General features: G+C 43.0%; 1 protein-coding gene across 1 annotated transcript; it reads left to right on the forward strand.

Moving 5' to 3' along the window:
• Window positions 1–11,047: 11,047 nt before the first annotated feature.
• Window positions 11,048–53,688, forward strand: LOC132892156 (NXPE family member 3-like). The gene is made up of 5 exons (XM_060930550.1): window positions 11,048–11,128; window positions 49,597–50,366; window positions 50,543–50,613; window positions 52,808–52,999; window positions 53,135–53,688. Exons 1-5 carry the CDS (start codon window positions 11,048–11,050, stop codon window positions 53,686–53,688), a joined length of 1,668 nt encoding a protein of 555 aa, XP_060786533.1.
• The last annotated feature ends 7,260 nt before the right edge of the window (window positions 53,689–60,948 follow it).

Consider the following 60,948-nt stretch of genomic DNA (forward strand, 5'->3'; position numbering starts at 1 on the left):
AAGAGTGATCCAGGGAGGTTCCACTGGATCGGAATGAGTGTCCGGCGTTGGCAGCTCACCGATGACTGGAATGGTGAGTTCAAAGTCATGGAATGCCTGGTCTATCAGAAGGCCTAAAGGCCGACGGGCGGGGATCGTGATGGCGTCCCGCGTGGAGTTTTGAACCAGGAGGTAAGCGGAGCGATGACTCACTTCAAGCAGCGGAGTCCCACACACGGCTAAGTCAAGCTCCATGAAGAATCTGAGAGGCTGGAAGAATGCCTGGGAGCTACGAAACTGTTGGTCTTTCATGATGACCAGCTTAAGAGGGGAACCAGCAGTCCTAGCGGGAATGACTATGTCAAATTCGCTAGCGACATGGCAGGCTTGGGGAATCGTTTGTCCTGACCGCATTTGTTCCGGGTCAGCTTGGAACGGGTGCTTAGCAGCATCGGCTTGGGTCCAGATGACCCGGTTGACTAGGTCCAGTTGGGCTCCCAGTCTGACCAAGATGTCTGCCCCAATGACCAGTGGGTCAGGAAGTCCGGGGACGACACTCAAGAAATGAAGGAATTCTCTCTGACCGATGGCGAGCGACACGGCGCAGACGCCCGTGGCTTTGATGGGGCTCTGGGGTTGTTCGGCTGACAGTAGCCGGTGGCTCTTCTGCACAAAGACAGGGGAAGGAGTGCTCTGACGCACTATGTCAAACCACGTTTGGCTGATGGCTGACTTCTCTGACCAAAGCGCCAACCTGACGCCAGGTGCCGTGACGCCGTTGACAGTAATGTTGCCAGATATCCAGGGGTAGTACCTGGTTGGGGCAGATTCGCCAAGAAAGCAAAGGAAAGACGGGTGGCCATCAAGCGCGTTGCGGTTGAGAAGAGTGTCGGTTGAGTTTGGTGCGTCTTGACTCGGCTCAGGGTGGAGCGGAGTGGTCTCGAGGCTCTCGGGGACCTGCCCTGACTCAGCTATCGGTGGAGTAGCCTCCACGCTAACTTCATCGCAACAGGCTCGATCATGACGACGAGGATCTGGGGTCTGTGGGGACGCGACCTGGGCCCACAGTTGCCCACGACGACAGTCAATGAGGGGCGCTAGCCTATCTAGTAGGTCTTGGCCAATGAGGAACGGTTCTACCCCAACAGAGCAGATGTAAGTGGGGTGAGTGATGGACATGCCCTGGAAGGTGAGTTCTAACCACGCAATGGTTGTTACTGGTGCTTGATTCTGGGTGAAGCTAACCAAGTTGACGTCACAACGTTCGGTTCTGATGGGTCTACCTTGCGCGCGCCGCGCATCAGAAACCTCTGCAAAGACTTTGGAACACATCAGGGTGATTTCTGACCCGGTATCCAAGAGAGCTTGGCGGGAAACGTTGCCTTCTACCACAACTGGGGTATAGATACGCTTGGCGTTGCCTTTCCTAACCAAATCTCCAAGAAACTGCGTCAGGGGTGCATCCTGCGGGTCAGGCTTCACTAACGGAGGGGGTGGTTTCAACTCATCGCTGCCTATTGGGCAGGGGTCCTTTCCCCACCCCACGAGGTAGACACGCGGTGGTGGTGGGGATGGGTCCCGGCCTAGTCATGCTGACGGTTCGTCCCTGTCCTTGCTCGGCTTACCCTTCCTGTTCTTATTGCTCAGCAGTTGTTTAATCCGTGCTAATTCAGCCCTCAGTTCTGCCATCCCAAGCGGCTCTTGGTTGGCTTGTCTAGCGGTAGCTAGCTTAGGGCTCCGCTCCCTTCGAGAGGAGTTGCGGTGGGGCCTTGACTGTCCGCTATTCTGAGATTTAGGGCCGTGACTGCCAGGTTTGCGGTTACCTTGCCCGTGGGCATTGGGGCCCTGTTCCCCCTTGGCTCCAGCTTGTCGAACTTTCCAGTTACCTTTGGGTTGACTCGACGTCTGGTGGCCGGGGTTTGGGTTCGCCCAAGGGGGCCCGCGGTTTGGGGCTTCACCCCCTTCTAGGCCTAAGGACTGACCTTCCTGCTCATATAGGCTGAGGACTCTGGGATCGTCCTCGTGGCGGTCCGTGGGTCGGACGAACGTCTCCCACGTTAGTTGTGCAGTGCGACGCATTTCTCTCATAGTATGGGGGCGCTGGCGACACGCGAGTGTTACTTGGTTACGGATGCACGGGTGAAGGTTATGGAGGAAGAGGGACTTGAAGTTGCGATCTTCCTCTAGCCCGGGCTCGCTTCTGCCCTGAAAGTACGCTGCGCGGAGCCGACGGTAGTACTCGCGAGGGTGTTCGCTTCGTTTCTGTCTGATCAGAATAGCACCCATCGTCGCAGCAGTCTCATCCTCGTACAACGAGTATTCCTCTTTCAAGTACTTACGTATTTTCTTGTAGTCGTCGAGGACTGACTGCGGTAAGGTCTCAACGAATGCTCGTACGCCACTACCTAAAGTTTTCCAGACTAGTCTGGCCTTTTCATGCGACGTAGCCTCTGGCAGGTCCAGGAGGCTACGCTCGATTTCCCGGAAATAATCATTCACACTTCGGTGTCTATGATTTTCCGGCTCAAAACGCTCTATGTCTTTCGCAAGGACGTCGATTTGGCGGATCCTAGTTTTGCGTTCTGCGACGAGGCGTTTTGATTTTGACCCGCAGGGGTCCTCGCTGTCTTCGCTATTTGAGCTGCTCTCATATCGCCTATGTCTGCGTTTCGGCTTGTAGGCGGCCTCTCCGTCAGAGGAGTCTGAGCGTACGTAGCGCGGCGTTTTCTGCGGGCTAGAGGCTGCAGCGATATTGAAGCGCGAGGGGGTGTAGTGGGGAGTAAAGTAAAAACTCCCAGCGCCACGAGGTGGCGATCGCGCGACTTTCACGCGAGTTGAGCTTGAGTGCGGTGTCTGATCTACCGTTCTAAGCTCAGGTTCTTCCTCCTCCAGAGCGGAACTCTGTTCTTGGGAGGGTTTGGCCGATCCCTCATCTGAGCGACGTGCTTGCGTCACTTCTTCTCTGAGGTATTCTATTTCGCGCTTTAGTTCATCTTGTGTGGCTCTCAGGCCCACGAGGCTACTCTCCGCGCTTTCTGCTCTCCTTTGAGCTTCGGCCAGTTGTCGTTTTAGTGTTCTTTTCTCTTGTTCGAGGGTCATACACACATGTTCCATTTCCTTATAGTAGATCATGAACAATTTGGGCAGCCCTTCTGGAAGAGTCATAGTACGCTCCTTAAGTTCCCTAACGGCTATGTGTATTTCATCAAAGCGAGCCTTTTGGTCCAGATCACAGAAGTAATTTCTCCTATCCTCCGGGACTTGGCCTAAATCGCCTACAACGTCGAAGAGAGAGAGAAGGGGCCCTTCTGACTCCCTTGATGGGGAACGCGACATTTTGTTCGAAATGTATTAATTAACTTAAAGGAAATTAATACTAGGGGTTGATTAGGTTAGAATTTAATTTAATCCAAGTTGCTAAATAATTGATGTGGTTTCTTAGCTACTTTGTTTTCACTAATGTTTCACTTGTATTAATTAGCTCAATTAATAATTAGTTAACAATAATGATTATTATTATTAATAATATTAATTAAGTACTTGGATTAGATATTACTCTAATGTACTAATCAATTAAACCAGTTTATCAGCTAACTGTGGTTGGCAGCTGAGTTTCAGTTCTATGATTAACACACTGTTAATGATTCACCATTAAAGTCATCTGTGTTATACCTTGGCAGTTGATTTTGGGTATACAGCAGTTTACAAGTTATTGTTGAGAAATTCACAAGGTCATTAAACTATATCCTCACACGGGGCACCACTTTAATGTAGGTTGAATTGGGATTAATTAAATTATAAATTATGTAATAATTGATAATTAAATTAATCAATTTATAAATAAAGATCAGTCTCATAAAATCTTAAATTATTAATCTTAATACTCACCGTGAATGGTTACATTCAAGATTAATGGTAGCTCTGTATTAGATGGGAAACCCAGTTGTATACAAAAGCTAAATTCTGAAGGAAAAAGGAGTTCTAAATAGTTGACCTTGTGAATAAACAACAGGAACAAGTAAAATGCAATTCAATTTTATTAGCTTTTATTTGTCTACTACTCACTAATAATAATAATCTCAAAATACATTCAATGTCGGCAAAGGTAATAACAAGACAAAACAATGGAACAATTACACCTGGACTATAAATTTGAGAGAAAGAGAGAGAGAAAGAGATAGAAGGAAAAAGAAAAGAATCCCTTGTGTGTGCGTGTGTGTGAGGCTAGGGCAAGCCGATGCGTGTGTGTGTGTGTGTGTGTGTGTGTGTGTGTGTGTGTGTGTGTGTGTGTGACCTAACTTGTCGTTAGCTAAAACAAAGGAATGTTAGCTAAATAGAACAAAGGATTAGCTCTGTGGCTAATGTGTGCTTTGTGTAGGTATCTGTGGGCAGATGCTAATGACTAGCCACTCTGGCAATGCTTAAACAAAATGGCGGTCAGTGCCTAGGTGTCGTATCACAGGTAACTCAATGAGGAAGGTATCAAAATGGCGTCGGAAAAATGGCGCCTGCAGGCCTAGTCGAGAACACAAGCCTACCAGCTAGCGTATCACCCTGAGGTAGCTAGCAATAAGTTGCTAAGGAGAATCTGACCACGCTACAGCTGGATCCAAACACTGCACTTAACAACAATTTCCAACAGACTATCTAGGCAAAGAACTCAACGCGAGAGAGGGAGAGAGAGAGAGAGAGAGAGTGTGAGAGAGTGTGTATATGTGTTGGATGGAGAGAACTAGGCCTTGTAGCGGTCTAGCCTCGGAGCTTAAAATAACAAACTTGTCGCTGCGCTGCTAATCAGATAGGGAAGCTAGCAATGGAGTTAAGGAAAGATATCATGCAAGATACCCTGTCTAACAAGTTCAAAGAGAAAAAAAAACAGAACCAAAACAAACAATAAAAACAAACAAACAAACAATAAAAACAAACACCTTCCGTGTCTGAGCGGGTATGCTAAATAGCTCAAAGCTTAAACATGACCCTAACAACCATCTGAATAAGCTACAAATTAAAAATTTGCCCAAGTGCCTACTCAATGCGATGGAAGTTCTTTCTCCGATGTCCGCGCTGAGGGTCGCAGTCCGAGGAGAGGAGGTTAGCGGCGCGTTGCGTCCAACCGCGGCTAACGAAGCAGGGAGATGAAGGCCTAGCTGGCCCACGGTGCTTCAGGAGAAACCTCCGGTGATGCGTCGACGAGGAAAAGGCTGAGAGGAGCGAAGCTGTCCGCGAATGCCTCTTAGCGTGGAAAACTACTTAACTGTAGTTAAACTTTGCAAAGGTTTAGAATCGAAACCACTATATCGCTGAAACTTAGCGGGTCGTTCAAAAGTTCGGCCGAAACTAATTTGAACAGGCTGTTCTCAGACAATAGCGGTTAGTCTCAACACTGTAGCTTGCGTGCCTACAGTCCGTCCGACCACTCCAGTAGTCAGAACATGAGAGAGCGAATCGAGGCGCTCTCGATACAGTTAAAGCAGTTCCACTTCACGTCACATCCGGGTGGAGCGCGCAAGGAAATTGTGGGATAGTTATAGGGGGCGCTGGCGAGTTACCAACACATAACTAAACAAGGCTGAAATGTTTTACAGTGTGGAATGTAGATAAGCTATAAATATTCTCAAGTTCTGTAGCAATAGTGTAAAATATTTCTGGCTTTTTTATGTTCTCTATGTACTTAAATGTGGGCGGCACGGTGGTGTAGTGGTTAGCGCTGTTGCCTCACAGCAAGAAGGTCTGGGTTCGAGGCCCGTGGCCGGCGAGGGCCTTTCTGTGCGGAGTTTGCATGTTCTCCCCGTGTCTGCGTGGGTTTCCTCCGGGTGTTCCGGTTTCCCCCACAGTCCAAAGACATGCAGGTTAGGTTAACTGGTGACTCTAAATTGACTGTAGGTGTGAATGTGAGTGTGAATGGTTGTCTGTGGCTATGTGTCAGCCCTGTGATGACCTGGCGACTTGTCCAGGGTGTACCCCGCCTTTCGCCCATAGTCAGCTGGGATAGGCTCCAGCTTGCCTGCGACCCTGTAGAACAGGATAAAGCGGCTACAGATAATGAGATGAGATGAGGTTATAGGTCACATTAAAGGTGGCAGAAGTTTTGAAATTATTTGTTGTGATCTCATTTTTTTTACATCAGAAAAAACTATCATTTTAATGGGGTGTGTACACTTTTTATGTCCACTGTATATGCAGGAAATATGCACACTGATTGTGCTTAAAGGATATGGGACATGAAACATAAAAGCACGCTATATCAGTTTCTTTCCATTAAAAATATGAATTAATTGCATCAACAAATACAGAATCATCTATTAAATTCAGCAAAATCGTTATATTCGTGATGATTATATGGCATTTCTGCTCGACTTCCGATATGCATTTTTTGCAACCGGAAGAGCCGCTGTCACGTGATCATACGTCACAAAAACTTTCGGGCACAGCACAAGCGGGTAGATGAATGGAGAAGTGGATGACAAGAAAATTGTTTTTATAGTCTTTAAAGTACATTGGACATCATACATTGGACATCATGGTGTATTGTGCTGCTTATGGTTGCAATAATTCCAATGGGAAATGCCCTGGAGTAAGTTTTTTTGCATTCCCCAAGGACCCGAAGCTGAGGAAAGTGTGGGCTCACCTGCACATGCGCAGTAGGCTTCGCGCATGCGCAGTAGGCTTGGTAGGACAAATCCAAGAGGTAGGATAACTTTACAGAACACCTGTTGAAAAAACTTTGCACCTACTGTTTCCCACAAACTGTGTTCGGACCATTTCACTGAGGATTCTTTCAACATTAATACTCAGGTACTGAGCGATATTAATTCATGAAACATGAAACAGGAAGTATAAGGATGAGAAAAAAAAAACAGTTTAAATCGGGAAGCTGCGCACATTTGCGCCAGGCTGCACAAATGTGCGCAGCTTCCCGATTTAAACTGTTTTTTTCTCATCCTTATACTTCATGTTTCATGAATTAATATCGCTATTTTTTTTTTTTTAAATCGGATCTGCGCGATTCAGCCGTGAAAAAGGCGGCATCTGCCGAAAGGCGCACTGTTTGCATCCCTGCACGGAGGCCAGGGGACAGGGCAGGAATATTTTTGTTGATATGAGTGATCCGGTGCAATTTCGCGACCCCCCTGTTGAAGACCTCTACGCTAAGCGACTGAAAGCCGAGGTAAGGATTAGTATTATAATTTTGGGTGTATCAATTATTGATTATCATAATTCTGACTCGTTTCGCCATTTTGAATGTTTTCATCTCGGACTCTGGAAGCATTGTATCTCAATCAATCTCGAAAAATATCAGCAAAAAAAAAATTAGCTTGCAACGGACTTTAGCTAGATCTATGATGAACTTTCAATGTATGATACAAAAATAATACTTCTTTCAACAGATCATTAGCCTTTGAGCAGAATTGTTTTTAACTTACCAGGAAGTGTTATCGAGCCGACCGCTTTCAGTTTCATGAGGGCTGAATGAACTCCCACTCTCAGAATCATCTGACCTGTCAGAGTAAAGACAAGATCCATGTTCATGTGAATTTCCAGCTATCGGTTCGAATTGATAGGGTCTAACTTCACATCTCTGTGAAACATCAGGAATGTCACTGTCGATGGTGTCCATTTCGGTAACCTGTTTACATTAGATTCCCAAGCGCTGGCTCCTTGGAAAGTTTTTGTTACGTCACGGGTCACGTGACCAACTAGCTCATTAACGAATCCTTGTTTTACGCTGATGTATAAAAAAACTTGAATAATGTAATGATTTTCACATTTTTGACGCCCTGCAGTGATTTAGATGGCATTTCTTATGTCCTTTATACATAATTATGCCCAGGTAAAAATCCATGTCCCACATCCTTTAATCCCAGGCAGGTGCTTGTCATTAGAGGCACACACTGTTCAGAGTGTGTGTGAGTGAAAGTCCATTGCGTGCGCCAATGCACGCAAGTGTGACAACCACTTGCATTTCATTAAACTAGTAAATACATAATAATAAAAAGTTTATGATCAGGACAAGCAAATACATGGTCAGGACAAGTGAAAAATATTGCTTCTTGTCCAACTGGACAAGTGGATTAAAAAGTTAATGTCGAGCCCTGATAATTCAAATGTGTCCGTCTGTATTTCAAAAGCATCAAACTGGATGGCCCATGAAAAATTGTAAAGATATGGGTCTAATCTACTTCTAATTTTCTTCCAAATGTTACACTGGGTGAATATGTCATAACACAGCCTGTGAAATGGGGGCCCATGTGGGCCCGACTTTAAAAAATTCATAACTCAGCCATGGAAGGTCCTACAGTGCCTTGCAAAAGTATTCATACCCCTTGAACTTTTTCACATTTTTCCACCTTACAACCACGAACTTAAAAGTTTTTTATTGAGATTTTATGTGATCGACCAACACAGAGCAGCACATAATTGTGAAGTGAAACGAAAATGATAAATGGTCTTCAAAATTTTAAACAAATAAAAATCTGAAAAATGTGATGTGCATTAGTATTCAGCCCCCTGCATCAATACTTTGTAGAGCCACCTTTTGCTGCAATTACAGCTGCAAGTCTTTTGTGGTATGTCTCTACCAGCTTTGCACATCTAGACACTGAAATTTTTGCCCATTCTTCTTTGCAAAATAACTCAAGCTCAGCCAGATTGGATGGAGAGCGTCTGTGAACAGCAATTTTCAAGTCTTACCACAGATGCTCAATGGGATTTAGGTCTGGACTTTGACTGGGCCATTCTAACACATGAATATTCTTTGATCTAAACCATTCCATTGTAGCTCTGGCTGTATGTTTAGGGTCATTGTCTTGCTGGAAGGTGAATCTCCTTCCCAGTCTCAAGTCTTTTGCAGCCTCCAACAGGTTTTCTTCCAGGATTGCCCTGTATTTACTGTAGCTCCATCCATCTTCCCATCAACTCTGACCAGCTTCCCTGTCCCTGCTGAAGAAAAGCATCCCCATAGCATGATGCTGCCACCACCATGTTTCACAGTGGGGATGGTGTGTGCAGGGTGATGAGCAGTGTTAGTTTTCTGCCACACATAGCGCTTTGCATTTAGGCCAAAATGTTCAACTTTGGTCTCATCTGACCAAAGAACCTTCTTCCACATGTTTGCTGTGTCCCCTACATGGCTTCTTATGCCTGTCTTTCAACAATGGCTTTCTCCTTGCCACTCTTCCAAAAAGGCCAGATTTGTGGAGTGTACGACTTATAGTTGTCCTGTGCACAGATTCTCCCACCTGAGCTGTGGATTTCTGCAGCTCCTCCAGAGTGATCATGGGCCTCTTAGCTGCTTCTCTGACCAGTGCTCTCCTTGCTCGCTCTGTCAGTTTAGGTGGACGGCCATGTCTTGGTAGGTTTGCAGTTGTGCCATACTTTTTCCATTTTTGAATGATGGATTGAACAGTGCTTCTTGAGATATTCAGAGCTTGGGATTTTTTTTTATAACCTAACCCTGCTTTAAACTTCTCCAGAACTTTATCCCTGACTTGTCTGGTGAGTTCTTTGGTCTTCATGATGCTGTTTGTTCTTCAGTGTTCTCTAACAAACCACTGAGGCCTTCATAGAACAAGTGTATTTATGCTGAGAGTAAATTACACACAGTAGGACTCTATTAACTAATTATATGACTTCTGAAGGCAATTGATTGCACTGGATTGTATTTAGAGGTATCAGAGTACAGGGGGCTGAATACTAATGCACACCACATTTTTCAGATTTTTATTTGTTTAAAATTTTGAAGACTATCATTTTCGTTTCACTTCACAATTATGTGCTACTCTGTGTTAGTCTATCACATAAAATCTCAATAAAAAACTTAAGTTTGTGGTTGTAAGGTGGAAAAATGTGAAAAAGTTCAAGGGGTATGTATGAATACTTTTGCAAGGCACTGTAGCTCCGCCAAAATTTACAGGCACCTTCCTTTCCCTGAGTGGCACACTAAATAAGACAATAATAATATGCTCAGTGTTCACTGTTGTTTTTATTGCATGATGCATTTGATAGTGTTTTAGGGTTGACAGTATCTGATTGATCCAGTCAGTTGATTTAAGAGTTCAGCTTACATGAAACTTTGCAGTACAGTATTAAGTGCCAAACTACCAATCAGTGGTTATGTTATTATTATGCGCATTTTTTTTCATTCATAATAAGAATGACAGTCATAGTCATATGCTTTGTAGTATGTAGATTTATATTTTAATAGAGTTTTTATTTTCTTCTATTCTCTAAGTTCTAGTCCAGCAGATTTTAGTCTGAATGCCAAATGATATTACCATGTCGAGTTTTGAGTAATTTGAAAAGTCAGTCAATTTGTTACAAAGTTACTTGGAATCTCATACTCAAAATTTTAACTCTATTATGTAAGAATAGTTGTACTGTTAATTACTAAATTCTTTATAGACTTATTATAAACATAGTATAAAAATAGTAATTGTTGACATAATGTTTCATGAGTGTTATTATAGTACTTGTATATGAGTACCAGTAAGTTGTAACCAACTGGACCACCCTTGGCCCCCCATACTTTTTTCTAGACATGGAACTGACCTGTGTGTACTACTGTTTTCTTGGGTATAACTTTAAGCATGTTTTTCTTGAATCTTCTTACATTTTCTTGTAAATTATATTCAATTTGTAGTGTAATTAGCAGCTAATGTCTAGTGTAATTTAGCCTTTGATGATCACAAAAATGTGCCTGGAAATAGCTGAGAAGCCGTCTCCAGGCATCTAAAGCCCTTCAGCTTCCAGGGCCCTAAGGCGGGCCCCGGACCCCTGGCTGCATTGTCCCAGGCCTTTGGCCCGTCATTCGGACAGGCTGAAATTTGGACGGACAGACATCATTTCAGACTTGTCTGTCCTGTGATAGTCTGCTTAAAATTCCTTATTTCCCACACTGTGTGTGTGTGTGTGTGTGTGCATAGTAGGTGTGAAAACAGCTTTAGAACCTGATCTTGCTTGCGTGTTTATTCTTGATATCAGATTCTTAAAGTTGCCCTCTTTTACTTTTGCTGATTGCTAACTAGCACTGTTTCCTTTCATCACAGATATCCCAGCCATGGTGGAACGCATGTCAAGATTTGTAATCATCTTTATACTCCTAGCAGCATCAGGGTTTATACTGATTGTCCAGAATATCACATCTCTGGAGGTGAGTACATCTGTTTCAGTGTAAAACATGTTCCCTCAGACAGCACTCTGGCAAAGATATCGCATCTGATTTATTTCCCCTAATAAGAGTATACACTGGATATAAAACGTATACACACCCCTGTTAAAATTTCCAGGTTTTTGCAATGTAAATAAATGACACCAAGGAATCAGGTTCAATTATTTTACACCTAATGTGAAATAGCAACCAACAAGTGGCAGGTGAGAAGCATGAGTGTGACAAGTTGCATTAGACTGGGCCTGAAAGAGAAGGAGACAAAAGACACCTGAATGGCACACATACAGCCATGAATGTATATTGGAGGAATCTATCTTGAATCGAGCCACAAATTTTTTGCAATAGCCTTCTGGCTTGTCCACGTAATCTTTAGTAAACTGTTGATGGGCAGCAATGTTCTATTTGTAGAGCAGTGGCTTTCCCCTTGCAACCTGCCATGCACACCATTGTGGTTGAGTGTTCTGCTGATGGTGGTTGGCTCCTTCGTTCTCGAAAGATCATGGTGATCTGCGCCAGGGGTCATCCATCAGTTGTCGAGTTGCAGTGCCTAGTATGACTGTGTAGGCCGATGCGTGAGCCACACGGTCTGCTACAGTTGCTGCAGGTGAAGTTGCTTGGTCGGGTGTCTGTTGATGCCGTCTGCAGTCTCCGCTGTCATCGGAGCCTCCTCTCCCCCCACCGGGTCTGTAAGATTGTGTGTGTTCTCGTGCATAGCTGTCCTGAGCTTTATGACCCTTTCACACCCTGGTAAACGTGCATAATCGCGAGAACATACTCTTTTATTTTCTCTGTACCTTCTAGTTTCGCTGAAACCACATTCCTGGTTCCTCCTGTTCTAGGGGGTGTATGGTCTGCTCTTTCATGTATAACAAAAACGACTCCTTATCTGGCGAGTTTCACCTTGTGCCCCCGAGCCCCCTACTTATCTTGTCACGCAAGCTTCTGATGTATATAAACCCTGCTCTTTCTGTGTATCACTGAGCAGTGCATGAATAAACCAGATTGATTTCATTCGTGTGGTTTGTTTTTACCCTGCTCCAGAGCGCTCTTATATCGACGCATCTGAACGAGGACAGACGCAGGTTCTAACAGGGTCTCTCTCCTTTCCTCGGCTTTCCCAACGATGGTCTTGGTGGTGGACCGCCAGCCAGCGCGATCTGAGGCCACCGTCTCCAGGTCTGCGGGGTTGGAGCCGCCTGCCCTCAGGTCACGCTTGCACATGTCCTTGTAGCATAGTGTGGGTTGTCCTGTGGGTCTGGAGCCTGTGGACAGCTCACCATACAGCACGTCCTTTGGGATGTGGCCATCGTCCATGTGGCTGACGTGGCCTTGCCAGCGCAGGCGTCTCTGGGTCAGCATGGCAAACATGCTGGGCATCCCTGCCTTGGCTAGGACATCGGTGTTGGTGACACAGTCCTGCCAGGTGATGCCCAAAAGTCTTCTGAGACAACGCATGTGGAAGTCGTTCAGTCTGCGTTCTTGGCGGGAGTAGAGGGTCCATGCTTCGCTTCCATAGAGGAGAGTGCTCAGCACACAGGCCTGATACACTCTCATTTTGGTGTTGGTCATGAGCATTGTGTTGTCCCAGACTCTTTTCGCAAGACGGGCCATTGCTGTTACTGCTTTGCCGATCCGCAGGCTCAGCTCGGTGTCGAGAGAGAAGTAGCTGGAGATGGTGGAGCCCAGATAGGTGAACCTATCCCCCACTTTGAGGCTGTGGTTGCCGATGGTGATCTGGGGAGCTCTGCTGATGTCCTGGCCCATGATGTTGGTCTTCTTCAGGCTTATAGTGAGCCCGAACTTGTTACAGGTGTCTGCGAAGCGGGTGATGAGTCACTGTAGCGCTTCCTTGGTGTGGACGGTGAGAGTGGCATCATCTGTGAAGAACATCTCTCTGATGCTCGGAGGCGTGCCAGGTTGAAGAGGCCCCCGTCACTCCTGGTGTGGAGGAAGATGCCGTCTTCAGACTGTCGGAAGGCATGGCGCAACAGCAGGGAGAAGAACATGCTGAAGAGAGTCGGAGCGAGGACACACCCCTGCTTGACACTGCTCTTGATTGGGAAGGGGTCTGAGGATGTATTGAACAGTGCCGCTCACGACATGAAAGGACATGATCATCCTCAGGACCTTGGGGGGGGGGACATCCAATCTGGTGTAGGAGGGTGAAGAGTCCTTCTCTGCTGACCAAGTCAAATGCTTTGGTCAGGTCAATGAAGGCGATGAGCAAGGGTTGTCTCTGCTCACAGCACTTCTCCTGTAGCTGTCTCAGGGAGAAAACCATGTCGATGGTCGATCTGGCCACTTTAAAGCCACACTGTGCCTCTGGGTACACCCGTTTGGTGAGGAGCTGCAGTCTGTTGAGGACAACGCGGGCGAAGGCTTTGCCGACGATGCTGGGGAGCGAGATACCGCGATAGTTGTTGCAATCGCTCCGGTCCCCTTTGTTCTTGTACAGCGTGATGATCTTGGCATCACACATGTCCTGGGGTACTGTCCCTTCCTCCCAGCACTGTAGCAGAAGCTCATGTAGGTGGCCCAAGAGGGAGCTTTCCTTGCTGGCTTTGATGACTTCAGGTGGGATGCCATCGCTAACTGGAGCTTTACCACAGGCTAGCAAGTTGATGGCCTTGCTGAGCTCCTCGATGGTGGGTGGGGTGTCCAGCTCCTCCATGATGTGCCTGTGCGCAGGCGCCAACATGGCCGCCATGTTTGTAAGAGCTTTGTGTCTGCTCTTTACTTTTATTACATTGATAGTTGCTTTTAAGCCTTTAAAAACTAGATTCAAGGAAAATGAAATGCCGTAGCTCCAAAACAGCCGGTTTCAAGTTTCCTATTCGCATAAATATTGAGCTCGACGGGCGATTGTATTATGGAGTGATCGAGGCTTGACTTTCCTGGCGGCTCCGGAACAGTCCATTTTACTAGATATTACGATCTGTATGGATGTCCAGCCTCACCCTGGCCCAGAGCTTGCCGTTCCAGGGAGGAAGCAGATGGGAAATGTTCGCAAAAGATCAGGCAGTGGGAATACAGCTTACGACTGTTCAAAACTCCTGTCCTTCAGGCATATGGCACTTAAGCCTGATAGGACCGTCCTGTCCGAACTGAAGTCACTAGGCATTTTGTGATACAGAGGCAGAAGAGGGGCTGGACAGAAGAACATCCCTGTTGTTGAAACCCGCCGCCTTAAAGTAAAATCTATATGTCGCCCTATTAACCGAAGCAATCTGATTTGCATTCCCCGAGTAAATACAACAATGAACTGTGCTGCTCCTGCCATGGATTTTGCTGTTCCTAACTGTCTTTTCACAAATTTCTGTGGATTGGCGAAAATAAAGAACCGTGTAAGGGGACCAGTTGCTCTCGAAACTCACTTCAGAAACCAGGATATCGATGAGTGTGTGTGGTATCTGAAACACATCTTTCAACCGATGTGCCTGATGCAGTTGTGAACATTCCTGAGTATGCAATCTACAGGTGTGATAGAGGTTGTGCTGATTTGGACAAAAGGAAAAAAGGTGGAGTGTCTATGTATGGAAAAATTTAAAAGTTTTGGATGTTCATCGTTCTAAGCTATACGAATTGATCTGTTTGACTCTGTTATTGCCTTCTGGATATCGAATGCTAATTTGTGGCCTTTACAATCCACCAAAGCACAATTACCGTGACGAAGATCTAATGGGTTATTTGGATGGCTTTGTTGACTTGGTGTTGGAAAAACACCCTGAAACAGTCATGGTATGTGGCGGTGAGCTCAATCGATTGGATTTGCAAGAACTAAACGCTTTGTCAGGGTGGGACGTTATGGTTGATTTCCCCACAAGGGGCGATGCTATTCTTGACAATTGCCTAACCAACCGCCCGGAACTTTTTAGAAAAGCTTATCCCATTCACATGCGAATAAAAACTGATCACAAAGGCTTTGTTTTGCCAGCAGGTCATAAACTGAAGCCCATTCGTCGTAAAGTGCTAGTGCGTGACTATAGAGAAGACCGCAAGCGAGCGCTGTATCTTGCATTGGCGGATATGGACTGGGGAGATGTTACTGAGGCAACAAACATAAATGAGGCAGTCAGTTGGCTTGAAGAAAAGATTCGCTCACTGATGGATAAATATATGCCATTTAGATCTGTGCGTATGTCATCACGTGACCCTGCTTGGATGACTGCTCTCGTAAGATCAATGTTTAGAGCAAAATCAAGAATCTCTCTCTCTCCAAACAATGAAGAACGCCTCAAAGTGATTAATAGCAGAATTTCCGAAGTAATTAGCCAGAACCAGAGAAACCCTTCTACCATCTTAGGGAGCCGCGAGTGGTGGAAAAATGTAGACTTTATTTCTCAGCGCCGTAACTCGACCTACGTTGCTCTGGACGAACATACTATGGACCGTCTTAAAGATTATTTCAGGCAACTCTGCTGTGATGACAACTACATGCGACCAATCGACATGCAAATTGCCGATGATGTGGAAGGTCCCGAATTATCTGAGAGAATGGTCTGGAATGCTCTTGGGAAAATAAAGAAAACTGCTACTGGTCCGGACAAGATCCTGTTCTGGATCTGGAAAGACTTTTCGGAAATATTTACACCTGTCATCTCTAAAGTTTGGAACTTATCACTGTCAACGCACGAATGGCCTGAGTCCTGGAAGAGAGCTAACATCAACCCGCTACCCAAGTTGGATATCCTGAAGGAGGACAAAGATTAGAGGCATTAATGTAACACCTGTCATCGCGAGGGCCTTTGAAAAGGTTGTGTTTGAGAACTTCGCCAGGAAAATGGTCGAAGCTAGCCTTAGGCTACATCCACACGACAACAGCAACGAGATGTTATTTAAAAAAATATCGCGTCCAAATGGGCAACGATCAGTAAAATATCAGGTCCATATGGCAACGCAACGCTTGCTGAAAACGATGCAATACACATGCCACACCTCTAGGGGCGCTGTAAGACGGTCCCTTCGGAGACACCAGAACAATAGAAGAAGTAAGGACGCATGCGCATAAACTATTATGCGCGAGACTTCATATTAGCCACAAAGTCAGAAAAATCTGTTCGTAAAATTACATTATAATGACCAAATACAATGAAAAGTATTTTTCCAGTCTCACCTGTGAAAGGTAATCCCATGTGATCTCGTTTGGACGGTAAACCTGTTGGTACAGTTAAACGCAGCACATGAATGAGGCATCTTTATTCTCTGCTTTGACCCATCCAATATGGCGGCGAGGATGACGTATGATTCTACGCGGAAGGCGGCGTCTTTAATGGTCCGGAATAAATTGAATGCTACACGTTGATGGATTAATTTGTTCTTCTACGCCCTTTTTGAGGAATGTATTGTAGGACTTAAACCAACATCTGAAGAGGTGAGATTGCTCCTTTTTTTCCCTATTTTTGCTGGTGGGATTGACTCTGCCCTAAGGGCTATTCTCTCTCTCTCTCTCACTTTGCACCATTACACAATAAATATTCACAGTGAAAATATTTTGTAAGTGCGTTTCATGAACCAAGTTATAGGATTTGTTGACAACTCGCATCGAGTTCATTACACTTCTACCCGGCGTGAAGCACTCACAGTCATGAGGTTGTGACGTCATCGTAAACAAATCCGTTCTACTCATCCAGACGACTTCGCAACGGCAACATTGTCAGATCTTTCCACTCTGGAACCCGTTCTCAAAAGATTGCGTTTGGGGGCACCCAAAACGCCGGTGCCGTGTGGACCCCAGGCCGAAACGATAAACAATTGTATCAGATTCACCTGAATCCGTTGCTGTGTGGACAGGGCCTTAGCCCCTCTCAGTTCGCATACAGACAAGGAGGTAACTGTACCAATGCACTGATTACCATCCAGCACCAGGTATGCAAATACCTGGATGACACTCACTACGTTTACATGCACATAGAGAGAATCGAATTTCTGCCATTGCTTGACTGAAATCGAAGTTCAAAATGCCATGTATACACCTTAATTCGGCTGAAATTGAACCGAACTTGATTTCTCGGAATCGAGCTACACGACCTAGTTTATGCGATTTCTGCCGAGCTACTTTGTGCATGTATACCCTATCGAGCTAGTTGTCAAGCTACTTCCGGAAGTGACGAGTGACGAGACCACAAGCGGGAAACACAACAGCCTCGGTCGGCATGACAACAGTAGTAGCAAGCAGCAGAAGAGGTCAGGAGGAACAAACGAAGAAGAGAAAACGGCGATGTAGAGCTCTCTGAAGTGTGGGTGGAGCACAGAGGACGGCAGGACAAAGCTTCTGGTACTAATAGGCTTTTTATTGTCAGACTTTTCAGTTTAACAGCCTACTTTTATTCTTGAGAAAAAAAACACACGCGCGCGCTGTGTTCTAGTCCCGGGATGAGCTCTCCCTCTGCCTCCTTAAATAGGGCGCGGTTACTGGGAAGACACACAAACACAGGTTAATTACCGTCAGGTGTAGTGATTCTTCCACTCACCTTCCCTGGCTCCGCCCTCCTGTCACAGACCGGCGCTTGACCACGCCCCCACTGCCACAGGCAAGCAGAAACGTGCACTTCTGGAGCAATGAGGAGACAGACTTCATGCTCATTCAGCTTAAGGAGTTGAATATATTAAAATTCATGGACGGGAGAAAAACGCGCAATGGAGACCACGGAACTGATAACTTTGTTTACACTCGAACAGCTCTTCTTCATGACAACAACCGGAAGTGTACCAACATGATGGGGCGTGTTGCGCCACCTGTGGCTCGGGTGCACAATGCACCTCACACAATAGCCCGATTTCATTGTGTGCATGTAGGATTGGATTTCTCTGGCACCCTGCTGGGACCTTCAGCTCGATTACCGACAGCAGCTCGATTTGGATGTGCATGTAAACGTAGTCATTGACTGCAGAGCCGTTAGAGTTTTCACAATGGACTTCAGCAAAGCCTTTGACTGTGTTAAGCATAATCTTTTGTCAAACAAACTCAAACAGTTAGCACTTAGTCCATACGTAATCAATTGGTATCACAGTTTTCTTTTTGGTAGGCAACAAAGAATTTTCTCTAGTAATCACAGTTGCAATTGGAAGTCTGTAAACAAAGGGACTACTCAGGGCAGTGTCAGCGGACCGCACCTTTTTAACATTTTCCTTAATAATCTTGACATACATTATAATGGTAATCCTATACTTTTCAAATGAGCAGATGATTCTACTATAGTGTCTCACGTTTACAACAAAGCAGACCCTTCTATAAATCTAGTCAATTTGTTTCTTAGGCTACATCCACACGACAACGGCAACAAGATGTTATTTAAAAATATATCGCGTCCAAATAGGCAACAATCAGTAAAATATCGGGTCCATATGGTAACGCAACGCTTGCTGAAAACGATGCAATACACATGCCACACCTCTAGGGGCGCTGTAAGACGGTCCCTTCGGAGACACCAGAACAACCCATACGAAAAAGAACAGTAAAGAACTTATAAGAGTTTACCACTGTCTTAGTAGTAAATCCTTATAAGGATTTATAAATAAATATGCCATGTATGATTTACTCCTGAAAGTGGCCCATTTTGCATTTTCCTCATACAAATTTTTTATGAAAATCTAGTATGTATGAAGTGAACATTGTGCATGGTTTTTACAGATAATGTGTATGATGAATTACACCGTCTTTGTATGCTTCACGTAATGTTTGTAGTTTTAAATTATATTTTACAGTTTAAAATGTATATGCCTTTTATATGTAAATCCAACACAAACATATGTGGATTTACATATAAAAGGCATATACATTTTAAATTGTAAAATATAATTTAAAACTACAAACATTACGTGAAGCATACAAAGACGGTGTAATTCATCATACACATTATCTGTAAAAACCATGCACAATGTTCACTTCATACATACTAGATTTTCATAAAAAATTTGTATGAGGAAAATGCAAAATGGGCCACTTTCAGGAGTAAATCATACATGGCATATATATTTATTTATAAATCCTTATAAGGATTTATCCTTATATTTATAAGGATTTACTACTAAGACAGTGGTAAACTCATAAGTTCTTTACTGTTCTTTTTCGTATGGGAATAGAAGAAGTAAGGACGCATGCGCATAAACTATTATGCGCGAGACTTCATATTAGCCACAAAGTCAGGAAAATCTGTTCGGAAAATTACATTATAATGACCAAATACAATGAAAAGTATTTTTCCAGTCTCACCTGTAAGGTAATCCCATGTGATCTCGTTTGGACGGTAAACCTGTTGGTACAGTTAAACGCAGCTAATCTTTATTCTCCGCTTTGACCTTTCCAATATGGCGGCGAAGATGACGCACGCGGAAGGCGGCGTCTTTAATGGTCCGGAATAAATTGAATACTACACGTTGATGGATTAATTTGTTGTTTCTCACCTGTGAAAGGTAATCCCATGTGATCTCGTTTGGACGGTAAACCTGTTGGTATAGTTAAACGCAGCTAATCTTTATTCTCCACTTTGACCTTTCCAATATGGCGGCGAGGATGACGTACGCGGAAGGCGGCGTCTTTAATGGTCCGGAATAAATTGAATGATACACGTTGATGGATTAATTTGCTTTTTTGAGGAATGTATTCTAGGACTTAAACCATCATCTGAAGAGGTGAGATCGCTCTTTTTCCCCCTAGTTTTGCTGGTGGGATTGACTCTGCCCTAAGGGCTATTCTCTCTCTCTCTCTCTCTCTCTCTCTCTCTCACTTTGCACCATTACACAATAAATATTCACAGTGAAAATATTTTGTAAGCGCGTTTCATGAACCAAGTTATAGGATTTGTTGACAACTCGCATCGCATCGCAATGAGATCATTGGCACTACTGGTGTTAAGAATCAGACCATTTCATAAATTAATATTTTGCTGTAGAGCTGCAGTGTTTGTACAATTGCATGTTTTTGCTTCACTATTACTGTCACTATTCTGCTTCTTGCATTACTACTGTGAACTAACACTGAACATAATAATAATAATAATAATAATAATAATAATAATAATAATAATAATAATATCCAAGCTCATGTTTCACTCTCACTAGTGCTCTGTAAGGCTTTTTCCTGGTGATATTCGTTACACTTCTACCCGGCGTGAAGCACTCACAGTCATGTGGTTGTGACGTCATCGTAAACAAATCCGTTTTACTCATCCAGACGACTTCACAACAGCAACGTTGCCAGATCTTTCCACTCTGGAACCCGTTCTCAAAAAGATTGCGTTTTGGGCACCCAAAACGCCGGTGCCGTGTGAAGCACTCACAGTCATGTGGTTGTGACGTCATCGTAAACAAATCCGTTTTACTCATCCAGACGACTTCACAACAGCAACGTTGCCAGATCTTTCCACTCTGGAACCCGTTCTCAAAAAGATTGCGTTTTGGGCACCCAAAACGCCGGTGCCGTGTGGACGCCAGGCCTAAACGATAAGCAATTGTATCGGAGTCACCTGAATCCGTTGCCGTGTGGACAGGGCCTTAGATGGTCTAATGAGAATCAGATGTCATGTAACACTAGTAAATGTAAGGAACTAATAGTGCAGAAGAAATGTAATAATTATGTATATCAGCTTGTTAGTGATATCCCACAATGCAGTAGCTTACCTTTATTAGGAGTTACATTACAGAGTGATTTTAAATTTACATTACACACAAAGACTAAATTGACTAAGGCAAACAAATGTCTGCATGTATTAAGAACGCTTAGAAAAGAACAGCGTACTCAATTAGAAATTGATCACTTATTATTATCTCTTGTTTTGCCTTGTATTACATATGCTTTACCTGTTTATGGTGCGTCTGAATCTAGTCTTAATGTAGTTCAAAACTTTCTAGATAGATGTCATAAGCGCTGCTTCATATCGTATCCTATCTGTATTAAAACTTTTTTTTAGCAAAACAAGATTGTAAAATATACAAGAAAGCACTGTCGATTGATAATCATCCGCAAGGCCTACCTCCCCGTCAAAAAAGAAAGCAAATATAATCTCTGTGGAACAAGATATGTAATGCCTAATGTAAATACTGATCGTTTTAAAAATACTTTTGCAAATAGGCTACTTTTTAAACATTTAGCTTAACTTAGTATAGTATAAGTTTTTTAGGGCCCGAGCCCTATGGGCGAAGGCCCTATTGTTCTTGTAAGAGTTCACTATTATTATTCTTCTTCCGTCTTCTTCTTCTTCTTCTTCTTCCGTCTTCTTCTTCTTCTTTATTTTTCTCTGCTGTTTGGCCATTTTCGGGGCGCTTGCCATGGGCGAAAACGCACGAAATTTGGCACCAGTTCCGAGAATTGGCACCGCTACTCAGAACCAGAAGCCCAAACTTGGCCGGGGCTCCGGGCCTCTATAGCGCCCCCTAAGTCGTTGTGATTTTGGCCTCCCGCATTAAGGTGCCTGGGTGCCATGTACTTTGTAGTAGTGGCATGCCATTTGGTACGCATATGTATCTCACTAAGCCGGACAAAAATGTAATGCCAATGCATTAGCCACGCCCAACAGGAAGTGAGGTAATTTCACTTTTGTGCGAAATGCATGGCCACGAAGACGGCGCAACTCCTCCTAGACCGTTCATAGGAATGTCACCAAAATTGATAGGCTTCATCTACAGACATGGCTGACAAAAGTTACTAAATACGTTTCACGTAGGATAAACCGTTCAGAAGTTATACGTCAATCAATTTTCGATGCAAAATTTTACATGCTTAAAAATTCATAACAAATCTTCTGATTGCTCAAAACTTCTCATACTTCACACGCTAATCACTCATTGGGCTTCTGACATGTTACCCAATTTCTGTGATATTTCGCCACTGGGGGCGCTATTTTTGGGCAAAATTTCCAATCTTTCCTCAAATTTGGTCAAACTTCACGGCCACCCTCTTACTACCGCCCATGTCATGTATTCCACATTTTGGAAATTTTCGTCCATGGGGGGCGCTGTTTTTGTCCGACGCAATTGCTCCAAAACGGGTTTTTGGTAAATAATTCCATAATGCTTTTCCTTCACACCACTACCTTGTGATAGTACGTTGCTGTTGTAGACACTTTTTTTTCCAACTCATAATCGCTCATGTACAGCACAGCGCCACCTACTGACATGGGAAAAACCAAAAAATTTATTCTTCAAAAATCTATATCTCATCTTCTATTTACTCAATATACATCAAACTTCATACGCAAACTCTTCATAGCTCACCTGACGTCTACACCAAATTTTGTGCTCTTTCGCCCCTGGGGGTGCTGGTTATGGCAAAAATGATATTGCAGCTTCTGATCTGTCAAACTTGCCAAGCAAACTCTTTACAAGACCCTTATTGGGGCGCTTGCCATGGTCGACAACACACGAAATTTGGCTCCTTTTTCTTAGACTGCCACCGCTACTGAGAACCAGAAGCCCAGATCCAGGCGGGCCTCAGGGCCTCTATAGCGCCCCCTAACTCGTTGTGATTTTGGCCTCCCGCGTTAAGGTGCCTGGTTGCCATGGAGTTTGTAGTAGTGGCATGCCATTTGGTACGCATATGTATCTCACTAAGCCGGACAAAAATGTAATGCCAATGCATTAGCCACGCCCAAAAGGAAGTGAGGTAATTTCACTTTTGTGCGAAATGCATGGCCACGAACACGGCGCAACTCCTCCTAGACCGTTCATAGGAATGTCGCCAAAATTGATACACATGATCTACAGACATGGCTGACAAAAGTTTCTAAATACGTTTCACATTGCATAAACCGTTCAGAAGTTATACCTCAATCAATTTTCACTTCAAAATTTTACATGCTTAAAAATTCATAAATCTTCTAATTGCTCAAAACTGCTCATACTTCACACGCTAATCACTCATTGGGCTTCTGACATGTTACCCAATTTCTGTGATATTTCGCCACTGGGGGCGCTATTTTTGGGCAAAAAATCCAATCTTTCCTCAAATTTGGTCAAACTTCACGGCCACCCTCTTACTACCTCCCATGTCATGTACACCACATTTTGGGAATTTTCATCCATGCGGGGGGCGCTGTTTTTGGCCGACGCAATTGCTCCAACACGGGTTTTTGGTAAATAATTCCATTATGCTTTTCCTTCACACCACTACCTTGTGGTAATGTCTCTTGCCGAAGAAGCTGTGGAAGGTATTTCGCGGGGACACATGCCCCCGCCCCCCTTGGCCGCTGGCGCGAGGGCCCGTCGAGGCCGCTTGCGGCTTTAATTTTCTTTCTTCTTATATGCTTATAATGTACCTTAGGATATGTATTTTTATCCTTTGACAATAAAGACAAAAAAAAAGATGGACAGTGGGGTGGTCTCTTCGATAGCCGTGCATGTGATGGTGTTGTACTTGGAGTAGAGCTCCTGGTAATGCTCCGCCCACCTCTCCATGTGTTTGCTCCGGTCAGTAATGACTTGCCCAGAGGCAGATTTGAGGGGAGCAGTCTTGATGATGCTTGGGCCAAGAGCTTTCTTCATGCCATCGTACATGGCTCGGACGTTGCCAAGGTCTGCCGATACCTGGATGTCCTGGCACAACTTCAGCCAGTACTAGTTGGCGCATCTCCTGGCAGTCCACTGGGCATTGCTTTGGGCTGTGCGTAAAGCAGCAAGCGTCTTCACTGAGGGCTCTCTATTGTAAGCAAGGAGAGCGGCTCGCTTGGCGGCAATGGCAGGCTCCATCTCGACAATCCCTGCCTCGAACCAGTCCTCATTCTTCCTCTCTCTCTTCCCGAAGGTGTCCGTGGCAGACCGGTACACAGCGTCGCGGATGTAGTTCCACCACGATGTGGCACTGTCGGTGGGGCAATCCTCGAGGACACCGTCGGTGACTCTGGCAAAGCGCTCATGCAGTTCAGGCATTGACGTCCTGGCTGTATTTATACAGGGATGACCCTTCTGCTTGGAGCGGTGGATTTGTCTGGGGCGAAGACATGCCTTGCTGACAACCAGGGAGTGGTCGGTGTCTCAGTCGGCACTATGGTAGCTGCGTGTGACAAGCACCTGGTTCAGTAAGGATCTTCTGGTGATGACAAAGTCCAACTGGTGCCAGTGATGGGACCTGGGGTGCCTCCAGGACACCCTGTGGTGAGACTTGGTGGAGAAGGTGGTGTTGGTGAGGCAGAGGTCGTGGTAGGAGCAGAGCTCAAGCAGTCGCTGGCTGTTCTCGTTGAGCTTGCCGATGCCAAAGCGACCAATGCAGCAGGGCCAGGAGCTGTGGTCTGCACCTGGTCGGGAATTGAAGTTGCCGAGCAGGAACAGGTGCTCCTTTGCGGGAATCTTTTGAATCCTGGCCTCGAGCTCCTCGTAGAATGCATCCTTAGCCTCAGCTGTAGAGCAGAGTGTGGGGGTGTAGACACTAAGGATGTTCACTGGTCCAGAGGAGGTTGCGAGGCGGAGGGAGAGGATTCGTGCTGATCCTGCAGAAGGTGGTTCGATTGAGGACAGGAGCGAATTTCGCACTGTGAAACCTACACCTGCCATGCTCCACCCCGGACATCCACTCCGGAGATTACGGCTCTCTCATGCCAGCACCAATCCGGATCCAGGACAGGAAATCCTTCTCACCCGTATTCACTTCCTGGTTTTCACTGCTGTGTATAAATAAGCCGTTCTCAGACTCTGACTTTGCCAGAACATCTCGTTTGCTTCTTTAGCCGTTTCTGTGCCTCTCTTGCTGTTCATGGTTATTCTCTCTAGTGACTTTTTTTCTTGTTCATGGTTTTTGCACTAGCATTCCTCTGGTTTATGGTGTTTTTTTGCACTAAGGGTTATTTCTGATTCATGGTTTCTTGCACTAAGGGTCTTTTCTTGTTCATGGTTTTTTGCACCAGCGTTTTTGTCTTTACCTGTCTCATGTTTTTGTCAAGTTGTTTGTCTCATTTTGTCCGGACTATTTTTGCCATTTGCTTTTTGTCCTGTTTGTTTACCTTTTTGCCATGCCCTTTCTTCCCTGAATTAAATCATATTATTTATTGGATTACTGTCTGTGTTCTGCTTGTGGATCCTAACTTCACCATACCTCCACCCACCCTAAGAGTACATTCTAGCCAACATGGATCCTTTGGAACTCACTCACCTGAGAACGGCCATCCAGCAGCAAGGGACTCTCCTCAGGACCCACCAACAAGACTGACAACAAATTACCCAGAACCTCGCCACCCTGTCCAATGCACTCAACCTTCTCACCATGCAGATGCAGCACTGTCAAGCCGTGCCTACCCCTGCTCAGTCGTCTCCTACTTCAGCTCCTGCCACCGCCTTTCTCCATGAACCGAGACTTCCAGCGCCTCAGCCCTACGATGGAGAACCAGGTACTTGCAGATCGTTTTTGTCTCAATGCTCTTTGATCCTAGAGCTGCAACCTCTGGCCTTCCCCACAGAATGCTCCCGGGTAGCATATATAATCATGCTCCTCACCGGCAAGGCCAGAGAGTGGGGAACAGTGGTCTGGGATGCCAATGCACCCTTTTGTTCGTGTTTCAAGGATTTCTCCGAGGAGATGAGGTGAACTTTTGACTGTTCTCTGTCCGGCCAGGAGGTGGCCAGAGGGCTCATAGAGCTGCGGCAGGGGTCCCGGTCTACCTCAGGTTACGCCGTCGAGTTCCGGATGTTGGCGGCTTCATGCGGTTGGAACGAGAACGCCCAGATCGACGCATTCCTGCATGGCTTGTCCAACGCCATCAAGGATGAATTGGTATTGCGGGAACTGCCGTCAGACCTCTCCAGCTTCATGGACCTCGCCAACTGCATCAACGCTCGGATCCAGCAATGGAGGAGAGAGAAGAACCACCCCAGACTCACCTCTTCTCCACCTCCCGCTGCATCCGTCAAACTCATGCAGGTAGACCGGGTTCGGGTATCAGCGGAGGAACTTGTTCTTGACATCCCTCTTACTGTCCTGACACTCAATGGCACCGGCTTGACCAGCATCACCCACCTTACCGCCCCACTCACCCTAAGGATTTCCGGCAACCACTCAGAAACCATCCAGCTTCACGTCATGAACAACCCCCATGTACCCATCGTCCTAGGATTACCATGGTTAATGCAGGACAATCCCCACCTTAACTGGACTAATAACACCATCCTAGGCTGGAGTTCTTCTTGCCTGGCCTCCTGTCTGAACTCCGCTGTGCCTCCCGCCAAACCACCACAGCCCTCAGCCAGTGAGTTTCCCGACCTCTCTCATGTGCCTCTGGAATATCTGGACCTTAATCTAGTTTTCAGTAAGACCCAAGCAGTGTCCCTCCCTCCTCACAGACCCTACGACTGTGGTATTGACCACCTGCCCGGGACAGCGCCACCCAAGGGATGCCTCTACTCTCTTTCTCCTGCTGAAAGACAAGCCATGGAAAAGTACATCACCAAATCGCTGGCAGCTGGGATCATCCGCCCTTCCTCCTCCCCAGCAGGGGTGGGGTTCTACTTCATCAAAAAGGACAAGTCATGCCGCCCCTGCATTGACTATCGGGTTCTCAATGCCATCATGGTCAAAAACTGCTACCCACTACCACTCATGACCATGGCCTTTGAACTACTCCAGGGAGCCAAGATATTCACCAAGCTAGATCTACACAATGCATACCATCTCATCAGGATCAGGGAGGGGGACGAGTGGAAGACAGCCTTTAACACCACCACTGGTCACTACAAGTACCTCATGGTTCCTTCCAGCCTGACCAACATGCCCGCAGTCTTCCAGGCACTCGTTAACGACGTCATAAGGGACTTCCTAAACATCTTCGTTTTCATGTACCTGGATGACATCTTGATCTTCTCCCACTCCCTGGAGGAACATCAGGGTCATGTCCGGCAGGTCCTCCAGCGCCTGCTAGAGAACAAGTTGTTCGTCAAGGCAGAAAAGAGCGAATTTCACCAGAGCTCTGTCTCATTTCTGGGATTTATCATTTCCCCAGCAAGGATCCAGACGGACCCCCTCAAGCTTGAGGCAGTTGCCAATTGGCCCACCCCATCTTCGAGACGAGAGCTCCAGTGCTTCCTAGGATTCACCAACTTCTACAGGTGCTTCATTCACAACTTCAGCACGGTGGCTGGACCTCTCTCAGCCCTAACCTCGACCAAGACCCAATTCAAATGGGGGGAGGAAGCAGAGAAAGCCTTTTCCACGCTCAAGCACAGGTTTATCACAGCACCCATTCTCACCATACCCGATCCAACCAAGCAGTTTATTGTCGAGGTTGATGCTTCTGAGTCAGGGGTTGGAGCTATACTTTCCCAGAGGGCCAGTGATGACAAGGTCCACCCATGCTCCTTCTTCTCCCACCGGCTATCCCCAGCCGAATGGAATTATGACATCGGCGACCGAGAACGACTGGCTGTTAAACTAGCCTTGGAGGAGTGGAGGCACTGGCTCAAGGGGTTGGAGTTCCCCTTCCTAGTCTGGACCGACAATAAGAATCTGGAGTACCTCAAGTCTGCCAAGTGCCTTAATTCCCGTCAAGCCCGTTGGTCTCTCTTCTTCTCCCGGTTCAACTTCATGCTTTCCTACCGCCCAGGCTCCAAGAACAGCAAACCCGATGCCCTGTCCAGGATGCTCTCTTCCCACCAAGAGGAGTCCAAGCCGCCCAAGACCATCCTTCCTCCATGTTGCCTGGTGGGAGCTGCCATTCTAGAGGTTGAGACACTCGTGCAGAAGGCTCTAGAGCAGGACCCCGGTGAAGGTAACCCCAACAACATTCCTCCTAACCATCTGTTTGTTCCCAGTCCTGTATGAACCCAGGTGCTGCAGTGGGGTCATGGCTCCAAGTTGGCTCGTCACACAGGAGATGCTCGAACCCTGGCACTCGTCCAACAGCGCTTCTGGTGGCCATCCATCAAGGAAGACATCCAGGAGTTCGTGGCAGCCTGCGACACGTGCTCGGAACAAGACAGCCAATCGCCCCCCTGCCAGCTTGCTAAGACCCCTCCCGATTCCTCATCAACCCTGGTCTCACATCACCCTGGACTTCATCACAGGACTCCCCAACTCAGGTGGCAACACATGCATCCTCACAGTTATCAACTGTTTCTCCAAGACAGTCCATTTCATTCCTCTGCCCAAGCTCCCCTCAGCCAAAGAAACTGCTGAACTGCTCATCCAGCACATTTTCCATCTACGTGGACTGCCCACTGACAATTTCTGACCGTGGTCCTCGGTTCACTGCGCAATTCTGGAGGGCCTTCTGCAAACTCATCGGGGCCACCTGTAGTCTCTCCTCAGGCTTCCACCCACAGACCAATGGCCAGGCAGAATGGGCGAGCCAGGCTTTGGAGGTTGCACTCAGGTGCATGGCATCCAGGGATGCCAGTTCTTGGAGTAAGTACCTACCCTGGATCGAGTACGCTCATAACACTCTTCCTTCATCTGCCACAGGTCTCTCACCCTTCCAGTGCTCCCTAGGTTACCAACCACCACTCTTCCCCAACCAAGAGGAGGAGGTCGCCATACCCTCTGCCCAGATCTTCATACGCCGCTGCAGGAGGACGTGGGCATTGGCCCAGAGAAAACTCATTTGCTCCGCCCTAGCATCCAAGAGGCAGGCCGACAAACACCGCTCTAAGGCGCCCACTTACCGGATGGGGCAACAAGTCATGCTCTCCACACGCCATCTGCCACTCAGAACTGTCTCCCGCAAGCTGGCTCCCAGGTACCTGGGACCCTTCCTCATCAAAAATGTAATCAACCCATGTTCCATCAGACTGGCACTACCACTCACCATGCGACGCATCCACCCCACGTTCCACATGTCACAGCTTAAACCTCTGGTCTCTAGTTCTAGAGAGACGTGCCAAGCACATGCACACTTCACCAACACACTAGACGCATCAACCAAAAAGTAATAAAATAAGAAATAATCCTAACCTATTGCCTGTTTTACTGAATGCGCAAAAGCGGCGCAGTAATGACGCACCAAACGCTCCTAGAAAAAAAATCAGGTGACCAACACAAATGTAAACGTGATGTCTTTCAGTTTTGTCCCCAGTAAAATATCAGTTATATAAATATTAAAATTAGAGGCTAAATTCATAAATGAATTTCCATAGAGTTCACTAACATGTTTAGTAATTTAACTGGAATGTATAATCAGTGAACATCATAAAAAGTAATAAAATAAAAAATAATCCTAACCCATTGCCTGTTTTGCTGAATGCACAAAAGCGGCGCAGTAATGATGTACCAAATGCTCCAAGATAAATCAGGTGACCAACGCGGAAATACAGTCATATGACTGACGCAAATCCTCAGCAGTAATGTAAAATCTGTCAAGGTGAATAAAATCCTGTGAATGGGGATATTTTATTGTCCTCTCACGGGTTTGTCATACGAATGTTCACTTGTGTCTGAATATCTTGTTGATCGAGTTGCAGTGAAGTCGCTCCACACTCCTCCTCCTCGCCTGTTGGGAACAGCTGCTGCTGTTCTGTGCAGTGAGCTGCATGCTGGTCAGCGCGGAGCCCTACAAGCCCAACTGGAGAAGCCTGGACGCCAGACTGCTGCCCAAATGGTACGACGAGGCCAAGTTCGGGGTGTTCGTCCACTGGGGGGTGTTTTCAGTACCGGCTTTCGGCAGCAAGTGGTTCTGGTGGAACTGGCAGCTCAAGTACATCCTGTTCATGCTGGAGAACTATCCTCCCGGATTCACATACGCAGAGTTCACAATAACATTAGTCAATGTGAGAGAGGCCTTTCATTGCTTAGAAGTTACCCTGGATTCCTTTATGACCTTGTGGACTATTACATGCCTTGCTCTTGGAATGATCTTTGTTGGTTGACCACTCCTGAGGAGGGTAAAAGTGATCTTGAATTTCCTCCATCTGTCTGACTGTGGATTGGTGGAGTCCAGACTCTCTTGAGATGGTTTTCTAACCTTTTTGCAGCTTGATGCTCTTTTTCTGAGGACCTCAGAAATCGCGATTGTTTGTGCAATGATATGCTTCCACAAACCTGAGCTGGGAATCCCGTGCCACATCTGCCGAGAGTGTAGCACCGATGGCACAGTGTCCAGCATCAAGACCTCATCCCTGGGGCCAGTAAAGACGGGTTTAAGCTCTTTGGGGGCGGTCTGTCACATCCACATGCATTGGTGTGTGCAACATACCATATTACACTCACGCGTGTTCTGTACAGCGCACGCCTCTAATGACTAGCACCTGCCTCAGATTAAGGCACAATCAGAGCGCACACAAAAAAGGATGTGGAGTACTCACTCACCTTCCAAAGTATTACATTGCTAGTCACTATTACCAAGTGTTCTTATCGTGTTATCTTCCTGGCTCCCTGATTCATAGTCTGTGTTCTGGTTTTAAACTTGACTAATCCTGTTTGTGCTTCGACCGACCTTCACCTGTTCTTCAATATTGATTCAGTCTGCCGTTTTGGACTATATGCCTGTTTATTGTTTCATTTATAATAAACACTCTCTTCCCACACATACATCTGTCTCCTATCTTCCTGCACTCAGTGGCAGAATACTTTGTCCTGCTGACAGCACCTAGAAATGTGCACGCGATTAGATTCATATATTAGATTAAGCAATTGATATAAACACCCATATTACACAGTAAAGTTAATAATATTTTCTCCAAACTCTGCAAGGCATTTCCAGAATTATTGGGACCGTATGAAAAATGCAACAACAAAAAAAAAAGAAAAAAAAAAAACAGTGATTTGTAAAGAATATTTAAACTATCACAACTTTTTTGGAATAGATTGTATGCCTTAATTTGAGAATAAATGTACATAAACCCTGTCTACAACCCCGATTCCAAAAAAGTTGGGATGCTGTGTAAAACAAAGAAAAACAGAATGCGATTCAAATCATGGAAACCCTATATTTAATTGAAAATAGTACAAAGACAACATATCAAATGTTGAAACTTTCAACTCATTAAGTCAATTGGCAATAGGTCATTAACATGACTGGGTATAAAAAGAGCATCTTGGAGTGGCAGCGGTTCTCAGAAGTAAAGATAGGAAGAGGATCACCAATCCCCCTAATTCTGCGCCGACAAATAGTGGAGCAATATCAGAAAGGAGTTCGACAGTGTAAAATTGCAAAGAGTTTGAACATATCATCTACAGTGCATAATATCATCAAAAGATTCAGAGAATCTGGAAGAATCTCTGTGCGTAAGGGTCAAGGCCGGAAAACCATACTGGGTGCCTGTGATCTTCGGGCCCTTAGACGGCACTGCATCACATACAGGCATGCTTCTGTATTGGAAATCACAAAATGGGCTCAGGAATATTTCCAGAGAACATTATCTGTGAACACAATTCACCGTGCCATCCGCCGTTGCCAGCTAAAACTCTACAGTTCAAAGAAGAAGCCGTATCTAAACATGATCCAGAAGCGCAGACGTCTTCTCTGGGCCAAGGCTCATTTAAAATGGACTGTGGCAAAGTGGAAAACTGTTCTGTGGTCAGATGAATCAAAATTTGAAGTTCTTTATGGATATCAGGGACGCCGTGTCATCCGGACTAAAGAGGAGAAGGACGACCCAAGTTGTTATCAGCGCTCAGTTCAGAAGCCTGCATCTCTGATGGTATGGGGATGCATTAGTGCGTGTGACATGGGCAGCTTACACATCTGGAAAGACACCATCAATGCTGAAAGGTATATCCAGGTTCTAGAGCAACATATGCTCCCATCCAGACGACGTCTCTTTCAGGGAAGACCTTGCATTTTCCAACATGACAATGCCAAACCACATACTGCATCAATTACAGCATCATGGCTGCGTAGAAGAAGGGTCCGGGTACTGAACTGGCCAGCCTGCAGTCCAGATCTTTCACCCATAGAAAACATTTGGCGCATCATAAAACGGAAGATATGACAAAAAAGACCTAAGACAGTTGAGCAACTAGAATCCTACATTAGACAAGAATGGGTTAACATTCCTATCCCTAAACTTGAGCAACTTGTCTCCTCAGTCCCCAGACGTTTACAGACTGTTGTAAAGAGAAAAGGGGATGTTTCACAGTGGTAAACATGGCCTTGTCCCAACTTTTTTGAGATGTGTTGTTATGAAATTTAAAATCACCTAATTTTTCTCTTTAAATGATACATTTTCTCAGTTTAAACATTTGATGTGTCATCTATGTTCTATTCTGAATAAAATATGGAATTTTGAAACTTCCACATCATTGCATTCCGTTTTTATTTACAATTTGTACTGTGTCCCACTTTTTTGGAATCGGGGTTGTAAGTGTTGTGGCAATAATACAACAATGCATTGACAGAAAATGTGCATTTAAGACTTAAGTATTTTTAAAAGCAAGTATTTCAGTACTTTAACTTGAGTAAAAATTTGACTGTACAACTTTCACTTGTATTGGAATAACATTTGACCAGTGGGATCTGTACTTTGACTTAAGTAATGAAGTTGGGTACTTTGTCCACTTCTGTGCAGAGGATTAGGAGAAATCTCTGTATGCAAGGGACAAGACCAAAAAAAACAACATTTGATGCCTGTGATCTTCAGGCCCTCAGGTAGCACTGCATTAAAAACAGACATTATTCTGGAAATCGCTGCAGGAACACGTCTGAAAAACATTTTCCGTGAACCCAGTTTATCGCTGCATCCACAAATGCAAGTTAAAACCATATATTAGTGCATCTCAAACAATTAGACTATCATGAAAAAGTTCAACAATTTATCAGTTATTTAAGAAAGTGAAAATTTAATATATTCTAGACTCATTAAATGTAAACTAAAATGTTTCAAATATTTTTCTCTTTTAATTTTGATAATTATGGCCCAGAGCACAAAAAAAAATCTCTAAATATGAGAATATTTCTTTTCGTGTTTGGGTAAAAGAGCATAAATACTGTGTACCCCTCAGTCTACTTCAGTACACGCAACCACAATCATGGAGAAGACTGCTGACTTAACAGCTGTCCAGAAGATGATCATCAATACCCTCCACAAAGAGGGTAAGCCACAGAAGGTCACTGCTGAAAAGGCTGGCTGGAAAAGGTGCACAAACAACAGTGATGACTGTACCAGGCTTGCAGGGCCGGAGTGGGCCCTGTTTTCAGTCCGGGAGTTTAATTCACATTCACGGGGCTCCACTTAAAATTGGATGGTGTGTGGCCGCGTGTCTAATCCGCATATACATTTATCTGTGTCACCAACATGTCCCAAAGTTCCTTAGTGAAAATATTTGAAAACACATCCAAAGGACATGCATCTTCAGAAATCGGCATCTTCGGCCCGGGTGTGGGAATGAACTTTTATGTCGGGGGCGAAATCCAGCTGACTGCCACTCCAAATAGCAAAGCAGCGAGTATGGCTGATTGTTTCGCGTTATTTAAGATGAATTACACAACACATTTTTAGTCACATAGTCTTAAAATAACGAAAGCACCCATCTCGCGTGCATTTGAACCAATGCTTGTGCATTACATGCCGCATATGCCTCGAAAATAATGGCAAATCAACAATGCTGGGTACTCAGCAACCGTCAGATAAAGCGGGAGGGCGCATTAGGCAACTCAAAAATGGTTAAATGAAATGTAGGCTAAAGCAAGTGTTCGATTCTGCTTAGAATATTGGCATACGCATACACCTCTTCTAAGTTATATATTTAACAACAATTATTTAACATCAAATATGACTTCTAGGCCTATGTGTTCATAACCACAATGTGCGCACGCCTGTGGAAATGCACGGTGTGACAGCGAGATGAAATAGGCTGGATGAGGAAATAACGTGCAACAGCACATTTGGGACCTGTTCATCTAAAATTGTTAATAACTGGGATGTAAAGCAATGTCCGGTTCTTCTTAGAATTAAGACATACACCACATCTATACCGTGTAAATTGCGAGATTTCACATGATATCAAAAAGCTGAATTGACATCGCAAACTATCGACACATTATAGGCCTAGCATAGACTGATAAAATTGACAAACAGGGTTATCATACTCCATATCTTTCGTAACCTACCAGCTGGTCTTGAGAACATATCTGTCAATTTGGCACATTTTGCTGCCACCTCCTTCCTTTTTTTAAGCTTCGCCCTTTCGGTTCCACCTGGCCTCTTTCTGCCTTCCATCACTGACGCGCGCTGTTTCGCGCCAATGTTGTTTAAGTTCCCCGCAATACAGAGGAGGAGTCTTGGACCAAACCAACTGCAATAGAGGGGAGGGGAGAATTTCCTTATTTGGTAGCACCTATTTAATCTGCTGCGATGCTGTCGGCGTCTGGGCTGCCATGTGAAAATGCAGAGTGCAGTTGAATTGATGATTAATGCAAGAATAAGATCAGTGACCAAAATTAGTGAAAATTATTTTCCCCATGCTCCAAGCAGGCCACCATTGATGGTTTGGGTCGGGGATGGTCCCGGCTAAATATAGGGCCACCCCGGCATTGCAGGCTTGTAGTACTCGAGTCCAGGACTCGGACTCGAGTCCAACTCGTGCCCTAATTTTAAAGACTTGTGACTCGACTCGGACTTGAGCACTGATGACTCGGACTTGTGGATTAACTGCATTAGGACTCGGAAAATGGAGACGAGGACTCTGATTTTTTTCTTTATTTTTTTGGTAACATGCCATAATAATTTGGCATAAGATATTTATATCTACATTAATTTTGTACTAATTTTGTGTAGATTGTCACGCCTGCACACCTTGGTGCATGCATCAGATAGACTCTCGAGCGTGCTCTGGACAGCACGCGTGCCACGCAGACTTTCGCGCGCGTGCCGTAAACGACTCACACCTGCACGGGGATTAAGACGCAAACAGCATGCCAATATTAAAAACTGTGAAAATGCACTTACTTTGTGAAGTATTGAGTTGTGTTGCTGACACATTACTGAACCTTATTTCCTTGTTTGGTTTCCTGATCCCTGATTTCCTGTTTCTTGTCTTTGATTCTGCCTAGTCTACGATAGCCTGTTTGTGCCTCGCTCAACCTATTTGCCTGTTTCACTTTTTTACAGTTTTGTCTGCCATTCTGGATTGTTTACCTGTCTTCACTTGTATTAATAAAGACACCTTCTGCACTTACATCTGTCTCCCAACCATCTCTGACAGAATACCTTGCACTCCCTGACAAAGAGAATGCACATTCACCTGTTCATACATCATGTTCAGGAACAAACTAATGTTAATGGCGCTAAAACAACCATCGTCAAATGGTGTGGTTGGAGTCTTGTTCTCGGATTCGACTCGGATCAATAGAAGACTCGACTAGATTTTTTTTTTAATGACTTGGACTTCAAAGTTCAAGTTCAAACACTTTATTGGCATTGTTAAGGCACAACAAAATTTCTTTTGTGCTAGTCCCAAAGGTGCAAAAAAAATAAGGTGCAAAATATTAAGACAAAAATGTAACAAAAAAAACTCACTTACTTAGCAAATACCTGAGAGCTGAGAAAGGTGATGAATAAATAAATATAATATATACAAAATGAACATAAATACACTTAACAGAAATGATATGGAAATCAAGCAATATGTACAGGTTGTGGATTGATTTTTTTTTAAATGTATTGCACATCATATCTGAGACTATGGAGATATCAGAATTCAATAAGTGTATTGCAGTTGGAAGGAAACTGTTTTTAAGTCTGTTAGTGCATGTGCGTATAGATCTGAAGTGCCTGCCTGATGGAAGGAGCTTAAGCAAGTGATGTGTGGGGTGAGTGACGTCCTTTACAATGTTTTGGCCCTTCTGACACAGCGAGTGTTGTGTAGCAGATCCAAAGATGGCAACTCAGTGCCAATGATGTCTTGTGCTGTTTTCACAACATGCTGCAGGGCTTTTCTGGCAACTTTGGTGCAGCTGCTGTACCAGGTAGTCACACAGTTTGTTAATATGCTTTCTGTGGTGCACCTATAGAAATTGACCAGCAGCTTCTGGGGGAGGTTGACTCTTCTTAATCTCCTCAGAAAGTAGAGTCATTGTTGTGCTTTGCTTACTACCCCTGAAGTGTTATCAGTCCAGGAGAGGTCCTCCGTGATGGTCACTCCCAAAAACTTGAAGCTGGAGACTCTCTCAACAGCCTCTGCTGTGATGGTTACTAGGCTGTGTGCTATCTTTTTAGAGGTCCTGAAGTCCACAATGATTTCTTTGGTCTTCTTGGTGTTCAAGACCAGGTTGTTGGTGTCACACCGCGCGGCGAGGTTCTGAGCCTCCTCTCTGTATGCAGCTTCATCATTGTTAGATATAAGCCCAATGACCATCGTATTATCTGCAAACTTAACAATAATGTTCGATTTGTGGGTGGGTTGTCAGTCATGGGTGAAAGGTGCATAGAGGAGGGGGCTCAGTACACAGCCTTGTGGCACGCAAGTCCAGTAACCATTTGCATATGTATGGAGTTAGTCCTAGTGCAGACAGTTTGTTGATCAGCTGGCTTGGCGCAATGGTGTTAAACGCTGAGCTGTAGTCAACAAACAGCATCCTAACGTAGGTGTTGGGCTTCTCCACGTGTGAAAGGGCTGCATGAAGAGCCACACAGATGGTGTCCTCAGTCAATCCGTTTGCCCAGTAGGCAAACTGATGTTGGTCGAGATCAGCTGGGATAGAATCTTTGATGTGAGTGATTATCAGCAGCTCAAAGCACGTAGCAATAACAGGGGTAAGAGCAACTGGACAATAATAATTGAGACAGGTTATTGTGTTTTTTGGGGATGGGAGCAACGGTTGCTGATTTCAGGCATGTGGGAACTGTGCATAAGGAGAGAGAGAGGTTGAATGTGTGTGAATACATCTGCTAGTTGGTCAGCACAGGCCTGAAGCACACATCCTTGAATGCCATCAGAACCTGCTGCTTTCCTTGTGTTAATGCTGCAGAGTGTCTGTCATACTTGATGTGTGTATAGGACAAGGAGCTGTGAGTCTCCTGTCAGATTGGCGCTGACAGGAGGCTGGTTATTGTCTTTGTCAAACCGAGCAAAGAAAGCGTTGCACTCCTCTGCTAGATTATTATTATTCTTGAATGGCGTGTGCTGTATGTAATTTTTCTCTTTGTAATCCATGATTGCTTGGATGCCTTGCCACATCCACTGCGTATTGGAGTTATTGCCAAAGTCCTCTTCAATCCATTGTTTGTATTTATGTTTTGCTGACCTGATGGCTCTCTTCAAATTTGTCCTGGCAGTACTGTAAGCTGAAGGATCTCCTGATTTGAAGGCTGTGTCCCTTACCCTGAGCAGCTGTTTTACCTCGCTGTTCATCCATGGTTTTTCATTTGGGTACACTTGACTTGGACTTGAACACTGAGGACTCGAGACTGGACTCGGACTCGAGGTTTAGTGACTCAACTACAACACTGGACTGTACCCTTGAGAGGATTGTCAAGAAAAATCTATTCAAGAACTTGGGAAAGGTTCACAAGGAGTGAGCTGAGGCTGGTGTCAGTGCATCAAGAGCTACCACACACAGACATCTTCAGGAAAGGGGAGACAACTGTCGCATTCCTAATATCAAGCCACTTCTGAACCAGAGACAATGACAGAAGCATCTTACCTGGGCAAAGGAGAGAAAGAACCAGAATGCTGCTCAGTGATCCAAAGTCCTGTTTTCAGATGAAAGTAAAATTTGCATTTCATTTGGAACTCAAAGACCTAGAGTCTGAAGGAAGAGTGGAGAGGCACAGAAACCAAGGTGTTTGAAGTCCAGTGTGAAGTTTCCACAATCTGTGATAACTTGGGGTGCGGTGTCATCTGCTAGTGTTGGTTCACTGTTTTATCAAGTCCAAAGTCAACGCAGCCATCTACCAGGAGATTTTAGAGTACTTCATGCTTCCATCTGCTGGCAAGCTTTATGGAGATGCCAATTTCCTTTTCCAGCAGGACTTAGCACCTACCCACAGTGCTAAAACTACTACTAAAACTACTACTACGCGAGGACAAGAACAACAAACTGATGAGGATGTAGTCTCTCTTGGTACTCTGATAGAAATGCTTGAACAACAAAAGGCCCAATACAAGGACTTGTTGCTGAGACAGCAAGCCACCTTTCAGTCATTCATCGCAATGGTAATGGATACAAACAACAAAAGAATGGACAGTCTCATCCGCGAGGTACAGGAAATAAAGGACAGTCTCCAATTCTCCCAAGCAGAAATTCAAGACTATAAAATAAAACAACATGACCAGAGCCACAAAATCAAGGAAGTTGAGACAAAAATAGATAATCTAGGAGCTGATATGAACACGATCCTTCACAAATTCGATTACTTGGAGAACCAGTCACGTCGTAATAACATTCTAATCGATGGCGTCCCTGACAACAAAGAAAACTGGGCCCAGTGCAAACAGAAAGTCAGAGAAATCCTCAAGGACAAACTCAAGCTAGATCCACATAAGATTGAAATTGAGCGTTCACATCGTAATGGGAAGTTCCAGGAGGATGGCCAGCCACGACCTATTGTTGCAAAACTTCTTTGATATAAAGGTAAAGAAGTCATCATACAGAAAGCTAAGTATCTCAAAGGATCGAACATCTATATCAACGAAGACTTTTTGGAAGCAGTGCGCCAAAAGAGGAAAGAACTCCTACTGGAAATGTGGGTGGCAAGAGAGCGAGGTAACATGGCTTACTTATGGTTCGATCACCTGGTCGTGCACCCACTGAAAGATACACCGAGGGGGGGCAACACATGAAGAAACTAGATTCAACTAATTCATTGCCGGTAATCAACCTTCATGAACTCTACTATTGAACAACAGTCATCTCTATCCCCCGAAATAAGTAACAGTGACTTAAGCGCTTTAGTTTTCAACCCATTTGACTTAAATGAAAATATTAGTGAGTCACCCTTTTCATCTCTCGACCCTGACTCGAATTTTTTTTAATAACTATTATAGTTCTTCTAAGAACATTTCGCAGTACTATAACATTGACTCTTTTATGAACACATGCAAATCAAGTAAAATTAATTCACTCTCTTTCATTTAAATGTCAGGAGTCTTCCGCGCCACTTCGAGGAGCTCAATGAATAGTTTTACTCTTTAAAACATAGGTTCTCAGCAATTGCCCTTACAGAGTCCTGGCTGACTGAAAATACAATTCACAATTATAACATACCCGGCTATAAAAGCATTCATCACTGCAGACATAACGGGGGGGGGGGGGGGGTTCTCTATACATAAGAAATTATTTATCCTATATAGAAAGAAATGACTTGGAGTTTGAAATCGATGAGTCGGGCACTCAGTGCATTTTCATTGAACTGTTCTCAAGTGGCGATGAGGGGAAAAAAAATCATCTTGGGCTGTGTGTACCGGCCTCCTAATACAGAAATCCAACAATTTAATGACCAATTGACAGAATGCCTGAATAAGATTAACAAAGAAAAGAGTACTTGCTACATCCTTGGCAATTATAATATAGACTTACTTAAAACCTCACATTCTCTTACTACTGACCACATTAATAACCTTTTCTCCTCCTCATTCTTCCCTCTTGTATACAAGCCTACTAGAATTACCCCACATTCTGCTTCCTTAATTAATAATATATATACAAACACACTAAACACCGACTATATGGCTGGACTCATGGTCACAGACATATCAGATCACTTTCCAGTCTTTTTGATATCTGGAATTGAGGAGCTATTGACTGATATTAGGTATTTTTATCATCAAATTAATGAAGCAAATAAACAAACATTTATCGAATCCCTAACAGACACATCTTGGGATTCTGTTTTGGATGAAACTGACACAGAAATGGCTTATGACAAATTTCTTAGTACATTTACTTCACTTTTTGATGAATCATTTCCAAAGAAAACTGCAAAATTAGGTCAACATTCACGCAGAAAACCATAGTTGACCCATGGCCTGCTTAAGTCGATTAAGAAGAAAAACAAACTATGTGAAGTATGTTAGAAACCCAACGCCCCTGACTGAGAGTACCTACAAAGAATACAAAAACAAATTAAATCATACATTAAGAATTGTCAAAAAGAAATATCAAAGCAAATTCACGGAAGCTTCTAATAATGTTAAGCAGGCATGGAATGTAATTAATGACTTGTTAAATCGCAACAATAGAACAAAAGCAGTCCCAAACAAAATACAAAATGATTCCCAAATTATCACAGATAAAAGTAAGATATCCGAAGAATTTAATGATTTTTGTTAATATTGGCCCTACCCTAGAAAGCAAAATTCCCACCATGGCGAAAGATCCACTTGATTACATCAAGACTTATTTGAATAGTCAATTGACATCTTTTGAACCATCTTCCACTGCCGAAGTTAAAGATATAATACACAACCTGAAAGATTCCGCTGCTGGACATGACGAAATTAGTCCTAAAATATTAAAGATATCCCTCCCCCATATTATTTGTCCTCATATTTTAACTTTATCAGTTCAAAATGGCGTGGTGCCTAAATCAACTAAAATTGCAAAAGTGATTCCTATTTTTAAAAGCAATGATTCTACCTCAGTTAATAATTACCGCCCAATTTCACTTCTACCCTGCATATCTAAGATTCTCAAGAAATTGATATACAATCGTCTTTTGAAACATTTAAACCAAAATGATATTCTGTATAAACACCAATATGGTTTTAGAAAGGGATACTCTACCTCAATGGCACTTATAAAATCAATGGATAGAATTACTTCGGCTATTGACAATAGAGAATTTACCATAGGAATCTTTCTAGACTTATCCAAAGCGTTTGACACGGTAAACCATTCTATTCTTCTCAGAAAGCTAAAAAAATACGGCATTAATGACACGGTACATAAATGGTTTATTAGTTACCTATCTGACAGACAACAGTATGTTGCTCTTAATGAAATCATGTCATCATGCAAACCAGTAAATTGTGGAGTTCCTCAGGGATCAATTCTTGGACCTTTATTGTTTTTAATCTATGTTAATGACCTTGCTGAAGCATCTTCAATTATATTTTTTATTTTATTTGCCAAAGATAGAAATATTTTCCTTTCACACGCAGACTTTGATTCTTTAATACGACCAGCCGACCAAGAATTAGAAAAAGTCATTACTTGGTTTGAAGTTAACAAGCTGTCTGTTAATGTTAAAAAGACGTACTACCTTATCTTTTGTAGTAAAAACAAGATGTACAATAGAAAAAATGCCAATATTTTCTTAAAGAACCTTCCCCTCTCCCAAGAATGTCAGGCAAAATTCCTAGGAATACTGATTGACGATTGGTTGACATGGAAGGCCCACATTGCTATGCTAGTAAATAAAATTTCAAAAACTATTAGGATCATGGGAAAAATTAGACACTTTCTAACACAGAGAACCCTTATTACTATATATAACAGCTTAATCTACCCTTACTTCATCTATTGTAATCTTGTTTGGGGATGTGCCTACAGAACTTCCCTTCACCCTATATTAATACTACAGAAAAAATTTGTATGTATTGCCATCGGTTCCAGATACTACACTCACTCATCACCGCTGTTTGAAAAGCTTAGAATTTTGAATATTTTGGATATTAACAGATTTCAGCTAGCTCTTTTCACAGCTCAATTCATAAATCTCAATCTGCCTGATACTTTTGACAGCTTTTCGTTCACAGTTTCACAATTATCTAACATGCCAAAGCACTCAATTGCACATTCCCCTATTCAGAACTTCCTTGGCCCAAATGAGTGTGAAATACAAATGCATCAATGTATGGAATGATCTTCCCCTCTCCCTAAAGAATTTTACCTCTATAATAACTTTCAAATGTAACCTTAACCATCTACTATCCAATCCCAACCACTTCTACATCCTCTATTTCATCATATGTACTTAGGTTTTTGATTTATAGTATTAGAATGCATTTTCATTTTGTATTATTTTTTGTCATTGTTATTGGTTTAATTGTATATGCTTATCTTGCAATCCATTGAACTGTATTAGATTTTTGTCATATCTATGTTCTACTAATTCATCTGAGAATTATCTCATTAGTATTGTGATAGTATTTGTTTAGTTTAAAGGAGGAGGGCTTAGCATAAGCCTTGTTAGGCTTCTTCTCTCCTCCTGCACTTTGTTTTTTTAATTTTAATTCATTTCATTACTTCACTGTTTATGTTTTTGTGCAAACAAACAAACAAATGGTTTGCTGACCATGATATAACTGTGCTTGATTGGCCAGCCAACTCACCTGACCTGAGCCCTATAGAGAATCTATGGGATATTGTCAAGAGGAAGATGAGAAACATCTGATTTATACCCCATTGGGATTTTTTTTTTTAAACTGAGGAGACCACTTTACTGTAGTGGGAGAGTTCCTTTGCAATTGCTTCATAAAAGGTGGTATGTTGGGCAGTATTTTTTTTAGATGAAGTAATGAGGCAGCACCTGTTTAAGTGAATCCTGAATGGCAACTCCACATCACACAATTTAATTTACTTTCTTGACTGTGTTTAAGAAAGTCATGATGGCGTTGTTCATTCATGAGGCTGACATAATGTTATTGTAGCCCACTACACTACTGCCCCGACAGCCTAGCAGCATTCTTCTACATTTTACACACAACCTCCATGCCTTGCCAGCCTGTTAACTTCTCATGCACACTGGTGCTTGGAGTTGCCATGCTTTCCAACAAAATTTGCCGATTGCAGACTCTCCACGTGCCCAGGGGTGCCATTGGGGGTGAAGTTTGGTTGATTCTAAGGGCTCAGCATTGATGGGACGGCACGGTGGTGTAGTGGTTAGCACTGTCACCTCACAATAAGAAGGTTCTAGGTTCAAGCCCAGTGGCTGACGGGGGGCCTTTCTGTGTGGAGTTTGCATGTTCTCCTTGTGTCTGTGTGGGTTTCCTCTGGGTGCTCCAGTTTCCCCCACAGTTCAAAGACATGCAGCTAGGTTAACATGGGGCAGCCTTGGGCTGAAGTGCCCTTGAGCAAGGTACCTGACCCCTAACTGCTCCCTGGGCGCTGTAGTATGGCTGCCCACTGCTCTGGGTGTGTGCATGTGTGTTCACTGCTTCAGATGGGTTAAATGCAGAGGATGAATTTCACTGTGCTTGAGTGTGCATGTGACAAATAAAGGCTTCTTCTTCTTGACAGAGGGCCCTCAGTGGACAATATAAATATTACCATGTGTAAGTTAATTTAATAAGAAAAATATTTTTACTAATTTTGTCTCTTAAAATGAGCAAGTATAACAACCTTCTGGTTTGATTTTCCATTTTTCGCAAAAATATTAGAATAGTCTTTATATTTCACCCCTCTCCCTATTCATTACATGGTACAGCCTTGTGTAGGCAGAGCCAGAGTGTGACGTTAGGTTGGTTGCTTTCCAATCCAGCACTAATTTTAACTGCTCATGGTAGAAACATAATTGATGGTGAGCCATCAGTAGATTGACATCATGAACAATTCAGGTTACCAGAAACATAAAAAGAGGCAGCAGAAAGCTGAGAGAGAGAGAAAGGGCCGACAGTTAGTCACCCAGTTTTGTTTTGGTTGTTTTTTTTTCAGAAGAAAGGTAGCCTATACATTTATTCACTGACCTTCCTTTGCTGGCTGTTGGCCTAACATGCTAACGTTAATACTACAGCAGATTATTATTGTGGCTTAACCACTGCTCGGATGATCAAGCTAACAACTTAATTTACAATGCAGTGTCGTTTTACTTAAATATTTCAGAGGTTACCTTTATTGCCATTGAAAATGAGACAAGTAATGAATGTAATTTTGGTCTGCAAAGAACTCCGTGAATTTGTAGGTCAACTATACAGCTAGTGCACCAGCTAAGTTGAGATGCATGCTACTAACCAGGCTTGTAGTACTCGAGTCCAGGACTCGGACTTGAGTCCGACTCGTGCCCTAATTTTAAGGACTCGTGACTTGACTTGGACTTGAGCACTGATGCCTCTGACTTGCACTCAGACTCGTACATTAATTGGATTTGGACTCATAAATTGGAGACAAGGACTCAGATTTTTGTCTTTATTTTTTTTGTAATGTGCCATAATAATTTGGCATAAGATATTTATATCTACATTAATTTTTGTACTAATTTCATGCAAGAGTGTCACATCTGTGTGGCAAGTGGACTCTCTTGCGTGTGCCGTAAACAACTCGCCCCCGCACAGGATTAAATATAAAGACTGAAAACACACTATATAAAAACACACTTACTTTGCAAAGTATTGAGTTGCATTACTGATACATTATAGAGCCTTAGTTCCTTCCTTGTTTGTTTTCCTGGTTTCCTGATTTCCTGTTTCTCGTCTTTGATTCTGCCTAGTCTACGATAGCCTGTTTGTGCCTCTCTTGACCTATTGCCTGTTTCACCATTTTACGATTTTGCCTGCCATTCTGCACTGTTTACCTGTCTTCACTTGTATTAATAAACGCACCTTCTGCACTTACATCGATCTCCCAACCATCTTTGACAGAATACTTCGCACTCCCTGACAAAGAGAATGCACATTCACCTGTTCATACGTCATGTTCAGGAACGAACTAACGTTAATGGTGCTAAAATGCCTGGAGAGAATGCCCGTAGGATTGTCTGCTTTGCTTATATAGACTTCTCGTGCAGTGGGGAAAAAATGCACTGCTATGTGTTCCATATGTAGAAGAACTATTGAGGAGATGACGGGGACAACTTCAGTTGTCATTTGGCAAGACTACACCCAGAGAAGGAAGTGACACGCTATGTTCATTGCTCTGTTGATAGTGGGGCTTGCTGAGTGATGAACAAGCTTTTTATCTGTAGCCTATTAATTAAAATGGGGCAGTCAAGCAGTATTGTTCATCCAACAGAGTAGCAGAGACAGTTTCGCATAAAGGCAGCAACAGCCACTTTCAGACGGTGCGGTTGGAGTCTTGTTCTCGGACTCAACTTGGATCAATAGTGGACTCGACTCGAAATTTTCTTTAATGACTTGGACTTGACTTGGACTTGAACACTGGGGACATGAGACTGGACTCGGACTCAAGATTTAGTGACTCGACTACAACACTGCTAATAACTCACTTGTTCACGAATGAGGTCTGCCCTCAACATGCACAGATGCAGCGTTAGGATTAGGAAACCCTCCCTCAACCCCCCTCCCAGTTAAAGCAGAAGGAGTTGAGCAGTATTTTGTTGATAATGTATTTACAGAGCAATCTGTGAATAAAGGGCTTTGGGGTTAAGGCTCATGCAGACTGATTTTTTTTTTTTTAGTATTTATGCTGCATTAACCATGTGAGCAGCTAGCTATAGCAAGCAAGTACAATTTTAGCTGATAAAGTTCATATAGGCATTCCAATAATGAAATGTACAACTGGCATATGAAATGGACAAAAGATGGCTAAAAAAAAATTGTTAGATAGCTTGACTTAGGCCCACTTTACACGGGGACGGTCTGAAACAAAAACGCAAAAGTCCGTTTTCGTTCTCACTTTTTTCCGCGTCTACACGACCATTTTCAAGGAGGAAATCTGCGTCTATACGGTGACGCATAAATGTGTGGAATTCAATTGGATGTGCATGCCAGGCGGCTAGGTGGTGCTGTGAAAGACCTCCGCTATGTCTGCACGCATGTGCAACGTCTTCCGTCTTGTCTGATCTGCGCCGCGAAAACTTTGACTACTCTGGCTATGGTAAGAAAGTAAGTAAAAAAAGTAAGAGCATACTATACCCGCCTCTGTTCATTAACGGTATATGTGCAGATTCGGTAAAGATGTTCGAAGGACTCCTGGACGTTTATTAAAGCTGCCAGAGCAGCTTGAAGGTCCGTTGGATCGATGTAATCAGACATGCTCTTACTTTTTTACTTACTTTCTTACTTCCCAGGCTGGCATGTACAGTATATGACATATGTATGACATAAACGCGTACCCGACGTGAGCAGATCCGAGCAGAGTTTCGCGTATTGGGTAGTTTAGACGGATATGCAACGGGGGCTGTTTTTAACTTATCCACTCTGGAAGGCGTTTTCAATTTTTTCCGTTTTTCAGCCTCGGAAACACCTGTAGACAAATCATGTAGACAAAAGGCACTTCTGATAAAATATTTAGTCGTTTTTACCCGACAGCGTCCTCATGTAAACGGGCCCTTAAAATGTAAAGGGGATAATGCCATTGCCACTTTTAACATCACCCTTTAAAGATATTGGTTTCCCTTTATGATCAACTAATGTTACTAACCAAGCATGCAGCTCATTCCATCCAAATGTTAGTAATATATACACACCGTTCTCATGACGCACTGTGTTAGTATGATTATATGACAGATTCTGAATTATGTACCTTATGGTTAAGATTATGGATACTTTCGAGCCAGGGCCCTCTTCAAACCAGAGCAGCCAGAGAGGAGGCCAGAGATACAGTATTCAAATAGAAGAAGAGGTTAAGGATGACAGTGCAAGTAGTGAGAGCAGCACAGAAAATTACACTAATAACACTTCCTCTGGATAAACTAAGGGTCATTTTTGGAGGGCAATATTATATTCTTTCATAGGGTCCAAAATTTCTAACATGCCAAAACAAGTACACACCACTGGCGGCTCGTTAATAGGGGCGATTTGGGCGACGCACTCCCAAACAGGGAGGGAGATTTTTTTTTTTATCTACTCCTACTACCAACAGTAATGTCATTGTCCAATCAGGCTGTCGTGCCTGGTGTAGCCACGCCCTTTTGGGGCGATTTCTGTCAGGTTCAGATTTGCCCCAAAATCTCCCATTGACACTAATGGTACGTACGTTTTTTTCGAAAATCATGCTCCCAATGCATTTTCTATTAGGTTTTATGTGCTCGCACAAGCAGAGTGCTTACGTCATACGCCTGTTGCGCCGCGCAAGTGTTGCCAGATTGGTTTTAAGTGCATTTTGGCGGGTTTTGAACATAATTTTGGGCTGGAAAACGCAACTTGCACGGAAAATGTGTGAACATTCTATGAAGAAGATGGCGAGTGTTGAGTGCAACAATACGATAGCGTCTCTGAAAGAAGTTCCCTTTAGTCGTCGTACCAGTGAGGAGAAAATGGCAATCAAACAGCTAGGACCTCCTAGACCGAATTTAAACATCAAGCAAGTGTCTATGAAGGGGGAGAAGACCTACTCAAGAGGTTTTAACAAGAACTGGTACCACCGCAAAACTTGGCTAGCTGGCTGTGATGTAGTCAGTGCTCTTTTTTGCTACCCTTGCGTTCTCTTCCACCCTGGAAGTAGCACAGCAGACGGTACAGTGATATCTGATATTTGAATTTACTAGGCAAAAGTTTTTTTTTTTTTTGTGTGTGTGTGTGTGTGTGTTACCAATGGCAGTTGTTTTACCAATGGCAGTTTAACATTGCCATGCTTGGAATATTTCAGTAGCCTCAAGTTCTCTCTGACTTGGTGTAAATTAAGCATATTTTCAGTTTTTATATATTGTACAGTATGTGTTCATTGGAGCCAGCAGCACCTTACCTTTTTTCCAACTTGTTAAGCCAAGTTGCACTGACTACAAAACCTTATGTAACCTTGTGTGTATAGCTAAATAACTAAAGCCTTTTGTGTTCATTGACCTGCTTGTACTTTAAATTTCCTTTTAAAGCATGGCTTTCTGAAGGAATTATTGGGAAAAAAAACTGCAGAATTTATTTAGAATTATTATTTGTTGTTAAAATGGCGCAATTCCATATAAAAAAAAAACACAATTAAGCTGCACGTTTGTTTGATGGTTATGCTTTTCTTCATCTTTTTCAAAACTTAAATAAACACTTGTTTTTGGATTTATATCCTGCTACTTTAATTGCATTCTTTAGAATTGAAGAAATTAGAATATGTATAATTAAGAATTTGTGTCTACTTATAGAATACTGGAATAATATGAGAAAATAAATGAGTAATGTAATATTAATTAATTGTGATGCCAAATGTTTTGCTTTGAAGGCTTCACAATGAATCTTCCTTAGTTTTAGCCTGGCAAGCCAGACTAAATGTGAATATTTGCCACTCGTAGGCAAAAATATTTTTGGCCGCTAGGCGGGTGGGTCTAGTTTACTAGGCTACCTTAGTTTGCCACCTTTAACTTGTTTAGTGGCAGCACGGTGGTGTAGTGGTTAGCGCTGTCGCCTCACAGCAAGAAGGTCCTGGGTTTGAGCCCCGTGGCCGGCGAGGGCCTTTCTGTGTGGAGTTTGCATGTTCTCCCCGTGTCCGCGTGGGTTTCCTCCGGGTGCTCCGGTTTCCCCCACAGTCCAAAGACATGCAGGTTAGGTTAACTGGTGACTCTAAATTGACCATAGGTGTGAATGTGAGTGTGAATGGTTGTCTGTGTCTATGTGTCAGCCCTGTGATGACCTGGCGACTTGTCCAGGGTGTACCCCGCCTTTCGCCCGTAGTCAGCTGGGATAGGCTCCAGCTTGCCTACGACCCTGTAGAAGGATAAAGCGGCTAGAGATAATGAGATGAGATGAGAACTTGTTTAGTGTTGCCACCTAGTGGAGAGAAGAGATATTGTCTATATTGATATCTGAATTTACCAGGCAAAAACAAGTTCGGCCAATTGATTTGCTACCTAGGTCAATTTACTTCAGTCCTGTGGACATTTACGGTCTGTGTAGACATAACGGGGGAAAATTGCCCCCCCTGAAAAAAAATTCAGGAGCCGCCACTGGTACACACACACACACACTTTCTCACAATCCACTCAATTTACCTTTAAACTAATTCACCAAACAACATTAACTGAAAACACACATATGAAGAAAGAAATTAGAAATAATCTCCAACCACTCATACCCAAGCTCACAGTGCTCCACTAACTCCATAACACTCCTGCATGTGCAGAGAGAGAGAGAGAGAGTTGGGCAATGATTGTATATACAATCAGCTATCTTGTGTATCAGTAACACAATAAAATGCTTAAAATCATGCCGATAAAGATTACATCAAACTTCAGAATAGGGGAAAAAATGTGATCTCTATGACTTTAACTGTGTTATTGTTGTTGAAGCCAGATGAGCTGGTTTGAGTATTACAGAAAAATGCTGCTCTCCTAGGAGTTTCACAAACAGCAACAACAGTCTGTAGAATTTTTACATAGAATGCTGAGTGACAGTTCTGTGGGTCGAAACGCTTTGATAAGAGGCTATTATGGACACAGACTCACAGTTGAAGGTTTTTTGGTTTTTTGTTTGTTTTTGAAATCATCCAGTTGTCGCCCATCCACCTCAAGGTTTGATGTGTTCTATGTTCGGAGATGCTTTTCTGCTCACCACAGTTGTAAAGAATGCTTATTTGAGTTACTATAGACTTCCCGTTAGCTCATACCAGTCTGGTCATTCTCCTCTGATCTGTCTCAACAAGGTGTTTCAGCCTGCAGACTGTTCACAGGATGTTTTTTTTTTTTTCACACCATATTCTGAATTTCCCAAAATATAGCAGCCTTTTAAAAATAATGATGCAAATATCTGATTTATAAATAACTGAAGTCTTTGAGACTTGATTTGTGAATACTTCTTTGATTTGTATATGCAATTCAAATGTTTCTCTCTTCACTGTTTTTAGAATTTGAGTGGGCATGTAACATTTGCCTTACTCAAAATCCAGAAGAGCTTCCAATCATCCTTTGAGCCCACTGAAACCTTGTGGCTGTCGGAATTAAGCAACACATTTTGTGCACATTTGGGCCAGGAGCCCACACCAGAGGAGGCCAAAGAAGAGAAATATCTGCTCAATTCCATTGCATGGCCAGGTCCCTTGGTGCAAGGTCTCCCTGTGGAGTTCAGCAGCAGCCCTAAAAAGAGCTACTTTGTGATTCAGGGCCCAGCAAAGCAGCATGTAGGTGGTCAGCTTGTAGTCAATGTCCATATACAGAACTTCCTAGGTTTGCCTAAAAAGCATGGCGGAGATTTCCTGATAGCCCGGCTGCATTCACCCGAGCTTGGCGCTGGTGTTGCAGGGAAGGTGCATGACCACAATGATGGGAACTATACAGTACTGTTCCCACTTCTGTGGGCTGGAGTAGTGCAGGTTCAAATCACCATGGTGCACCCAAGTGAGGCAGTGGTGGTGTTCAAAAGATTGAATAAAGAACATCCTGACCGCGTGTTTTTTAAAAGCGAGTTCCGCTCTGGTGCCCTCTCAGAAGTCACAGAGTGCAATGTCTGCCTGCCATTCAATCAAAAGCCAATCTGTAACTACACTGACCCTATAATTGGAGAGCCCTGGTACTGCTACAAGCCTGAAATGCTCGCATGTGACACACGAATAAATCATTACAGAGGTGGATACAGAATGAATATCACTACGAAGTATGAAAAACAGTTGTTCAAGAGGTGAGTTGGCAATTGGGACTTTGTGGATATTTTAGTTAGCTTGAATTTGCATTAAATAATAATAATAATAATAATAATAATCGAAAAAAATGTAAGTAGTAATATTTAAAAACTCAGAAATGCAATACTACAAAGCATAAAGGCATCAGATTTTTCAGTGATGTGTGTGTTTTTAGGGGTGTAAATCTCAAAGTTCCTATACCTGCTTCAGGGATGGAAAAAGTGATTGTAATTCCTGCAGAAAAAGGTACATTTTCTATTAATTTTTTAGCTCATGCAAAATGGAATTGGATTAATGTTTATGCCTGTTCATGGTTTTCCATGTATTCATTTTTTTGGCAAATCTTTTTAAGTGGAAAAATATTGAAGAAATCTACACTTAATTGTAGCTACACAGGGCAGCTAACATTGCAGAAAAGTACTCATGTAGTCCTCAAATACACTGGTGTTTAACAAATACATTGGTTTAAGTGCACAGTAGAGTTGCAAAAAAAAAAAAGCATATGTCTTGTAGTAATAACACACTGATGCAATTTGTTTTAAAATTTATGAAAAAATTCAACACTAAAAAAAGAAGTAGTGTCTTCTGACAAACAAACTCAGTCTACCAGTATTTAGTATAAGTACGCAGGTGATTATAGGAAATCACACATTGATTGGTCAAGAAATTCTGATTATTTCTCAATGATTATCTTGAGGGACTCGGTAAAATGGCAGCCAATTGCTTCGTCACCGTAAATGAGGAAGAATTACAAATTATGAAAAAAAATGCTGTTCCTTAAAGCACTAAAGATGCAACGAAGTTTGGTCTAAAACTATTCAAAGGTGAGGTGGAATTGTGATTTATTTTATCTATTTCAAAACAAAATATTTTATGTAACTTGCCATTGATAAGTGACACGCCTGTGCACAGTACATTTGCATGCTGCTTTTGAAGATTGAAATAAATTAGTTTTTAATGCAATTTTTAAAAATAATTGCCTGTGTATTTATATGAGAATAATTATACGCCTTAGGCTCAGTGAAAATCGGTGAATAATGCCCTCGCAGGGTTAGATCTTAAGGTTTTTCTGCACTAGCCAGCCGGGCTAGTGGCTTGCAAATTGCACTAGCCCGCTATTTTAAGCCCAATTCCTGTGACAATTGAAAGAATTTTAAATACTAAACAATGAACAAGTTGAAACAACAGAAGCTCCCAATTCAGTGTAACAAAACCAGTACTTTATTCAATCCATTATGGTTCTCATATGTGACTTTGTGTTTCAAACCATAATTGTCACTTTGAAGGATAAAAGAGGTAGTCATTGCTTACAGTTAAGTAGACTAGTACATGTAGTAATCTCGCAAAATGGACTAGAACTGAAATCATTCAGTTGCCTTAGACTGGAAAAAAACATAGCAAATTCTTATACAACACAATTCTGCTTTATTCAGACTTTATTTGCTCTATGCGCATTGGCTAGTGGTGGACCTGGAACCAAAACTGCAGTAAATTAACAACAAAAAATCTGGTAAAGAAAGCTGGCCTTAACATGTCTCTATTTCAGGCATATCAACTTTGATATTTACCTCTATGCTCATAATATACTGACAATTTATAGGTAATAAAATAAAATAACTAAAATTTAACAGCCACAATTTTTAAAAATTCTGTTCCATTCCTGCAAATTAATGATATTACAAGTGAGCAAACATTGTGAATGCACTCTTCAAAATACAAAATGATAAACTACTGATAACAATACATTACTTTAAATTGTATGTTATGGCATTAATGCCTTGCCATACAAGCACAATGTGACATGTATTTCAATTCTAAAAACTGACTGATTTGGAGTCATCTTGAATTTTCATACTCACAAGGTTATGCTTCATTCACTCAGAATCACTGGCCATATGGATAGGCCAGTTAAAAACTATGCTGTCTTGCAAATTCAGTGCAAATCTCCTCTTACTCACATCTCAAAACTTTTCAAACATGGCTGACATCAGCCCCCACTGCCCTGCCACCTACTCTTACAGAATATTAAATGTGCTGAATGGTGGTGCCACCTTGTGGTAGGTCTGGCAAATTAGACACTCATCATGGTACACAGTTACAACCTGTGTCAATGAACTGTGACAGTAATGTTCAGCAACAATGCATTACACCATGTACAATAAATAGAATGAGCTAAAAGATTTTGTATCAGATTTTGCGTGATTCAAGATGGCCACACCCATGTCAAGTTATTGCACTAGCCAACACGGGCTAGTAGCAGAGATTTTGCACTAGCCCGTGGCTATCTGCACTAGCCACGGGCTAGCGGGCTAGTGTTAAGATCTAACCCTGCCTCGACTTCATCTTGGTTATTATTCACCGATATTCACTTCTCCTTCTGCAAATAATTGTACAATAACCTTTTGACCTACATAAATTTTAATTTCTTCTTCTCTTAAAGGGCAAATTATATTAAATGATTCTTCTGCTGGATATTACTATAACAACACCTGGAGACCTCTAAATGGTGCAGTTATGCAGCAGTTCCATGACTCAGCAGCCATAAAGCAGTGTCTTAGAGGGAAGCTTATATACATGTTCGGAGATTCAACAGTGCGGCAATGGTTTGAATATCTCTCTGAATTTATTCCTGGTAAGAGCAGGTTATTAATCATCTGTTTTTTTAATTGATGTGTAAAACTTTACCACATTTTCTCTCTTTCACTGGAGTTAATTTGCTCATGGACTCATGTATCATCTGTTTTTCTCTTATCCTTCCCATCTGCAGTGTTCAACATTCACACCCCTTTAAAAGTGTATCCATTCATTGCTATGGACAGCAAAAACAAAATACTGATACAGTACCGTATTCATGGGCCACCCGTCCGCTTCAACCGTGTGTTCATTTCAACACTGACCTATGTAGCAAATGAGCTGGACAGGATCAAGGGTGGGCCAAACACAGTAGTTCTTTTGAGTGTATGGGCTCACTTTAACTCCTTTCCTATTGATATATATATACGCCGCCTCAGGCACATCCGGAAAGCAGTGATTCATCTGCTGAACCGTGAGCCGGCTACTTTGGTGGTGATCCGTACTCCCAACCTGATGAAGGTAAATGAAACAAGCATTCTGTTGGACAATGAGTGGTACTCTTTTCGGTTTGATGCTGTGCTGCGTGCCATGTTCCAAGGACTCAATGTGCAGTTTCTGGATGCCTGGGAAATGATGCTGGCCCACCACTTCCCACATGACTTGCACCCACGTCCCGCCATCATCAAAAATATGATTGATGTGGTCCTCTCCCATATCTGTCCAGTTAAAGAATATATTAAAGACTAAAATGCAGGGTTAGTCAAAATTATGTTAACACTTAAATGGTAGAAACCATTTATTCACAAAACATACATCATAAGTGCAAGATGATTTACAGGACGGTCTCAACTTCATCTCATCTCATTATCTCTAGCCGCTTTATCCTGTTCTACAGGGTCGCAGGCAAGCTGGAGCCTATCCCAGCTGACTACGGGCGAAAGGCGGGGTACACCCTGGACAAGTCGCCAGGTCATCACAGGGCTGACATATAGACACAGACAACCATTCACACTCACATTCACACCTACAGTCAATTTAGAGTCACCAGTTAACCTAACCTGCATGTCTTTGGACTGTGGGGGAAACCAGAGCACCCAGAGGAAACCCACGCAGACACGGGGAGAACATGCAAACTCCGCACAGAAAGGCCCTCGCCGGCCACGGGGCTCGAACCCGGACCTTCTTGCTGTGAGGCGACAGCGCTAACCACTACACCACCATGCCGCCCCCGGTCTCAACTTGTTCACCATCATGTTCAACACACAAAAACCAGCGAGCAACAGTACCATTTAAAGTCCAGACACACATTTCGCAGGGAATAGATGATACCACAGTACTTATTCTGTCCTTGAGGTCATTGATATCATGAACTTTCCTGCTATACACACGCTCCTTCACTATATCCCATATCCAGAAATCACAGGGTGTCAAATCAGGGGAGTGTGGAGGCCACAGCAATGATCCACTGCAACCAAAACAGTAGGGCCCAATTATGCCAGCAGCGGTCATGGCGCACCACGCATTCAGGAGAAAAATAATCCATTAGTGTTAACATAATTTTGACTAACTCTGTATATACAATAGTAGGGATAGAAATGGGTCTAAAACAAGTTTTAAATAGTTCACTCTGTTGGTGATGGGTGGGAAAAAAATCTTGCTTTATAGCTGCTTCACATAGCCATGAATTAATCACGTGGTTACATTTTGATCAGTTTTCATTGTCATTCAGAGAATAAGCCATGGCCTAATGGTCAGAGAAGCAGCTTTGGGACCAAAGGTCGCAGGTGTGATTCTCTGGATCATCAGGAATGGCTGAAGTGCCCTTGAACAAGGTACCTAACCTCCAAACTGTTCCTCAGGGTGCTCAGGGTATGTTGTACGTCACTCTGGATAAGAGCATCTGCTAAATGCCTGTAATGTAATAACATGCAATTTGCATAGTTTAAAATAAGATAAAGCAAGAAATTTAATCAAATCTCTTCATTTTGAACCATAAATTCTGCTGTCTCCCAGAAAATCCTGAAGAAAAATGTCTAGTCATCAGTTCATGATCTGAAGTTCATGTGCAGTTGGGTTAGGCAGTGAGACGCATGATCTGAAGCACAAGGGCAGGTCCACTTCTGAATGGCTCAAAAGAATGAAAGCTAAGGTTTTGGAATGATCTCGTCAAAGAGCAATTCCAGCGTTATGGACGTGACACTTGAACTCAAAATGGCAACAAATGACCCAGTGCATGTTTTATTGTCTCCCAGTATTTAAACAGGTGTTGCATATTTTAAGGCTGTACCATACTGGAGAAGTGATGGAACAAGAACAATTCCCATAGTACATCTAGGGCATGCCAGAAAATGCCAATAAAAGATGCGTTATGGATGTGACAGAAAAAGTATCACTTTTCTTGGGTGACTGTACATTTTTATCAAACTCTGTGAAATTGTAAACCTAATGTCGAAATGGAGATATCCATTTGATAAAGGGTTCCAAGGTGAATATTAAAAAATCTTTGTTTAAAATATTTTGTATTTTATGCAGAGTTTCGGAAGGAAAAGTCAGCGTTATGGATGTGACGAAATTCCGTTATGGATGTGATGCGTCTGAAATAGACATGGCATATGTTTAGAAAATCAGCAATTTAACCACCATAACCCTTTGAAAAACTCTCTAAATATCAGCTAAAACTATCAAAGTTCTTAAATAATATTTAGGATGGCTATTGTTTTGCTGTTTTGTGGATTTTAGCATACATTTCTGTGGCTTGTGGCAATAATATAGAATTGTACATGATCAAAGTTGATTTTAGCTTGGGTTTTACATTATAAGAAAGAAAGATTGACAGTGACATATTAGGTTGGTTACAAATTGGTTCAACTTATTCACATCTGTAAAATACAGGCCTAGGTGATATCTCTGGGAGTGGTTTTGATGTATTACATGTTGCTTTATTTTTGCATGGTGAGGTTGACATTTACATGGAATTGCCCCAAAGTCCTTTTGTGAACCCCATGGAGATTAGCAGGCTCTTAAATGGACTATTAATACTCCAAAAGCTGTAGGTGCTAAGAAGGCAACTGGACTTGGTTGAAATTTTTGAAGACGTTTCACCTCTCATCCGAAAGGCTTCTTCAGTTCTGTGTACAACCCCGATTCCAAAAAAGTTGGGACAAAGTACAAATTGTAAATAAAAACGGAATGCAATAATTTACAAATCTCAAAAACTGATATTGTATTCACAATAGAACATAGACAACATATCAAATGTTGAAAGTGAGACATTTTGAAATTTCATGCCAAATATTGGCTCATTTGAAATTTCATGACAGCAACACATCTCAAAAAAGTTGGGACAGGGGCAATAAGAGGCTGGAAAAGTTAAAGGTACAAAAAAGGAACAGCTGGAGGACCAAATTGCAACTCATTAGGTCAATTGGCAATAGGTCATTAACATGACTGGGTATAAAAAGAGCATCTTGGAATGGCAGCGGCTCTCAGAAGTAAAGATGGGAAGAGGATCACCAATCCCCCTAATTCTGCGCTGACAAATAGTGGAGCAATATCAGAAAGGAATTCGACAGTGTAAAATTGCAAAGAGTTTGAACATATCATCATGTACAATGCATAATATCATCAAAAGATTCAAAGTATCTGGAAGAATCTCTGTGCGTAAGGGTCAAGGCCGGAAAACCATACCGGGTGCCTGTGATCTTCGGGCACTTAGACGGCACTGCATCACATACAGGCATGCTTCTGTATTGGAAATCACAAAATGGGCTCAGGAATATTTCCAGAGAACATTATCTGTGAACACAATTCACCGTGCCATCCGCCGTTGCCAGCTAAAACTCTATAGTTCAAAGAAGAAGCCATATCTAAACATGATCCAGAAGCGCAGACGTCTTCTCTGGACCAAGGCTCATTTAAAATGGACTGTGGCAAAGTGGAAAACTGTTCTGTGGTCAGACGAATCAAAATTTGAAGTTCTTTATGGAAATCAGGGACGCCGCGTCATTCGGACTAAAGAGGAGAAGGACGACCCAAGTTGTTGTCAGTGCTCAGTTCAGAAGCCTGCATCTCTGATGGTACGGGGTTGCATTAGTGCATGTGGCATGGGCACTTTACACATCTGGAAAGACACCATCAATGCTGAAAGGTATATCCAGGTTCTAGAGCAATATATACTCTCATCCAGACGACGTTTCTTTCAGGGAAGACCTTGCATTTTCCAACATGACAATGCCAAACCACATACTGCATCAATTACAGCATCATGGCTGCGTAGAAGAAGGGTCCGGGTACTGAACTGGCCAGCCTGCAGTCCAGATCTTTCACCCATAGAAAACATTTGGCGCATCATAAAACGGAAGATACGACAAAAAAAGACCTAAGACAGTCGAGCAGCTAGAATCCTACATTAGACAAGAATGGGTTAACATTCCTATCCCTAAACTTGAGCAACTTGTCTCCTCAGTCCCCAGACGTTTACAGACTGTTGTAAAGAGAAAAGGGGATGTCTCACAGTGGTAAACATGGCCTTGTCCCAACTTTTTTGAGATGTGGTGTTGTCATGAAATTTATAATCACCTAATTTTTCTCTTTAGATGATACATTTTCTCAGTTTAAATATTTGATATGTCATCCATGTTCTATTCTGAATAAAATATGGAATTTTGAAACTTCCACATCATTGCTTTCCGTTTTTATTTACAATTTGTACTTTGTCCCAACTTTTTTTGGAATCGGGGTTGTAACTCGTGGGGAGTTCCAGGTATTTATCCTCTAGTGGACCAAAAGCAAACCTAAGGAGAGTCGTTGAGGTCACATGGGTCATTGACATTCTCAGTCACCTTGTAGGTGTTAGGGTCACTGGAGGCTGGGTGTGAATGGTGTTAGCACCCTAGAGGGTCATTAGGGTGATCTGTGGGTCGTTGGCTCTCTCTGTCATCATGTGAGTTATTGAAGTCAACCGAGTATTGATATGGATGTGTGTTCAGTTTTCTGGGAAGTGTGCCAAGGACTGTATTGTAGATGGCTGATAAGTGGTGTCTCAGACCACCTCCTCTGTTCAGCAATGGTCATTCCAGGTTGACGAAGATGGCTTCTTTTACTCTCTTTCAAACTACTGGTCTTCTCTGGCTAGAATGCGTACATTGCAGTCCTGAAATGGTGTCCTTTGTTATTGAGATGAAGATAGACTGCAGAGTCCTGGCCTGAGGAACTGGCTCTCCTGTGCTGAGCCATGCACTTGTGAAGTGGTTGTTTCATTTCTCCAATGTACAGGTCTGCGCATTCGTCACTGCATTGAATTGCGTACACTACGTTGTCCTGTTTGTGTCTGGGTATTCTGTCCTTAGGGTGGACCAATTACTGGGTCTGAAGTGTACAGGGATGTTGTGTTTGTAGAAGATCGTCCTGAGTTTCTCAGATGGTCCAGAAATGTAGAGAATGACAATGTTCTTGTGTTTGTTGCTGTTTTCCTCCCTGTCTGTTATGTTTCTTTTTCTGGTCTTGACAAAAGCCCAATTGGGATACCTGCACTTCTGAAGTGCTTCCTTGAAGTGTTTTTGCTCCTTCTCTTTTCCCTCTGCCATTGTAGGAATGTTCTGAGCCCTGTGATGTAAGGTCCTAATGACCCCCAATTTGTGTTCCAGTGGGTGGTGAGAGTTGAACAGTAGGTACTGGTCTGTGTATGTGGGTTTCCTGTAGACCTCGATGCTAAGGCTTCTGTTTTGTTCAATGTGCATGCTGAAGTCCAAAAAGGCTAGGTTGTTTTCATTGACGTCCTCCTGAGTGAACTTGATGTTGATATCCACTGCATTGATGTGTTCTGTGAAGGCTTCCACCTTATGAGTTTTGATTTTTACCCAGGTGTCATCCACATACCTGAACCAGTGGCTCGGAGCAACTCAAAAAGAGGTCAAAGCTTTGTTCTCCACTTCCTCCATGGAGGAAGTGGAAAACAAAGCCTTGACCACTTTTTGTGTCAATGACCCGCGTGACCTCAATGACTCTCCTTAGGTTTGCTTTTGGTCCACTAGAGGATAAATACCTGGAACTCCCCACTAGTCGGACAGAACTGAAGAAGCCTTTTGGATGAGAGGTGAAACATCTTCAAGAATTTCAAGCAAGTCCAGTTGCCTTCTTTAGGACCTATGGTTTACGATGAGCTGGATGACTGAGAACCTTCACAGACAATGCTCAAAAGCTTTATGTGGTTTAATTAAAACAATTATGCAAAGGAGAGTGGGCTAGAATTCCTCCAAAATTATGTGAAAGAAGGATATCCTGTTAACAGAAGTGTTTGGTTATAGTTGTTGCTGCTGGCTATTAAATTTAGGGAGCAATTACTTTTTCACAGGTGATATAGGTGTTATATAATCTTTTCCTTCAATAAATGAAATGATCATTTAAAACTATTTTGTGTTTTCTCATTTCCTGCTTATTATATATTGCTTTTTGTCTGAGGATCTGAAACCATGTAGTGTGACAAATGTGCAAAAATACTGGAAATCAGGAGGTGGGCAAATAGTCAAATCAAGTTAATTTATTTGTATCATGCTTTTAACAATGGACATTGTTGCAAAGCAGCTTTACAGAAAAATAAAGATTTTAATCAAATGAACTAATAAATTTATCCCTAATGAGCAAGCCTGAGGCAGCAGTAGCAAGAAAAATCTCCCTGAAACCTTGACAGGAACCAGATTCAAAACGGAAACCATCCTCATTTGAGTGATAACAGACAGCATGATTATGAATAACTTGCTTCTATAAGTGTGTCCTATATGGTCAAAAAGAGCAATTGTGTAATCAGGAAATTCATTATAGTTTTGACATGAAGTCTATTTTACTGAAGTTATCAGCTGTTCATTGATGGAGACTTGAGTGCAAAACTGTTCGACAACTGCAGTTCAAACGTTATCATGGTCATTGTAGTCTTAAGCCATTGTAGAAAACTGTTTGTATTAAGTGTTCAGAGCCATCCAAATGCATGTTTAGACTGTCCATATGGAGCCATCCTTGCAGGAGCGAAGTGATGAGAACTCCAACCAGAAGTTAGGGCATCAGGATGGATCAGTCAGGTCCGAAGAGCAAGAGGTCAGCAACAGTGGTGACAGAGAGAGACAGAGAAAAAAATGATTGATAGGTATGCCATAGGTATCGCCTAATGGTGAAGAACAGAGTACACTGTGCACTGAGTGAAAGCAGGGAATCCAACAAGACTCACTATGACAGCATAACTAAAAGGGAGAGCCAGAAGGTAACACAGACATGAGGGAGCCCTGGGACATAAAGTGGCCAACCACTCCACTGTTCACAAATCTGAAAATATAGTATTTAGTGTTTCATGGCACTGTAACTTAGAACTTTATATTTTTAGTGATGCCATAGTTGATTTGAAATGTGTGTTGAGAAGGTAGAGTACTTTCAGGTAAAGATTGCTACTGATGCTTTTTTTTTTCCTCTCAAGTTGACATCTCGTGACATCTTGAAACCTCATTTAAAGACTGTTACAAGAATGTGTCCAATTTTGTTGGGTTGTTTCAGGTAGTCTATACTTCACCATGGACAAGCATATTCAGTCTTAAAGACTTGTTCGCTGCCCATTTAAAGGAAACGTTCACATTCTTGAAAACATATTTACTTCAATGGTCTATAAAAGCAACACAACACACAAAAAATGGCATCATATCTCTGTCCACATTTAAATCATGTAAAGTTATTGTCTATGATTAAAAATGAAACACACTTTCAATAATTCCTTTATATAGCATGTTGACAGGACTGTGTGTGTGTAAAATCTGCAGCAGTTAAGGCCAATTATAAACAGCAGTTTTTACCTTGACTTGTTCACCTTTTACATACACAGTGCTGTCATCAAAAATATGCTGCCAAGGCTTATATTGTTTTGACCACTAGGAGCCTATACTAGTGCATCTCAAAAATTAGAATTTTGTGAAAAAGTTTTTTTTTTCATAACTTAATTCAAAAAGGTAAACTTTCATATATTCTATA

This window comes from Neoarius graeffei, chromosome 9 (assembly GCF_027579695.1).
Source record: "Neoarius graeffei isolate fNeoGra1 chromosome 9, fNeoGra1.pri, whole genome shotgun sequence".
NCBI classification, from domain to species: domain Eukaryota; kingdom Metazoa; phylum Chordata; class Actinopteri; order Siluriformes; family Ariidae; genus Neoarius; species Neoarius graeffei.

Coding starts and splice junctions, on each gene's coding strand:
- LOC132892156 (XM_060930550.1), top strand. CDS start 11,048: ATGTCAAGATTTGTAATCATCTTTATACTCCTAGCAGCATCAGGGTTT. Junction 50,614..52,807: donor TGTAATTCCTGCAGAAAAAG/GTACATTTTCTA, acceptor CTTCTCTTAAAG/GGCAAATTATATTAAATGAT. Junction 53,000..53,134: donor TCTCTCTGAATTTATTCCTG/GTAAGAGCAGGT, acceptor TCCCATCTGCAG/TGTTCAACATTCACACCCCT.